At 38.2% G+C, this 72089-nt stretch overlaps 1 pseudogene; it reads left to right on the plus strand.

Moving 5' to 3' along the window:
• Nucleotides 1–749: 749 nt before the first annotated feature.
• LOC109437245 (bridging integrator 3) lies at nucleotides 750–27735 on the plus strand (annotated as a pseudogene).
• Nucleotides 27736–72089: the final 44354 nt, after the last annotated feature.

The raw sequence follows: 72089 nt of genomic DNA on the forward strand, positions 1-72089 counted from the left end.
CTTAGTTGTATAGCTTATATTGTTAAAGAGGAGAAAGGATACCAATTCACTAAGAGGAAATCAAGTTTCCCTTGAGCTAAACTCTATAAGAAGTTGCCAATGTAGAAATTCCTAAGAAGCAGTAAAGAGTTTTTAGGATGAATTTTTATAGCAATTGTCAGTAAAAGTTGAAAGCATGTGCTAAGCTCTAACATATCAATTCATGAATGGGTTTAGAAAATATCCATTCTATAATAAGATGGGAGAGGTGGAAGGGGGCAGCAAGAAGAGAAACCTAAAGTTGTACAGGTAGGTAAAACCCTATTGTGGCTGAAAGAATTTGGCTTCTCAGAAATAGAGATTATTTCCATTTGTCTTTTTAGCCATTTCCTGATTAATCTTGTTTTAATCATTTACTCATTCAATATCATTTATTAACCACTTTTTATGCCTCAGTTACTATGATAGATGCTGAGGATACAAGATAAATTCAACCTCGCCCTGTCCTCACGAAGTTCTGAATCTGGTAAAGGACAAAAGCAAATCAATTGGCTAATATGGTGAATTGCTATAAGTGAAGGCCCCGTGGTGTGTGTGAGGACACGTACGAGAGGCATCTAAATTAATCTGGAGTCAAGGTAGGCTTCCAGAAAAGGAGACCATGAAGTTGATTTTTACATTTGAGTATCTGGATGAACAAAGGGGAACAGGCACCCTAGGCAGAAGCGTGGCATGCAGACTGGGAAGTGACAATTACTGTAGAGTGAGAAATGCCCCTGGGGATTAAGGAGAGACAAGCAAAGGAGCAAAGGAGTAGGAAGAAAGGTGATGAAGGAAGGTAAGAACTTTGAAGTTTATCCTGAAAGCCATGGCAGCCATAATCATTGGAAAAACGAGATTTTAGTGATTACAAGGCTGTTTTAATTTAATGATTAGGAGTTTAAATCGTGTTCAAAGAAAGGTTTTAATGCTGTTCCTTTGGTTCTGAGAGGCAACCAGTAATAATTATTTTCATGCCAGATAGAGAAGTCCCATAGTACATTATGGGACTAAAACAGTCCTCTGGCCCATCCTCAATCTTTTATAGAAAAGAAAAGCCTCAGATAGAATAAGGGGCTTGACCAGCTACTAAACAGCAGAACCAGGACTCCAGCCTCACTAAGGACACACTAAAATATGACAAAAAGACAGAAAAGTGAGTCAAGAAATGAGTTCACATTTCAACTCTGAAGCAACTTTGTGACCTCAAGAAAGTCATATAACCTTTCTGAGTTTCAGTGCCCTCGTTATAAAATAGAGTTAATGATGACTGCCTTAAAATATAGATTTTGTGCTGAAATACTATGAAACATCCAGCTTACAGTGGGTGCTTGGTCAGTATTTGTTGGTTCTGAAAGTCAAGCACTCTGATTTCTACTTTGGAGTTGTTTTCCTGCCGCCTTTTTTGGAAGTTGGTGTCTATAGTATGGCCTTCTCTCTGCTCTTTCTTTTCATCCACAGTATCCTGTGCCTTGTGGACTCAAGCTCCAGTCATATCCAAACAGATCTTTCTGGTCAGGGAAACTTGGGTCTGTAGAGAGTTCCTGAAAATCTCAGTGAAGCAGACTCTATGAGTTACTAGAATTAGAGCAAGTGGCAGAAACATGTGGTTGTCATTGAAACCTCTGGATAAGAACATTTCAAAGCTTACAGCCAGGAGCTGCCAGTGCATCTGTGGATAGAGGCCTAAAATCATCCAGAACCTGCTTACTCATTAATGATGAAAATACTATGAAAGTGCTATGGAGGTGGAAGAGGGTGGCTGTGGTTTAAATGCAGACATGGAGGCAGAGGCATATTTTTGAAATCAATTTTTCTTAAAATCAACCCATCCAAACTAAGTCATTATCAAGCTAACCAAGGATAACAGCTCCATCAATCAAATCTTTTACCTTCACAGTTGAGTGAAATCTTTTAACTTCTCTTTATAATAAAAACTAAGAGAGCAGTTTAATTTCCCAGTTAAAGGCAAAAGAGTCTTTTCTTGACCCCTAGCTCTTCATCTCCACCGAATCGCTCACCCCATTTTAATGTTATACTTTATTATTCATATTATTATTTTTGAAAATTATTCCCAGAGGAGGAAGAATGTAATGAAAAGGTATCAGGCTCTTTATTTGAAGAACTAATCAGATGTTAGCAAGACCCACCAGTGCACTGGAGGGTTTCTGGACAGCAGGTGAAAATGATCTGTTCCCCCCTATGGTTATGGAAGTGCACGATTAGTAGAAAATGAATTTTCTAGCCTTTAGGGGGAGAGCTCATAGGAGGAGGTCGTGGACACTATTGTGTAGCAATAGCAGGGATACCAGGCCTATGTTAAGAACATCCTCTTTTGAAAAGTTGGAATATTATCTTAATAGCTGCAGTATATTAATGCTTCAGTCTCATTCCAGGAAGAAATGAAGTCATTGTGGAAGAGGTCTGCCTCTGAGAGGAGGCCTGCATCTCAGCCATGATAGGTCGATTATGGCTTATTATATTTCACAAAGCCCAAAGTACACAATAATATGCTCATGAAACCAAGTCAGATTCAGCCACTTGCTAGGATCCTGCCTAAAATTGTCCGAAAAAGTTGACAAGGAAGTGTGGGTTTTCTTATCTCACATTGTTCTGAGTATTTAAGGAGTTCCAAAATGTAGGGGAAGCTGACCTTTCTGAAGAAATACCCTTTCTTCAGGACTCGAGAGCATCTAAGGAAGTAGTTCATCTACGGCCATGATGTGATAACTGAAGAACCAGAGGCTAAAGGGGGTATATAATTTGCTGGAAGTCACAGAGGTGGTTAGAGCCCCTGACAGACTGGGAGACCAGGTCTTCTGAATTGCAGTACTATCCTTTCTTACACTGCGTTCATGAGGAATTCCTTAGCTATTCTACCTTTATTAAGAACATCAATGTGAGGGGTGGGATATAATAACAGAGAAGGGATCTGCTATTTGTGGAACAGTTAATAGATACTTAGTGTGGTGCTTGAGGGCTCTTCTCTTTAATATCTCATTTAATCCACAGTGGTCCTGTGAAGTCAGTGTTATGCTCATTCTACAGATGCAGAAAATGAGCCCGAGAAAAGTTAACTTGGTCAAATTACCGAAGCTAGTGTACGGAACTGGAATTTGGTTCCCAAATTGACGCAAACCACTACTTAACACTGAGGCACTATGAATTTATGAAATCATATAGTTTCAGAGTTGGAATTACAATTAGAGGAACTACTACCTTTAATTTGATGCAATATTTTTCCCTACCGAATTCTTCACAGATGTTCATCTGTTTCTACTTTTGTACCTCCAGTCATGAAGAACTCACTCCCTTGCAAGATATTTAACCATTATAGATACATAGTAAAAGAAATATTGCCCATATTTGATCTCTTAGTTTATCCTTATAACTCATATTTCCTAGGTCATCCTCTGATATTCCATTCTGCATGATGTACTCATTCATCTTTTTAAATTCAAAAATATTTATTGAGTATGTATTACATGGCAGGCATTATACTCTGTTTGTTCTGAAAGTACAATAATGAATAAAGCAAATATCATTCCTATCTTCATGAATTTTGCATTGTTTCAAGCAAGGATTTGGATATAATCATATTTGAGTAACTGGAAGAGGAAAACATTAATAACAGCACATAAAAATTTTTAAAAAAGATAACCCAGGCTCTAAAATATGGTTTGCTCAACCCTATAATAAAATGTTTATGTAGAAGGCAACTGACATGCCTTTGAGGATCACTTAGAAAATGAAATATGGGGAGACATTTTTTTTTTTTTCTCTCTGAGAAAGCAATGCAAAAATTTGCTTACAACATCTAAATAGCTCCTCAGAGATCTGGCTGAGTTATGGCTGATGACATAAAGGAATCCCCAGCAAGCAAGGCTGGCTGTTTGGCCGCAGGCAAACTGATACATGCTGAACTTTCTGTTGTGCAAATATTGACTCCAGGACTCGGTGTGAACAAGGCTATGGTCTGATCCTGAAGTAGCAGCTGCTTAGACTGGCTCTCAGAGGACTCAGGTGAAAATCCAATTCTATCCTGACAGATACAAACCAGGCTTGGGGAACACTTGAAGGGAGGTGGTTGGGGAAATACCTTCACCATGGCAATACAGAACAATTACTAAGCAGCTATTGTATGCCAGGACCTTTACATAGTTCTCTCAGATACTCTCCACTATAGATGAAGTAGAACAAGTCTCCTGGAAGTTAAGTCCCCTAGCCAAGTTAGTAACTAATTGGCAGAAGAACTGAAACCCCCACCCATGTGTATCTGACTGTATTTTGCCTTACACCATGCTGTTCTCTTTACATTTCTTTGAAGACAACTGGCAGATTCCTTGAAATGGAGCTGAGATTTGATAAGAGGCATGTTGAAGCCAGAGAAGCTTGTTTCAGGTCCCTTCATTTGCATGGGACCAATTGAAGGTTGTGGGAGAGGCTTTAGCAATACGGTCACCTAGTTTTGTAAACTTTGCAACATTGAGATATTTGTACATTCTTTTTGTTAAAGAGAGCCTCCAAAATTGCAAAAGCCTTTGGCTCCATAAAACCTATGCTAACACTATATTTAGAGGACAGTCATTCATTCAATGAATATTTTTTGAGTGCCTAATACATGCCAGGCAACATGCTGAAAGTTGGGGAAACAATGAATAACCCAAAAGGGAGGTCCCTGTCTTCACAGAGTTAATAGTTTAGAAACCATGTCCATTGGCAAGGTCCTGTCAGGAAAGGCGTATTACACTTAAACTGGATAATTTGAAGAAAGTTTAATAAATGGACTCTTTACCAAGGTATGCTTGGGTGCGGTAAACCACCAAGAATAGGGCAATATTTCTGGTTAGTAACAGGAAAGCACTAGCCTGATGGGCAAGGGGAGGGAGTGGTTACTGACCTGGAGATAGAGAGCTGAGTTGAAGAGACCTGCCTGATAGGGGATGAGACCTCTGGTTGGTGCCAACTAACAATCATAACAGGAGGGAGTGAGGCAACAAACACCAGGCCTTACTTTGCTCTTGTCCTGTGACATCCTGCTGGTAGTCCCATTGACCAAACCCAATTGCAAGTTAGCAGTTTAGTCCATTAATATATTCATATAGATAAGCCTCCTAGATTACAAGGTACAGAAAGGTGGGGAGTAGATCTGGAAAATCAGATAGTATCAACACATCATATGTGTTCAATTCAATCCTTAGAACTGTGGTGGAGGATGTGCTATTGGGAAAGGAGTTACATAAAATAAAATGCCAATTCTCTAGTATTGATAGTACTCATGAAATAATAATAACAACAATAATAATAGCAAGAAAAAAACACTTATTGAAAGCATACTCTGTTGTAGACGTGAGCTGAAAGTTCGTAGTATCTGATATCACATAAGCTCTCGCCTTCAAATAGTGCTCTAAAGGGCTATAGAAGTTGGTCTTTTGCCAACTTTGAAGCATTTTCCACCTATATAGGAAGAGTTAAATTTCCTGAGGGACCCCTTCTTGTCTCTCTATGTTTTAGATATTCAGATCTGTGATTAAAAAGAAAGAAAGAAAGAGAGAAAGACAGAAAGAGAGGAAGAAAGACAGAAAGAAAGAAAGGAAGGAAGGAAGGAAGGAAGGAAGGAAGGAAGGAAGGAAGGAAGGAAGGAAGGAAGGGAAAGAAAGAAAGAAAGAAAGAAAGAAAGAAAGAAAGAAAGAAAGAAAGAAAGAAAGACCATTGGATAACTGTATATATGAAGAACTCACATTCAATCAGCCATAGTGGAGATAATAAAAGATTGAGAATCACTAATTACTGAATTGAAATGGATACTCTTTTGCAAAATACCTTAGTAACCCCCTGATTCATTCCCAGATTGGGCACTTGCTAAAGGTCCATTAGACCTAGGAGGCAGAGTGTGAAAGACACAAGGCATGGAATTGTTCCCATTTCCTTCTTAAAATATTCTTAAACAGAAAGGCTATTCCAAAAAATGACCAATAGGGAATGACCCGTGCATGACAATGAATTGATTTATCCACCTGAGAGACATGTTTCAGATCACTCAGGCCACTGAGATTAGATATGCAAATGAGTTATTCCAGAGTTCCTCAGAGGTACCTAAAGTGAACTTGGAAAAGTTCACAAATTTCAAAAAAGTTAACAATGACTTTCTCCACACCCTTGACATTAGACACGCATTAACCATACTTAATATCCAGAAAGTCTAAACTTTTGGAGTAAACGAGGTACCTAAAAGTATCAGGGAATCTACTCTCCAAATTACATTTTGAATTAAAGAAGCTTTAATCTGTAAATTGAGCTAATAAATTATGTATAATGCCTGTATTTGACAGATGAGAAAACTGTGACCTAGAAAAGGAAAATGACTTGTTCAAGGTCATAACATGAGTTAGTAGCAGAGCTGTGATCAGTAGCCTTTGAGTCCTGTGTCCAGTGCTATGGTGCCTATAGTTATATAATACTGGCTCCCAAAGACAGACAGCGAGACCAACAGTCTGAGGGTCCCAAAGGTTACTCAGTCCATGGAGGAAAGAATATTGATCACTTCTCCAGTAACATATATAGAAAAACCCAGTGTTAAAGAATATATTTGGAGAAAAAAAATGCAGGAAAAAGGAATGCTCCTATAATAGTCTCATCTGTCTACACTAAAAAAGAAAACACTTGAACTGTGCAACCTTCATTGACATCACCAGGTTATTAGCTTCATGAAAAATGGGCAGAAACAATGTTCACTTCTGAGATTATAATTTTGGCAAATGATCTTTTCTCAAAAATGTATTCATTTAACTAGCAGATCATACTTTACAACACAAAATCAAATGAGAACTGAATAAATGGAATCTAGGCTCTGATAATTAATTGCTGGACAACTTCATTCTTCAAAAATCATTCACATCATTGATGCTTTACTCCTTCTTCTAAGCAGGCATGGAAAACTCAAGATGTCTGTGTCTAGATTCGAGCTTTCCCAAGGCTCTACTATGTGAATTTAGCTTTGAATAAAACAAGAGAATTCAACTCTGCTCCCTTTCAACCACCATATTTTCATTTAACTGGGTCTGGTCCCACCGAGTTTGCCTGAGCTGTGATCCAGTCACACCTTGCTTTCCAAGAAGCTATTGACCCACTAGCTGTTATCTGCCTAGCATCAGTTGCCATCTGAGGCACACATATTATGGACTTTCTGTCTGATGTCATCCAGAATCATAAGCATTTAATTCCTTTCACCGATAGCTAATATCTTGTTTCTCTTATTTTTGTTGTTTTTAATTGGCCAGGGAATTATTTTCTTTCCCATGAAGTTCTCTAAGAACTTCTCGGGCCATTGATTCCTCCAACAATCAACACTCCCAATGTATTTTCAGTTGGTCGATGTGAAGAAAGTCAACTTACATTAAAAATGTTAAATCTTGAAACAGATTAAATGGGCTAAGAATACTTCTGCTGGAATGGAGAACTGGTGAGCTCCCTTCTACTGCGGGTTGTTATTCCCTTTCTTATCTGGCCTGAACATTAGTCACATATGGAAATATTTGGGGGTAATTAGGACATTTCTAAAGTATCTCACAGAATGATATTATTCCTACTTTTTAAGGAAGAAATAATAATGCCCTTTTTAGTATGCTTTTATTATTTTGAGTCCTCACTAGTTACTTGTTCATTTCCAGGTCTGTCCCATGACATAGAGAATCGTCCATGGGTCCATACTCTGGACTGCAGTCTGTGATCAGTATCAAAGGTCAGGCTTCTTTTTCTATGGCTTGAAGTGTGTTAAACAAGACAAAGGCAGGAAAAACTTTGCTATCAATAGGGAAATCTGACCCGTGGTAGGTAAATACTGAATCCAGTGTAAATGACTTGTCAAATAAACCTACAAAAAGGTAATCTGAGTTTGTCTTTTTATACATTTAGAATGAAAACAAATATCTCATGGAAATCTATGAACATTGACATGATACACCATCATGGATCCTTTGAAGATACCCAAGGTACCCTAGATGACCACAAAAATTCAGCTATGCTCGTCATAGATATTAAACTCATAGCATTAGAAGGCCCATCTTTTAGCTACAGATTTATACAATTTTCAATATTTACATTCACTGCACTGAAGAAGAAATATGAAAAAGATTGGGGAGGCCTACTCAAATACCGTTTAAGAAATGTAATTTATATATTGGATGTAGAAGCAAGACTTCAAATGGGGTGAACCAAGAGAATGAGAAATAATAGATGGAAAAGTATATCAGGTCTTTTTGGACTGATTGACTAATGGACATATTGTATCATCCAATAAACACTAATTGAATGCTTACCATGTTTGATATATGCATATTATATCCACTGGTGACTAAAACATATTGTACATGCTCTTACAGAATATACAGTGCAGGGCCTTTAGATAGTATTTGTAGTAACAGTATGAAAGTTCATATTCATAAGGGAACTATACTTCGACCATACTTTTAGGTAAAAATGAAATCTTAGTAGGGGCCAAAAGACCACTCAAGAGTGGGCATTCCCTACATTGTCCATTTGCCTCTGCTTTACATCAAGTGCTTGTTTTGTAAAGGTGAAAAATTACACACTGACTATTTAATTATGTAATATTTTAATTTTTTTTACATTGATTTTTCATGTCATTGCCATTTCATTGTAGTAGAAGAAGAAATTTATTATAGAGGTATTAATTTATAATCCCAGTATAAAATATACTGTGAATTTTGTTTCTTGATTTAAAAAATAATAATGGATATTTAAACATATTTTCATGTCCATCAGAAGAAAATTCCTAAGAATTCTCTATGGATTTCTGGTGCCACTGGTTTTCTTTCCTAATCCTCTCAATATAATATTAATTACCTACAAGTTAAGAGTCAGTTTGATCTACCTGGCTTGCAAACATTTGATCACTTTCAAGGTTGCATATTTTTGCAAATGAGATGCTGTGGCTGGTATTTACTATAGAAGTTGATCTAGTGAACCAGGGTAAATCAAGAGTAATGACAAATGAGAGATAGAAGGGAACTAGTCAGATAATTCCACCTCATTTATCTTTGGGGGGATTTCTCTGAGGTGAAACAGTTCTTTGTAAACCTTCCAAAGAAGTCCTGCAGGTCAAGCAAACACATCTGACAACACACTGCCGTAAGTCTCTCTGACTTACTGAGAAAAAGTGGCGAGTATGATAAAATACACTGCATCGCTTCTCGTATTTCCTTGCCTCATTTCTGCTTTTCTTTTTCATTGTCATAAGTCTAGGCTTGCTTCTTCTAAATAAAGTATCATCACTTCAATCCTTGCCTCAGGCTCTGCTTTATAGAAACTGGGCTAAAACCAGAAGAAATTCTAGAAAGCATGATTTAAAAATTGTATTGCCCACTTGTCAAGAAGCAGTAAGACCCATTGCTTGTAGTAAGATGCTGTGCATTGCAATCACCTAAGTTTTTGTGTGTTTTTTTCCTGTAGAGGATAATGGGGTAGGTGAAGCTGGAGGGCAAGGTATTGGAAGACCAAGAAGTTGTAGCCCTCACCTAGTTGTTATGGGAACAATTTGTTGTTGTTGTTGTTGTTGTTAATAAAGGCTGTAAAATGAGATGGCTGCTTTTAATAGCACTAGAGACCTGGTTTAAAAAGTGAAATGCAAAGGAGGGTCCATTTCAACTTAAGGAAGACTAAGAAAACCAGAAGGCTTCTATCAGAGCTTTAAAAGGTTAGTCTTCTCCCCTGCAGTCATAAGATACAATTGTGATGAAAGTCAGGCACAGGAACTAATCATAAAAGAGTCGGAGCTACAAAAGGATACATGCACAGTCTCAGTAGGTCTGCTATGCCAAAGTCAGGGCTTTGATATAAAAAGAGTAGACCCATTGAGACCTGGGATGGCAACATTTGTGTGTGTAAATCTCGGAATCTTGAACCCACAAATTCTCTTAAACCTTTCTGGCCAGTAAAAGTATCTTCATCAATTCCAGAGGAGAATAATCTCCCCTTCCCTGCAGACCAAGCAATTATTTCACCTGGAGCAGGTGCCTCATAAGATGACTCTCTTTATCTCAAGACTCACCCTACCATCCCTCATCACTTCTTGGCTGCTAATCAGAATTAGGTCTCAGTATAGCAGCCCTGACAGAAAAGTACAAGCCTAGTTCTGAAAAGAAAAATCCTTAAGCCAAAGCAATTCCAGGATTTGTTTAATGTGTATCAGGAAGAACAGAGGGGAATAGTTGTTGGAATGTGCAGATCTCTATGTCACATTTAATGCCACCAGAGAGCATGTAATGCAGGAAGACAGAATGATCTATATTTGGAATGCCAGCCAGATTCTTTCTTCAGTATCCCAGTGCTTATTCATTTGTCACATAGGCCATGGTACAGAGGTTATGCATGAGCTCTACAACATAAGCTTCCCCTCACCAAGGCTGATCTAACCATTGTCACTGCTAAATGCAGATCTGCTAGCATCAAAGACCAAGGAACAATTCTTCCGAGATACCAGGCAGTCACCTAGTAGCAGATAACAATACCAAAATCCTTCCACTTTGGAAGAGGAAGTCATTTATCTTTACCTGAATTGACACATGCTCCAGACATTGGTTTGGCCTTTCCTATAGAGTCTTTCCCATGAGTACCATCTGAAAGTTTATAAAAAGTCTTATCCATTGGTGGGGGTCCAAACACAACATTGCTTCTGATCAAAGGATGCATTTTATAGCAAAGGGAGTGTGACAACTGGCTTATGATAATGAGTATGTGGTTTTACTATATACCCTATCACCTAGAAACAGCCAGCCTAATAAAAGAGTGGAACAGCCTGTGAAGACTCAGTTCAGGCATTGACAGTACAATGCTCGCAGGGTGGGATACTGTCCATCAAGATGTACCTTGCACTGGTGGTATTTTGTCTTGTTTCACTGAAATACTTTGTGCTGGAAAATAAGGGGTGGAAGTGAAAGTGGCCTTCCCAACTCATGCCCAGTTATCCATCTGTGAAATCTGTGCTTCCATTCCCTTAATCTTAAGTTCTTCCAGTTTACAGAACTTAGTTCTGTTGAGGGGGCAAACTTTTTTTCAGGGAATAAAGTAGAGTTCTACTAAACTGGGCGCTGTAATTACCAGAGAAACACTTTGGATTTGTTATATATCAGTAAACCAATAGGCTAGGAAGAATATTACTGGACTGGCTATGGTACTGTATCCTGTAACTCTAAGGAGAAAGGGTCACTACTCCACTGAGGGGACAGATATGGAATCTAGAAGAGTCTCCAGGTGTCTCTTCATACTGCCATGCCTGGTAATGACTATGGTCAACTATAGCAGACATGCTTGAACACGGGCAGAGCAACTAAGTACTCATTTCTTAAGGATTAAAGTCTGGGTCACTACACTAGACATCTCAGACCAGCTAACATACTAAACTAGGGTGGGGGGAATCTGGAGTGGATAGTTGATGAACGAGTTAATGAATATTAATTTTGTCTGCTAGCAAACTACAGCTGTAGGACTGCAGCTTGTTTGAAAATGCTCTTGCTTTAGCGTTCCAAGATATCATAACTGGACACTGTATTAAATGGGAATCATTGGACTTACATTTCTACTCTCCAAGAGGCAGTCAGAACAACTTTGTTAAAAAAGGGAGACCCGTGTATATCGTATTCTTGGAGCTTCTTATAACAAGAGAAGACAAATGGATCTGAGAGGTGCAAGAAGTTGGCGGTTCCCACATTGAACCTTCCTTTGGAGCTCAACATTTCTCTGCATTTACCAGTCCCCGTTTGAACTTTGTCAATCCATTTCTGTGGTTTCATTGCTTTCACTATATCCTTGTAAATCCATCCCTGATGCTCCCAGCGAGCTCACAATATGACTGGCTGCAAGCAGACACAGAACCTAAATCTCTCTGGTTAGCTGGCACTAATAATCAGTACCCTAATTCAACACACTAACTCATAAGTACGTAACCTTGGTCATAAAGGAGACTTAGAAATAAAACAGCACAACTGGAAAAATAGCACAGAATACTGATTTAGCTTGTGGTGCATCACTAGACATTTTATTAATTGTGTGCCAGATATTGAATTATATAAAAATATGCAATGAGGCACAGTTTCTACACTCAAGATGGTAATAGTCTTGTAAAAGTGACAAGAAAAATAATGGCAATAGAAGCTCAAAAGATTCACAGTCTCTTACAGAGTTGAGAGTAAAGTATTTTGGAATGTCTCAGGGTCTCAGGAAAGGCTCCAAAGGAGAGCTATTTAGAAAACTAGCAGCTGTAAATTTTCATTTAATTGCTGGAGTTTTGAGAGATGACATGGAAATCCGAGGGGAGATCGAAAGTTCCTACTGGCTGAAGTGTTCCATTAGGACATGCTGTTATACTTTGGAGTGTTATAGGATCCTTTGGTTCTTTCAAGTAGGAACACCTACTTCCTGCAAGCTCCCGAAGGGACCTTTATTGACATCTGAGGCAGATGTGTCAACTGACAGGTCAAGTTGTGTGCTGCAGTGGGTAGGGAAACACTGAGCCCAGCAGCTCTCTAGATAGCAGTGTCCTTTGTTTGAGTTGAAGAGACTCAGTTTTGAATCCTAATCAGCACCAATTGCTGGTAGTCCTTTCAGACCATTTCAGGTTTCATTGTGTGGGCACCAGCATGGCGCTTTCATTGTTGCAGCTTGGAACTTAGATGAAATTCAACACAAAGGGAGAAATTATAGGAGGAAGTCTGTGTATCTTCATCAAGATAAGAAAAATAATTTTGGCTGCTATTTCTTAATATATTCTTCTAGTTTTTAGTTCGACTTATGAACTCATGTCAAAGTTTACTTTGATTTCTTCCGTACCTCCTTTTTCATCGTCTTACACATTAGACAATGAATTGTTACTGGACAGTCCCTTCCTTACTCAGCCAACTCTTGGAGAGAATGCAGGAATCTCATGGAATTGGAGGAGATTTAAATAAGGAAAGATAGAAATATTCTCCTGGTTGTTTTAGGAAGCTTATGGATTACAGGAAAGTCGCCAGGATGTTGGCTGTTACTTTAAGGCCATGTGGCTGCCAGTGAAACACGAGGACTCATTTTAGGTTTACCACATCTGTAGTAGGCACAGTTTTAAGAATGCCCCCGGTGATCCTCATTTTTGTATAATACCATCTCCTTTGTATGTGGGTAGAACTTACTGATATGATGAGCTATCCCTTCCATGATTATGCCATATTTTTATATGGCAAAAGAGATTACCTGTGTGGGTCTAATAATCATATGAACCCTTTAAAAGCAGAGAGTTTTCCCTGGTTGGTATCAGAAGAAGTCAGAGAGATTACAAGCATGAGAAAGGTTTGATGTACCGTTCCTGGCTTACGGGGACTATGTGGCAAGAAATGTGGGTGGTTTCTAGAGGCTGAGCACAGCCCCAGCTGACAACCAGCAGGGGAATGATTACTTCAGTCCTGCAACTGTAAGGCATTGAATCCCACTAGTAGCAGGAATGAGCTTGAAATAAATCTCTGAGCTCCAGATGAGAGAACAGAGCCAGCTGATACTGTAATTTCAGCCTGAGCAGAGAACCTAGTCACACAATACCAGGTTTCTGCCCCACAGAGCTCTGATATAATGAGTGGGTTTTATGATACACTGCTAAGTATGAAAATTTATTTTTTCAGCAATAGAAAACAAATGCAATATCCAAGGGTGGAAATAGTTTGAACTGCAGATTTATAGTCAAACATGTGTTCATCTTGAGCATAATTTCTTACATGCTGGGTGGCTTGGGGTTTAACTTCTCCAACTGTTTATTTCCTCATCTGTAAAAGTGATAGAATAATACCCACCTGACTCCTAGGATTGTTGCCAAAATTAAATGAGATATAGTTTATACAATGCCTAGTACACAATAAATGTTATTTCCCATTTGCCAATAAAACTGACCATGGCAATCAATTCAGTAGAGATAGAAACTGATAGAGATAGATACTATGACTTGAAGGAATTGGAACCATAGACATCTCTGGAAGGGGAGTAGAATGGAGCTCATGAGAGGAATATTTGAGTGCAAGTTAGGAAATCACATCATATTCCCCATAGTTTGGAACCAGAATAGAACCCAAGAGTTATAGGGTCATTAATAAGACTTAGTGACTCAAAGCCAGAAGTTATAATAGAATCCCTCCCACATGTTGTGATCTAGATGTGGTTGAGAAATCTACAGACTGGCAGTGGTGCCAGCCTGAGCCCCGAGGGAAAAGTCCTTCCATTTATTTATTTATTCATTTATTCGTTCACCCAATATTGAGTGCCTGTATGCATGGTAATTGTTCAAGATACTGGATTATAGAAGTAAACAAAACAGATGAAATTTCTGCCCTTCTGAAGTTACATTTTAGTGGAGAAAGGCAGGCAATAAACAAGATAGCTTCTCAGATGTTGATAAGTGCTAAGGAAAAAAATAAGTGGGATAAAAGGAATAAGAAATATAAGAAAAGAGCCCTCCTCCATCAGAATTTTCAATAGAGTGGTTAATGTTTGTCTTGCAAAGAAGGGCCATGAAGCAAAGACCCAGGGAATTAGCCAGATGAACATCTGGGGAAAGGACACTCTAAGATGAGAGGGCCTGGCTTAAAAGGCTCTGCGTGATCTGGCTCCTACTGGACAAAACAGTAGTATCAGAACTGCCCTCCTCAGTGCTTGGACAACCTTTACTGATCCACTGAAGTAGGTGTTTAAGCTACAACTTAACTTACCCTCAGAGTTTAAATAGAGTGTAACTAGGGATTGAGTTTGATAACATCTCAAAGCCCATTTAGATCAATATCTCCAGTACCAGCTATTTATAAAACACTTGTTACACGGCAGGCAGTGACTTTAGTGCTGAGAACAACTCCTCAGTGAATAAACAGGGTCTCCTGTCCTTCAGAAACATAGGTTCCTTAAGAAATAGATGAGACCAACATTTTAAAAAATTAACAACCTCATTAAAAATTATGATTGTGATGATGAAAGGAAACCAGGAAGAATACGAAATGCAGACTGGCAGGGTGAGGAACTGCTTTACATAGAGTAGAATAAGACGGCTTCCAAGAAGATGAAATTGAAACTGATTTCGCAGTGAAAGAGTGGAACTGGCAGCCTGTGTAAAGATGTGAAGTCCAGGGGCACTGGGGAAAAGGGTGGGGTTCTCATAGCTTTCCTTAAGACCTGACAAGTAGATTTGGGCAAATTTAAAATGATTTCCAAGCAGCACTATTTATAATAGCCAAAAGGTGGAAACAACCCAAATGTTCATCAACTGATGAATAGACAAACAAAATGTGGAATGCCCATACAATGGAATACTATTCGGCCAGATAAAGGAATGAAGTACTGATTCATACTACAACATGAATGAATGTTGAAAACGTGAGGCTAAGTGAAAGACTCCAGTCATGAAAGACCACATATTATATGCTTCCATTTATATGAAATCTTCAGAATAAAAAAATCTATAGAGACAGAAAGGAGATTAATGATTGCTAGAGGCTGGGGGTAGGGAGAAATGGGAAGTGACTACTAATGGATACAAGGTTGCCATTTGCGATAAAGAAAAAGTTCTGAAACTAGATAATTGTGATGGTTTGCACAGCACTGTAAATGTACTTAATGCTGCCGAACTGTATACTTCAAAGTGGTTAAAATGGTAAATTTTATGTTATGTATATTGTATCACAATAAAAACATGAAAGAAATGACCTCAAAGGCAGACCTGTCTGTAACAACTGTTCTACTCTCTAGTTTACTTGCTGCTTACACTTCAAGTCACACACTTAGAAGGCAGACAGTGACTAGCCGCAGAAGTGGGTAGACTACCTTGTCTGTCTCTCCCAAACCACTTCCTTTTTCTTGGGCCTTTGAAATTACAAAAAATGGCATGGTCCCCACCCCCATCCATGAAAAGCATCTGTTCAGGGCAAAAGTAGACCATCCTAGAATTGCACCATAAATTGTGAAAGCCAGAGGAAATTTATCATTTCTTAGCTGCTTATGCTTCTTGTCTTCTGTGGGCACCCAGAAGCCTCTCCCAGGTCTCCCTAATTTTTCCTTTTAGTGAACTGATTTTGTTTTTCGAATTTGTACTTCTAATTCTTAATTTGAAGGTCAGCATCTTACCTGACTGAGACCATAAATGTTTAACAAGTATGACTAAACCATTTCTGGTTTCCTACTTTTATTATCCAGTGTGTGTTAGAAAGTGTGCTGGCAGGAGATCAAACACCCAGGTTGAACGCTTTGAAGTTGATGTCATGATAGATGTTGTAGAAGCAAAGACCCAACACCTTCTTCCAAGAAGCTGAAACAGGAGCAGGCAAGAATATTAACCCTTTAGAAGCTGGACAGCCATGTCTCATTGATTTGCGTGTTCCAGGGCACCAGCTCTATCTTTCTATGCACCACTAGGGAGCTGTGGAGAAAGCACAGATTTTGGATCCACACAGGTATTTTCAAATTCCCGTTCATTTGCTCGGCTAACTGTTGGACAATGGGCAAAAAACTAAATTTTGCTAGACTACAATTTCCTCATCTATAATACAGGGAGGGTTTTTAAGAGAATTAAAAATGTAATCTATCAAAAGTGACGAGCACAGCATAATAACTCATAGAAAATACTCAATAAAAGGAAATTACTGTTGGTCATAGCAATAATCACAAACTGCTCTCCAGAGAAGAAAGTGAACAGATGTTTGAAATGGTGGTTCACCAATGTAGAGCAGACAAGGACCAGCTCTAACCAAACTCAGTGTCCTTAATAGATATCGGCCCATTCAGATTGTTTATTTCTTCTTGTGTGATTTTGGCAAATGTGTCTGTAAGTCATTGGCCCACTTCATCTGGGTTATCAAATTTGTGGGCATAGAATTGTTCATAGTGTTACTGCATTGCCCTTTTAATGTCCATAGGATCTGTAGTAATGTCCCCACTTTCAAGATGGACTGTTCATCTACAGATTGGGAAAGATTATGAGAGAAAGAATATTAGGGGGAAGAGAAAACCTCTAGTTTTGGACTGGTTAAATCTGAGGTACCTATAAAATATCTAAATAGAGAAGTTAAGTAGAAGTTGAATAAACAAGTTGCAATTAAATGTGTCCTCCTGTCAGTCAAGTGTATGAAGGAAGAAGGTGGGATAAACTATATCAAATGTTACTGGAAGAGCAATTAAGATGTGGATAAGATTTAATATTTCAGTTTAGCATTTAACCTTTCAATTTAGCAATCTCAGAATTAAGAGTGTTCTTGACAAGAAAAGTTTCAATGGAGTTGTGCAAAAACCTGATTGGAATGGATTCAAGACAAAGAGGAGAGGACTTGGAGATTAAGGAAAGTAAACTCTTGAGGAGAGTGCATCAGTTTGAGTCCTCTGAGAAGCAGGATCCAAGATGGGATTAAGTGTGCAAGGATTTTATTAGGGCATATACCTGTGTTAGAAAAAAATGTAAAGCGAGCTTTAAAAGACTGGGATAGTCCTTTGACTGCCTTGTAAGAAGAAAGGATCAGAAGGTTGGATGGACACATCATCCTACACTGCTATACTGCTTAAGGACGTTACCGCAAGGATATCAAAGAGTACTTGTGCCAAAGCCAGGCATCAGAGGAGTCCCATTTTAGTGGAATAAGTGTACCTACTTTAGTGTCCCTGCTTCACTCAGCCATGGGCTAATCATAGTTCCTGGGAAACATGGAAACATGGCATTGGTGCAAATGGAGAGGTAGATTTCAGAGCATGGCAATTGGCCTTTTGGTCAATTACGTTCCCTGTAGTTGGAGATCACCAGACACCTTCTCATGGCCACCATAACTATCTTTTCTTTTGTAAAAGTGGAGAGGACAATATGGTGCATGGAGGAGAGCATGCTCTCTTTATAAAGTGGGAAAATTTGCATGTCTATATAATTATGAAAATTGATGATGTAGGAAATAAAGCATAGAATTGCTGTAGCTGTTTTTGGGTTGGTGACAGAAAATGGGATTTGGTGTAAAAGTGGAGGGGTTGAGATCTACAAGGGGTCATCAAGAGTTCATTAAACAGAATCTAAAGAAGAAGAAACAGGCTTGTTAAAATTACTTTCTTTTTTTTTATTTTTTAAAATATTTTATTGGGAAAGGGGAACAGGACTTTATTGGGGTGACAATTGTTAGTAAAATTACATAGATTTCAGGTGTACAATTCTGTATTACATCATCTATAAATCCCATTGTGTGTTCACCACCCAGAGTCAGTTCTCCTTCTATCACCATATATTTGATCCTCCTTACCCTCCTTTCAGTTTTAGTTGTGGAGGGCGCAGCTCAGCTCCAGGTCCAGTTGCCATTTTCTAGTAGCAGGGGGCACAGCCCACCATCCCTTGGAAGAGTCGAGGAATTGAACTGGCAACCTTGTGGTTGAGAGGACGCATTCCAACCAACTGAGCCATCCAGGAGCTCAGTGGTAGTTCGCTCAGCTCAAGGTGCCGTGTTCAATTTTTAGTTGCAGGGAGCACTGCCCACCATCCCTTGCAGGACTCGAGAAATTGAACTGGCAACCTAGTGGTTGAGAGCCTACTGGCCCATGTGGGAATCGAACTGGCAGCCTTCAGAGTTAGGAGCATGGAGCTCTAACCGCCAGAGCCACCGGTCCAGCCCTAAAATTACTTTCTGATTGCTTCTTTCTTCTGAGGGAAATAGTAAGCAAGGTCTTAAGCTGAGAGGAATATGGGAGTAGGTGTAGTGACTTGAGGAGAGACAGAAAGGTGTGGAATAGACATATATGAGAGTATGAGAGTGAGTGAAATTAACAATATTATCAAGCAGCCTTAAAATTCTGCTTGAGTTTAATGATTATAAATTTAGAATGAGACCAATTGGCAGAGTTTTGTTTCTTCTGTAACCAATTCTGCTATGAGGATGTTGGAGAGTAAGCAGAGGATTATCTTTAACTATGGTTGGAAAATGTTTTCAGATGTATATTGTTTTAAGTTATCTTTCTGTTAATAACTTCTCACTGCATTAGTTACATTATGTTCAGAAAATATGGTATGTATGGTGACAATTCTTTGAAATTGGTTGAGATTGTTTTATAGCCTAGCATATAATTTTTCATAAAGGGTCTAAACGTGCTTAAAGGGGATGTGTATTTTATGACATCAATACAAGACTCTTTGTATGTATGTTTATTCGATCAAGATTGTTGTCTTGTGCAAATTTTCTAAATCTTGACTGATTTTTGTTCTTAATTTTGCACAGATAATTGTATTAAAATATTCAAATAAACCTTAGGTTTATCCGTTTCTTCCTGAAGTTTCTATTTCTTTTGTGCCTTGTATGTTTTGAGGTCATCTGCTAAAATGCATACAGATTTAGAATCCTTAAAATGACAAGGGAATTGAATACTATTATGTAGTAACCTTTTCTATTTTTAAAACTGCTTTTGGCCTTCACATAAATTTTCTTTAATTTTGACATAATTGATGTAAATTTCTTTTGGATAATATTTACCTAAGAAATTGTATTCTTCCATTTCATTTCAACTTCCCAGTGTCCTTGTGCTTTACTTATATCCCTTATAAATAGCAAGTATAGTATTTTTAAAAATTCAATCTGAAGTATTTTGCTTTTTTACTTAGAGATTTTAATCCAGTCATATTTGCTGTAGTTATTGATGTGATTGAATTTATTTTTTAGCATTTTTTTGCATTTTTTATGAATTTTACTTTTAAGATTGGTCTTTATTTTTGGTATTCTTTTGTATTGCTATGATATGTCCAAGTGTAGATTGTTTTATTTATCTAGCTTAGGATTCATTGGACTTCTGTCATCAAGGTTGAAAAATTCTTGGTGATTGTCTCTTCCAATTATAGCTTCCAAAAACAGCTACAGCAATTCTATGCTTTATTTCCTACATCATCCTCTCTTCCTCATTTAAAAAATAATCTTTTGACAGAAGTATGATTAGAAATATATCAAACCTCCTCATTTTATTCTGCAGCTCTCATAAAGTCTATCTTTTGTGTTGTCCATATCTTAGCTTGTAATAATACATTGTGAGTTGTCTGATTAGATGTTTCTCCAAATTATTCAGTTATTCTTCAACTATCTTATCTTACACTAAATGTATTATTTTAGTTTTTAATTTCAATTATTATATATTCAACATTTAAATTCCTTTTTGATTCTTTCTCAAGTCCCCTGATTCATTTTCAAGAATTACTTGACCCTGACTTGAAGTTCCTCTGCCATTTCTTTAAACATATTTCTTTAAACATAAAGACTTATCTGATGCATGAGGTTTTTGGAGATCTGTTCTTGCTGTGGGTAGTTTTTTGCTGATTCTCACTCGTGGTTTTGCTTTGTGATTTTTGTTTTCTGTGTGATTTGTGCTTTTTTATTGTGAACTTAAATTTGCTAGAGCTTTATGATTGGAACTTCCATGGGACCTGGATTAACTGTGTGTTTTTCAAGAGAGGAATTGTGTTTAAGTGCTTGAAAGTACTCTTAACATAGACCAGCTTTAAATTAAATTATTAGGTTGTGGTTTTAGGAATAATATTATTGGTACAGACAACAATTCACAAGGGCATTTTTTTTTCCTCATTCCATTTCTATCCAAGGCTAAGAGAACTAACTTTCCATGTGGGTCATTTTTCTTTTCCCCTTTTGTAGTTCACATTTTAATAATGATATAGTGATTATGGAATCTCAGCTACTTGTGGGGTGTCTATTTCTACTTCACATCTTGCACTGGCTCTAAGTCTCATACACTCACCCTAGGCAGATAGTAGGTTGTAATAAATATCTATGTCTATAAATAGACAGAAAGGGCAGTTACCTTTTACAGTGTCTGAATTCATGTTTTTCCTTTATATCTCATTATTAAGAATTTTACTAATGGTCTTCTAAGCTCAGTTCTGTATTTACAAATACTTTCTTATTTTATTCATTATTTCTAGGTGTGTTACAGTGAGGATTGATAGGATTTTCAGTGCACCATATTTGCAGAACAAAATTACAAATTTTGTTTCTTGAATCTACTTTTAAACCCATGTATTTGCCTAGGAAATAATCAGTTTCATTCAGTATTTCAAAACTTATTGTAGTAGATTGCACAAATATTTTTTACAATAATTTCCCTTGTAACTTTTAGATGTGTTTCTCCATTTCATTCTTATTTTATATGTTGCATTTTTTCATATTTTTAAATAGAAATCTAATGGCTGATTTATTTCATTTATTTCTTTAAGGGAACACTTATTGGACTTATGTAGCAATTATACTGTTTAATTTTCTAAGTCTAAGTATATTATTAATACATTTTAATTTACTTAAATTCTTTGAATTTTCCTCTTAGTACATTTTGGCAAAGTTAAACAGCTCTCAATAGTAATGTTTTTATTTTGTAATTTTTCAGATATTTCTAGGTATTTTCTACATATCTTTCTTTTTGACATATGAACAGACCATGTCTACACTTGTAAATTTTGAATTTAGAAATAATTTTTTTATGTCTGGTTTGTTATTAATTTTTACTTTTGTTGCACTTTTGCCAGAAAATATAGTATGTGATAGTTTTAATTTCAGAATTTCATGGCGGTCTTAAAAATTTTATAATATATAGTAATTATTAAAACTATTCTATAAGTCCTTGAAAAGACAGTATATTTTATATTTACAGATGATAAAGTTTGATTTAGCTCTATTTTAATTTGTATATCTAGCTATTTCTCTAGCTTAGCTTATATCTACTTATTATTTCAAATTACTTATTATATTATTTGAGTGCTCTGTGCCCACACATTTTTAGCTATTTAACTTTCATTTTCATGAGCTTTACTTCATACACTTTGGTTCTATATATTTCAATTCTTAAAAAGTAATTAGAGTTATAGTTCATTATATGTTTCATTTTTAGTAAACCTTCTTGTTTAGGATATTTAACCCACTCTGCTTTAATTTTACATCTTTATAGTAGTAGTAATAATAATAATAATTATTATTATAATGTATTCCATTTTTATTCATTAGTCTAGATTTTTCCCCCGCTCTTTTTATCATTTTTTGAAGATGTGCTGTGTCAGGCACATCAGTTTTATTTTGATTTAATCTAAACATTTGCAATAAAATTTAATGTTTTATCCTATTATAATTGTTAATTTTTATTTCAGAAAATTATTATGGTCTACATGTCTTTTACAATTTCTGTTGTTTTAAAAATCGTACTTGCTTTTTCCTTTTCTTTAATGTAAGCTTTAGCTTTATTTTGAGATTTTCATCTTTGTTCTTCTCATCTAAGAATTTGAAAAATGTATGGTTTTCTATTATCTCCATTCATAGCTTTTAGCTCCATTACATACAATTATATTTATAATTTTAAGTAACTTGATCACATTTATATTTAATAACATAGAATCTTCAGCAACAAAATTCTATCTATTGACTCGCCTATGAAAAATGAGGACAATCATTTTGAACAATTTCTGCTCTACTAGATACTTCTGTTTATATAACCTGGAACATTTATACCTTTCTGTTATAGTTAATTTACTGTTATTTTCATATAATATATATATATATATATATATATATATATATATATATATATACATATATACATTATATATATATACATATATTTGATGTCCAAGAGAGTGTTTTTAAACTATAACTACTATCATCTAGACTTAATTCTAGGCTGCGTGGGTTAATATTAATTGTCAATCATTTCACATTGAACGTCTCCATTTTTGACTATCAAATGTTGCTGTCTTTCTTTTTTGGATGAGCTTATATGTTTAATGGTATGTGACTAATATGTTTCCAGAAACTTTATTAATTGGAATGTTAAATTTCTGTTGAATGTTACAAAAAAAAATACACAAAATAGTTGTGGCTTAAATAAGTTAGACGTCTATTTCTTTTCTTTGTAAATCATAACAGGCATATAACACAGCCTAATAAGATAAACTAATACACTTTAAGAATTGCCTGCAGTTGTGCTTTGCATGTATTATCTCATTTAATCTTCACAAAAGTCCTGAGGTGGGATTTAGTGTTCGCTATTCTAGAGACAGGAAACTGCAGCTCAAAGGGCAAAAGTATCTGGCCCAAAGCTAGTAAGTGACAGACCTAGGAGTGGAAGTCAGTGTTACCAACTTCTCACGTTGCCTTCACATGAGCATACTGCCTCTGAGGAATTAATTACTCGTAAGTGGCATAATAGAGGTAAGAATAAAATGCTATAAGGATAGAGCTGAGCAATCCATGAATTCTTCCTGGGAAAAATCTTCCAGGGAAGCATCAGACAGGAGGTGATATTTGAGAACAGCCTTGAATAATTAATACAAGTTTTCCAGGTGAGCAAGAAAGAAGTTTTGGTTTCTTAAAGGAATTAGTCAATACTTTCTATTTTTTATTTCCAGACACAAAATAGGTGCTTATTGGCTTAATTTACTTAGTCATTCTTTTTGTTCCATGTAGCAGGCATGCTGCTTGGTTCTCTAATATTATCCTACTTTTGCTTCTTAGTAAGAAAACCTGAGTTTCAGTGGAGGCAGCAACGTGCCGCACCAGCTAAGAGACTATGTATCCTAGCCTCGCTTACAGCTTGAGGATATAAACAAAACTTGTTGGGAGGACTTCTGGAAAAATTTTATAAGAGATTGATAGACAGTTGGTTTGCTCTTTACCCTTATGTTCTGATTCCTGCTTAGAATCATCGTCATGTGCCCAGTGGCTATCTGAAACCATGGGTCAGCCTTGGGGATAGAAACCACATGAAACTGATAATAAAACTGAAAGACAGAAAGAGCCTGGGTCTCTGATAACAGTGTGAGGTCACCATACCAACCCTGAATGCCTATTTTAAGATATATTTTATGTGAAAAATAAATTTCTATCTTCTTTATGCTGCTGTTATCGCCATTCTCGGCTACTATATTCCAAATTCAGCATTCATTCTAGGAAATTAGGTGACTAGGACACTTACAAATACTTATGCCTAGAAATTACTATTTGGAAAATGCACAGAAATACTGAGAGAATTTTTCAGCTGGACCCCATTCCCAAGGTGGATCTCCAAGACAGTTTTATACCAATGATATAACTTGGAGGAATTCCAGAAGCCTTTTAGGAAGAGAAAGTGGCTGCTGCTGCTGCTGATACTGCTATAGTTTAGTGAAAACTGAAAGGCTGGAATGATGACCTTTCAAAAAGAACAAATGTTATTAAATAATGGATTTTGTCCCACCTCCTACAATAGTCAAGTGCAAAAGGATGAAAAGGGAATCCTATTCTTCTATTAATAACTCCTCAGTCAGTCTCATGCTGACAAAGCAGAAATCAACTGTAAAATTAGCAATTTTGCCTGCAAATTAGCCCCTTGCAAAGCCATAAAAAGAGGAACGGAATTAAGAAAAATTCTATTAATGGAGTCAAGGATGGAAAAACCAAGAGTGATAGGAGCATAACTACCCAGACAATTGATACTTATTGTAAAGGAGATATTACGCAGGTTTTAAATAGCTGCTTATAGCTATATATGAAGAAAGTGTTAATTTATAGCCCTTGGATCAGTGGCCTTTCTTAATGGCTCCTTGGAGCAAATCTATCAGAACTTGAGGAGCACTAGGTTTAGGTTGATGTTAATAAAAACTACCCCATCTATCCCTATCTGAGATATTACCATTCCTCTTCAGAAAGAAAATGAAGTAAGCGGTAAGAGGTTAAGCTTCAGAGGTAGACGGAGTTAAGTTTGAACGTGGCTCTGCTCCTTCGCTAGCCTTGGGAAAGTCTTCTCCCCATTCTGGGCCTCTGTTTTGTCTTCTATCAAAGCAGAGGGTGATTGTGCTTCATGATTATGCTTCATTGTGTTAGTAGCATTAAATTAAGTGATGTGCAAAGAAGTTGGTCCCTGGTAGGTTGTTAGTAAGTGTGAGTCCCTTTCTCCTTTCCCATCCTCATCAGAAGGAGAGGAACAACAAACCTGCTTGCAAACCCATGCAAAATAGTTGAATTTAGCTTTCTGACATGTTCCCCATAAGAAGATCAATCCCTACAGAGAAGCTGAACATGTTTTCATAGTTTATGACTGATCTGAGGGAGCAGGATCCCATTTTTACAATTTTATGAACATGATAAATAAATATCCTATAGTGGGAGGTGATCGGGGGGAGAAACTGAGACTCCTTTAACAATAAATAGACAGGGGTCTCCATTTCCAAGAAGGAACATACACAGAAGAAAAATTTGAAATTGTTACAATGTGCTTCATTTGCAGCTTTGGTAGTTTCCACCATCATAGTCATCTAATACTTCTTAAGTTCCAAGAGGAGATGAAGAATTTGGGGCTCTTTTTGATCTCCTCCATGAGTCTCCGTCACTCTTGTTTTCTTAGTTCAAGAGGATATTTCATATCTACAACACACATTTTCAGCCCTAGGGCTGAAACATGGCAAGATATAGACAAAGCATTTAATCCACAATGCACATGGAGGGTAGATATTATTTGAAGGTATATAAGCCATTGTGAAAGACCTGAATAGCACTTTAAAAAAGTATTTTTCTAATTGATAGCTGTAGCTTATAAGACTGGGCAAATTTATAAAAATCTAACTATATTAAAAAACACTAGTCAGAGTCACCTCCAAATGTAATAAGGTAATCCTAGAATCATTCCCCTTCAACCTTCTAAGATCTTAAGATCGTAGGATTTGGTTTAGGTGGGACTCTTAGAAACGATTTAAATTCCTCCGCAATCTCACCATGGAGTGGCTTTTCTACTTGTGTTTGAGCACCTCCAGCAACAGATGACAACATTCTTTCTAGAGCAGTTTAGTTTAGTTCACATGTACATTGAGAATCTCTAATGTGCTAGGCAATTATCTGTGCAGAGAATATATATTAACTTTCTAGGGCTGCCACAACACCGTATAATAGTTCCCCCTTATGCAGAGCTTCACTTTCCGTGGTTTCAGTTACCCCCAGTCAACCACAATCTGAAAATATTAAATGGAAAATTCCAGAAAGAAACAATTTGTAAGTTTTAAATTGCACACTATTCTGAGCAGCGTGATGAAATCTTATACTGTCAGCTCTGCCCTGCCCGGGGTGTGAATCATCCTTTTGTCCAGAGTAGCCACATGGTACACGCCTGTTCCCATCCGTTAGTCACTTAGTAGCCATCTTGGTTATTAGATCAATTGTCTCAGTACCACAGTGCTTGTGTTCAAGTCGCCCTTATTTTATTTAATCATGGCATGGCCCAAAAGCACAAGAGTGATGCTGCTGGCAATTTAGATATGCCAAAGAGAAGCCGTGTTTTCTTTAAGTGAAAAGCTGAGAATAGTACTAGATGATATTTTAAGAGAGAGACCATATTCACATAACTTTTATTACAATATGCAGTATTGTTATAATTCTATTTTATTATTAGTTGATGATAATCTCTTACTATGCCTAATTTATAAGTTAAACTTTATCATAAAAGTTTATCATAAGAGTATGTATAGGAAAAAATAGTATATATAGGGTTTGGTATTACCCACCATTTCATGCTTCCACTGAGGGTCTTGGAATGTATCCCTGCAGATAAAGGGGGACTATTATACCACATACTAGGTGGCTTAAAACAATGGAAGTTTATTGTGTCACAGTTCTGAAGGCTAGAAGTTTGAAATCAAGGTGTTGGCAGGGCCATACTCCCTGTGAAACCTGTAGGGGAGAATTCTTCCTTGCTCCTAGCTTCTTGTTTCTGCATTGACATGACCCCCTATGAGCGTTCTTTGTATATATAGTGTTTATATGCATGTTTGTCTTCATTCTGTTTCCGGTGTAATTTTCCTCTCTAAGTAAAATAAGTCTCCAACAAAAAGCAAAAAGGTAAACTGAGTTGCAGCTGAGAACCCCAGTGTCAGCACCAGGTTTAGGATCACGAGCCAGATTCCTTTCAAGATTGCGCAGCCCAAGACAGATTATTCCCAGACAGTGGAGAGAGACTTTGAAAGGGAGCATGAAAACCTCCAGCAGCTGGAAGAGCAGACCAAGAGGCTGCCAAGGGACACAAGAAGAGCACCAGTGCTGGCATGGCCATGCCCACGTCTTCTGTGAAAATATCCTTAAGGCTTACTCTCCAAACCCCTCTGCAAGTAAGACCAGGACTTTCTAAACATGATGACAGCCCTGGACATGGCCATGTAGTGGATGGATGCCTTAATCAAGAAAAGATGAACCAGATCCAAAAGGCTTTGGTTGAACGCTTAGAAAAGTTTGGCAGTGCCTTCCTGAGTCTCAACATGGCGGTGAAATGACAGCAGCATGCCTTACAGGATTATGAGAGATTGAAGGCCAAGGTGAAGAAGTGCATGGAAAAGGAAAAGACAGGGCCACTGCTGGCCATACTCCACCAGGCCAAAGAAGAGCTTCACTTTGCGTGGGCCGGTTTGAAAGCCAAGATCAAGCAGCTCCTGAATGAGATACTGTGGTTCTACCACAGCCAACGTGACGACGTCCAGCTCAGCTTTGAGTCCCTGATCCAAGCACAGATGGTACACTACAAGGAAATGATGGAGACTTGACTCAACCAGTTGACCAACCTGGCCACACAGACAAGCAGCTGGAGTGGGAGAATGAGGCCAAATTGCATGAGCTCATAGTTCTTTTTCTATTGTTGCTGATAAATGAATCCTGCTGCCCTTGGAAGATTCCTGGGACATAGGTCAGTCTCTCTAGTTTTTTCAAGCATAAACTCAGGTGTCAGCCCGTTCAAAAGCCTGGGAAAAGTATGGCAGCAGGCAGGTTGGGGACAGAGGTGGCTCCTATTCTACCTCTCCAGCCTTTTGAATGAGCCTGGCACCAGGAGCCCCAAGCCGACTACTATCTCTCCACCCAATAGCAAGAGCCTGTAGACACAGGAAGCAGGGTAGGAAAAGCCCAGGGGCTTTGTTGTTTCCAAAAGAACCATCTAAACTGCGTCCTGGCCTAGGGCCAAAGCAAGCTTTCAGCCTTTGAATGGCATGAGCTTTGTCAGCTCACTTGAGGTTTTAACCTTGCTTGCATGGTGAGGATAACGTCTATCTCTATAACACCCATCTTGGGGAGTCCACTCATTCTCATTTCCTTTCAACTTTGAAGACATTATTATTATTATTATTATTATTATTATTATTATTTTATTTTTTATTTTTCCCCTGGGTGCTGCTCTAGGGAACTTGTGAGGGCCTAGTCCTTCAGCGTTGACAGACCCCTCCCTTCAGCTTCTAACCACAATAAAGTGATTCAGCCCACTTCTCTCCCTTAGATCAAGTGCAGGGAAGAAACCCAAGTCCTAGGTTCCCCAAAAAACTGGAACTTAACTCATGTAAATATCCTACCACAGAAAATGTCATAGATCGATTCACAGGCCTCAAAGAAAGAATAGTGGGTTTGTGGTGACAGTTTGGGCTGGGTCAGGAAGAGAGAGCAATGACCTAAGGCTGTTCTTCAAGGGAAAGGCTCAAGGTCTCCTGGGAAAAATTCTAGACACTTCCCAGCTGCCAGGAGAAGCAACTGCCCAAGGACGTGCAATGGAATAGTGCTTCCGATTGTGGCACTAGGGCTCTTTGCCAGAAGCCTGCGTCCTGATGCTGGGTCTTTCGGCCTCCTGTGTTCCACTGACTGAGTACAATGACAGAGGGGTTCTGGCCTGAAACCCAAGCCACAGTTTTGCAGCAACTGCCCCCAAACGGTCAGTACTTTCCTTATTGATGGAATTGTTCCACTTATAAGGTTTTATATATCAAAAAGCTTTGATCAAGCTGTCCATTAATTCATCTCTCAAAAGGTAAGTGGCATTAAATTTCAGGTACTATATTTTGCAGCATTAAAGGGCTATGCATTCAGTAGCTTCTCAAAATGCTATTTTATGCACAATGGCATTCAGCAGATAGAGTCCATCATCTCATCCAGATTCACACAGACAGGGCTCATTTGAGAGCTCCATGGATAATAGCTGGTGTTTAGTGACAAAACAACTCCTGACCTGACTTTCCTACTACCAATATGGACAAGCTGGTCTTCTCTGTCACATTTTGTAGTGCTATTGAAGACATACCAGCAATTCCCCCACCTGTATCTTGGCGTTAGAACACCAGGTCTGTCTGATGGTGGTGACAGACACTATGATTATATCCAGGTAAATAAAAGCACCCCCCTTTTTTAAAAAACACCAATGTGAAATGCAAATCAAGGTATCAACATACTCAGCAGTCTGGTACCCAGAATACATCCAAGCTTCTGTTAGTTGCCAGGCATCCTTGGCATTCCTTGACTTGTAGATGTGTTACTGCAGTCTCTGCCTCCATCGTCGCATGGGCACCTTCTTCCTGTGTGTCTCTCCCCTTTCTTTATGAGCACACCAGTCATATCGGATCTGCAATGAGTCTATTTCCAAATAAGGTCACATTCTGAGATACTGGGGCTTAGGACTTCAATATATCTTTTGGGGACACAGTTTCGTTTATAACAGGATAGAAGGACGATTAGTAATGGGTCCCTGCTTTGGATAGCAACCTGTCCTATAGCTTACAGAGATGCAGGCTTAGAAGTTAGACAAACTTGGCTTCAAAGCTCAGCCAAACCAATTTAGTAGCCATGTGACCTTAGCCAAGTTACTTAAGCCACAGTTTCATCTTCCAAAAAATGGGACAAAAATTTGAGAAAAGTAAATAAATCGAAGGCTAGAGACTATGTATAAAGATGATTAACAAAGGGTAGGCACTGGATGAATGCTATTATTTTCTTTCCCAATACCAAGACTTCATTGTCTGATTAATTTATTTACTCACACATTCATTCTTTCAGCGATGGTTTATTGAGCACCTAATATACGTCTAGCACTAAGGTGTCATTCATGTAACAGAGAAAAATGACAGGCATGATCCCTTCCCTCACAGTGATTACATTTATTGAGTGTTAACCATGTAGCAGACACTGTGCTAAATGAGTTATATATTATCTCACTGGTTCCTAAATCAACCTGAGGAAGTAATTGTTCAATTAATGGGGACTCAGATAAATGAAGAAATCTGCCAAGGAACACTCATCTAGTAATTTCTACAGCCCCTTTCCCCACTGCTACACCTAGGATTCTATGTGCTATTGGTCAGACACGTAACTGTCAGCTGAAGACCCAGGATGCAGAAATGAATGAGGGAGAAGAGTGGCTCAATTCTCCTTTGCCAAAACCCTTGACTTTATGCATTGGGTAGCAGTTTATCTGGAAGCAAACTTCCAGGCCATTTTTCTACCCAGTTCTGACTTCTTTTCTCTCCACACACATCTGAGAGCAATTCAAGCAAAGCTTAAATTGTGCCAAATTCTGCTCAGTTTATGTTGAATGGGTTTGGGGAAACCCATTTTCAACCTCTTTAACCATCGTCTCTTGAAATCAGAGTGGCAAAGAATGCAGTCAGTGGCCACATATGGAGACCCATTACAAGACTTTGACTCCCTCAATTCTGTATTATAAAAAACCAGACCCTGTGCATTAGGTGAAAGTGATTCCTTCAGCTTTACAGTTTTCTCCATTGACTGCCAGAGTCTTCTAAAGGCCCAGCGTCACCACCCAAGGACTCATAAACACAGATAAAAAGCTCTCCAAACAGTTTGTCTTTTCAGAGAAATCCTAGATTAGCAGCTTGCAAGATTACGATAGCTGTGGAGTTGATGTCTGTTTCTGTGTTCTTTCCTTTCATTTTATTGTCTGTGGGTTCATATATTCTCTTGGACACCAGCAGGAATTCTAAAAGCCTTTCTGAATAATATATTTCCTGTTGTTCTTTGGGATAACATACATCAAAACTCTTATATGTATTGTATCCTGAATTTGCTGAGGTTAAATATGTAAGTTTTACTTGACTCATTTTTTTCCACATATGCTTCTTAATCAAAGTCTATTCGATATTGAAAAGGATGACTTCTTACTGGTGTTGCTTTCAGTGGGGATCAGCTTTCAGAAACTAAGCAGCAGGAAGCCTCTAAAGCAGTGGTTCTTAACTGAGGGCAATTTTTGCCACTCTGCGCCCTCCCCCAGGGGACATTTGGAAATGTCTGGAGATATTTTTGGATGTCATAACTGGTATGTGTGTGTGGGTACTATTGGCATCTATTGGGTAGAGACAAAGGATGCTGCTAAACATTCTATAATCACAGAACACTCTCCCACAAGAAAGAATTAACTGGCCCAAACATCAATAGTACTAATATTCAGAAAACCTGACCTAGAGGAATATTTTTCTCCTAACCTTTAGATATCACCTTGAAAACTGTGTGACCTGTTTTCCAGGCTCAGATCAACTATTTATTAATTATTTTAATACGGTCAAATGGCTCAGTGCTTTTGGAATTTGGCTTGCCCATATGTAAAATGAGGGGAGTGACTTTTGGGAAAGAAATTGGAACAAGTTAAACCACTAATTGTATTTTATGGTCAAAGGAAAAAGAAAAAAATGTTTAATATTTATAGATGTTCATTGAAGAGTTACTCAACATAAGAAAACAGTTCTGTTTAAGTAAATGATAGTTCATCTATTTCATAGAACATTATGGGGATCATACAAAAAAAATTCTCATAACATAGAAAATGCCTTTATTATTAAGAAAAAGAGTAATGGGGTTCAAATGTGTATATGAAGTAGAGCCCAGGGGAATTTGTTACTTCATTTTCTGAGCTACTTCTATCCATGTTTCTCACTGTTGCACTCATCCCTTGTTTATGTATGTGTCTTTATGACCAGACTGTATCTGTGTGAGTGATGGTGAGGTCTTAGTCACCTCTGTATCCCTTATGTTTGTGCATAACTAACTGTGTGCTCTCTCGTGGGACAGATGGGTCCTCCATGCTTTGGTTTCCTCATCTGAAAAAAGCAGGCAAAATTCTGTATATAATAACTCAGAGTTGTTGAGAGCAATAAGTGAGGTGATGCTTGTAAAGATGATCACATACTATACCTGATACATAATAACCATTCACTAAAATTAGTTATTGTTATTACTTTTATCCCAGCCCTGCTAATAACAAGATGTGTAACCTTGGTAAAATAAATTCAGGTCTTGTCTTTTTGTTTGTTTGTTTTCTGTTTTCCCCCTCAGTCAATGAAAATTTGTACTAGATTATTTCAATTCCCCTTCCCAGATTCTAGATTCTTCTATCCTTTGATTCCATGTATTAAAGACTTCAGGAGCCTTGTTGGAGGTCTAATCCTGTGCAGACTTTATAGAGCTGAAAATGGCTCCATTGACTGTGGTCTAATTAGGCTTTGAGGCTGGGAAATTATCAGGAGGAAAGTGGTGGACGACTAGGACTACCGGGCAGGAATTCCCACCCATTCTCAGAAATTGTTTTCGCTTTTCCATTCCCAAATCCCGAGAAAAGTTGGTCGGGAAATTAGGAAAATTGGCTCCTTGAACCCAGGTGGCTGGTAGTATCAGCCGTCACTTTGTGGAAATGATTCATCATGGAGAACAGAAAATAGTTTGTATCTTGGGATTCGGGAACAGGAAAGTGAAAAGAATGCCTGAGAACAGGTGAGAATTCCTGCTCGGAAACCCTAGTGGCGACTGAGTGGGATAATGTGTTGTTGGGGGAAGAGCACTGGCTTAGGTCTCAGAAAACGGGGAGCTAAATTGGGTATCATGTGGCTCCATATACCATTTCTCCATGGCAGCGTCCACCTTTCCCACCAGTAATATGAAAAAAAAAAAGAAATAGACAGCAAATTCAAGGATTCTCCCAGCTCTTACCTTGTATGATCTTTGCCTATTCATGTCCTGCTGGGCATGCAATTCTGAATTTATTCTTCTGTGCAGCAGCTGTTCCCCATCCTATCACGTGGCTTCCTTCCTCCTTCAATCTTTCAATGACTCTAGGTTTTGAAGACAAATGGTGTTGCATTCTCAATTAGATGCCAGCTTATTAGCCACTCTTGTATGCTGGCTAAAAATCCTAGAATAATGCAAGGTATCTGTCTGAATGTCTTAGGGTACTGCCTACGTCAGAATAACCATAATGGGACTAATGAGGCTCATGGGACTAACCGTAGGTTAAGGAAAAACCATCTGGTACTGAGAAACCAAAGGCAGTGGGAAAATCCTTCACAGGAACCAGAGAGGTAGGAGAAATAATAGATCAGAAGTCACCTGCAATTAATAATAATGAATAAATCATTAAATCTTAGACTTATCCAGTCTTGCTCCAGAATGAACAATAGGTAAATGAAGGCAAATTTAGACTCGGTGTTTGAATCAAATTTATCACAACTGTAATCTATCGAACAATGAAACTAGCTACCGCTCAAGGTAGGGAGCCTCTAGCTGGAGAGTGGAAACTTTTAACGCTGGGGAAGATTCTTGCTTCTGATGAGAGTAAAGATTTCATAATCTCCAAATTCTTTTTAGCTCTGAAACAGTGGTTCTGCTCATGAATGGAGCAATGCTCAGAGAGGATAGATATCATGGAGCAGCTTTCATACGAGGTCGGACAATTAACTTCACAAACTTGTGGCAACGATGTTGCTGACCTTTTTCGATATCAGAGGGATTATTCGTTATGAATTTGTACCAACTGGACAAACGTTAATCAAGTTTACTACTTGGAAGTGCTGAAAAGGCTGCCTGAAAAAGTTACACAACCTGAACTTTTTGCCAACAATTCACGGCTCTTGCATCATGACAATGCACCAGCTCACACGGCACCATCTGTGAGGGAGTTTTTAATCAGTAAACAAATAACTGCATTGGAAAACCCTCCCTACTTACCTGATCTGGCCCCAATGACTTCTTTCTTTATCCGAAGATAAAGGAAATAATGAAAGGATGATATTTTGATGACATTCAGGACATCAAGTGTAGTATGACGACAGCTCTGATGGCCGTTCCAGAAAAAGTTCCAAAATTGCTTTGAAAGGTAGACTAGGCGCTGGCATCAGTGCACAGCTTCCCAAGGAGAGTACTTTGAAGGTGACCGTAGTGATATTCAGCAATGAGGTATGTAGCACTTTTTCTAGGATGAGTTCGCAAACTTAATTGTCCGACTTCCCTATAAGGTGTCAGGCTAGAAGCCTTGACATTGTCACCATAGTCCTAAAACGAGGGTCTTAGCAATTCCATTTTGCAGAGAAGGAAATTGTAGCTCAGACAGGGAAACTAAGTGTTTTTCCCAAGCTTGTAAGGGTTGCAATAGAGTTTGGCTTTATGTCTGGTGAAGAATCCTTAAGCAGCCAGAAATCAGCTGGTTCTCATTGTTTCAACTGCACTGGTTTGGGTTCCTGGACTCCTCCATAGAGGTCCCAATGAAAGGGCAGATTGTTAGCTGCTTTGCACATAGAAAGGGGAAGGAGGAAGAACCAATGACTCTACTGCTTGACAAAGAGGAGGAAGGAGGATATCTGTGGGGACATGTCTGGTAGCTCCTGCCACCTGCAGCCAGTCATTTCATACTCCAGAAACTGCACTGCAGGCCCCATGCCAGCCTGTCAGTGGAGAAACTGGCAAGCAGAGAACCCACTCAGAGGCTGTCAGACACAAGAGCCTGCCCACAGGTTACACTGTGAAAGGGGGACCTTAGGAGCCAAGAGCCATGGCCGATCTCAGCTGTCAGCAGGAGGAAAAGGAGAAGGAAGGCAGGACTGAAATGTACTATGTGTCTTCTTTGTTCTAAGCACTGTATTGTGCTCAGAACTTCAAAAATATTTCCTTTTTTAAATTCCCCTCCACAGTCCTATTAAGTAGGTATTATTTTTTTTTTCATTCTCCCAGATGAAGATGTTAAGACTAAAACAGTTTAAATAAATTGTCTTACATTATTCAGTAGGCCTTGGATATTAAGCCAAATTTTGTCTGACTCAAAATTCCACATTTTCTAACAAATTATCGTTTTCCAAATTCTATTCACTACTGTTCCCTTTCGTGTTTCACCATGTTTGCATAGCACTTATACTTTTATTTCACATTTCTCTGTAAATCAACAACCCTCCTTCTTAAATTTTACTTACATCTGAATGTATTTTATAAGGAAGCTATATAATGCCATCAAAAATGGAAAGCAATTTTGCTTGTTATAAACGATGGTGTTCACAAAAATAAACAAATGAAAGCAAAAGAGTGCTATTAAATTCTTGCAATAGTATCTTATGTCTGGAAAGCTCTGTGCCTAAGGTATACTTTCTTTGTGAAACATGAAGATTAGTATATTGTTAGAGAGGTGCCAAAGATATCGATCACCAAAATGATGTTTTTCTCTTTGGTATAATCAAGTGGATTAAAAGAGAATTGAAATTCATATTACGTGTTTCAAGGCTATTTAATGGCCTTTCTCTAACCCACCCCACCATCTTCAGGACTGTCAGTATCCCACACTTTGGGAAGCTCATCATGATAATGGTGATATTATTAGCTTGTGTTCTGTTATCAAACAAGTGCTCACTTTGAATACCATCTCCTCAGGTGAAATGAGACAGATTGCTAGCTAGGAAGGGAAGAGAAGGATGCAGAAAATAAATGGATTTGGATTGCTGCGGTGACCTCCTACATTGTTTCCCTACCGCCAGTCTTCCATCCAATGTATAATAATTAAAGATCATGACAATTTTCTAGTAAGAAACATGAAATGGTTTCTCGTTGCAGATAAAAGCAATTCTCAGTTTCTTAGCTTAGAATTTAAGGTCTTGCAAAATTCTGTTACACCCCACCACCAATATTATACTTAAGCCGAAGTGAGCCAATATGAACCACTAAGTGTTTCTCTTATATGTCCGCAAAATGTTCTGCCTCCATACTATTGCTAATCTGTTATTATGTTTAGAGAACCTCTCCCTACTCCCTTAGCCTATCTATGTGTGTAATGGTGTTGGACAGAAAGATACAAGCCTGGAAAGATAAGAATAAGAGAAGTGTAGTATGCGAAGGTCTGAAAGACGTCTGTTGGATTTGGCAATATCAAAGTTCTGAGAAACTATTGCTGGAATTATTTCTGTTGCATGTTGGGGATGTCGGTGGATTAAGACGTAAATGGCAATTAAGTAACTGGAGATAGCAAGAAGACATGGTTAACTGAGATGAAAGACGAAAAATGAAGTGTTAGATGGAGGACCACAGGAGAGCTTGCAGCATGTTTTTAGGTTTCAGTTTGGCTCCCTTTTGGAGAAGGCAAAATGTTCAAGAGGAAGATGCTAAGATCTCAATTTAAAGACCATGGGAGGGCACAGAATCAAGAGGAAATGTGAAGGGCTTGGTTTTGTGCATAAGGAAGGAAACTTGGAGAAGCTCACAGGAAAGTGATGACTTTCTATAAATGGAGTGGAATTAACCAAATGAATTTATAACACACATTTACCACTAAGTAGCTGGAGAGTCAAGATCTCTCTGGATTTTTGCCATTCAATATATAACATTAGGAGAGTCCGCCTGCTAATACTTATGTGAGCTCGCAGAATATTTCAGGGTGAAGGAAGTCCTGTCCTCTACATTATGCTCAGATCCACGTCACAGAGAGGAGTGTCTACTCTCTTAACTTTAGCGGAAGGAGAATAATTTCTACAGGAAATAGAAAATTCCATTTTCAGAAAGCCTTAAGTATCTGGATGTCCTCTTCTAAATAGAAGCAGTGTGTGTGTACCATGTTTCCCTGAAAATAAGACCTAGCCGGACAATCAGCTCTAATGTGTCTTTTGGAGCAAAAATTAATATAAGACCGGGTCTCATATTATAGTAAAATAAGGCTGGGTATTGTATTAATTTTTGCACCAAAAGATGCATTAGAATTGATTGTCTGTCTAGGTCTTATTTTGGGGGAAACAGGGTATCTCTCTGCCAGATGGTGCCAGTTTTGCCCTTAAAAATCCCTCAGGACTTGAATTCCTCTTCAAATAAATGTATAGTGATGGGCTTTTTTCCCATAAACCAAAATGTAGGTTATTCAACCATTTTTTAAACATACAAATTGATTTCAAAATCATTAATTGTCTCAGCAATTCTGTTTTGGATGTACCAATATCTGTTTACATCGTAATATCCAAAAATAAAAATCTCATCCCAGATATGGTTTGATCAGGGAAAAGTAGTGAAGAATTCATGCTAGACACTAGGTTTCATTAAGTCCAGCCAAGTTGCTGATTAAGATTTATGGAGTACTTATTACATGCAGGCAATTTCTTAAGAGTTTTAATACATCATCTTATTTAATCTTTTCAATAACCCTATGAGGTAAAAACTATTAATATTCCATTTTACAAATTAACAATGGGAAGCCAAGATGGGCTAAGTAATTTTCCCAATGTCACTTAGCTAGCGAGTGGCTGAGTTGGGACTTGAACTCAAGTGAAGTTTGCTTGACTTCACTACATTCTGGTCTCCTCATGTGTTGATGCATTTTTATTCACTTCCCTTCCATCCTGGACCTGTGCAGGCAAGTTATTTGAACCAACTATTAAGCAAAGAATGTGGCATACAGAGGCTCTTGTTAAATGTGGATCAAATCCCTGTAGGATAGATATTACTAGCTCCCACTTTGCAGATGAGAAAACTGAGGCTCATATTAACAACAAATATTTACTAAGAGCCTTCTAAGTACCAGATACAGCACTGTTGCCAAGAGTGTGATAAAAGTAAGCAGAGTTGTATGGAAAGAAAGAGTCCTATCTCTAGACTCAGAAGTCAACACTATTTCCATAACACCACAGGTTTTTCATGTCACAAAATTGCTCAGAATCAGTCTATAACATTGGAGTTTGCCCTCTTTGTCCAAAAAAAAAACCACAAAAAAAACAAACAAACAAACAAAAAAAAACCATTCAGAAAAGTGAGTATGTCCTTAGAGAGAAAGAAGGGGCCCTGGTAAGGGAAACACAATAATGCATATGTCAAGGAGGAGAGGCTTTCTTTACCTTCTCCCCACAAATCTATTTTTTTATTTATTAATGCCCTCTCCCCACCAGCAAATGTAGCATTCTTTTAAATATGCACTGAAGGTGTAAATCAGAGCAAAGACCATATTTCATGCCAAGAGGCTTGTATATCCATCAGGTATTTATGGTGCTGCTGTTAGCCAGCTCTTCCATCTGGGATGTCTTTAGCCATCTTTCATCTGGTACACCTATTAGAGGAACTCCAGAGCCATCCATAACAAAGGGGCTCATCTGTTAGAACTCCTTTGGCAGGAGGGGAAAATCCAAAGGTTTCCCATAAAGCCTGTGTTTCACATTGCGTTTAAAGCAATTGTTTGATATGATAATGTCTTTAGGAAGAAAACTTGGCCTTGCCTCTGAAGGATAATAGAAGACAATTATTTTATTCTGTTGTGCTGTCTAATGAGGAAACATCTATTAAAAGCACAAGGGCTTGTCTAATCTACAAATTATGAAAAAAGGGATTGCAGATCCTCTCTGTACCCCACCCCCCAACTCCCAACAAAACTAAAAGCTTTGGCCAAAAAAAAAAAGCTTTTTATCCTTTCTAAATTAGGTAGTGAATACCTGCTATAACCTAAAGCCAGTTTAAAAAAAAAACACAGAAGAGGAAAGATTTAATGGACTCTCCTGTTAAATATGATCAAATATTCCTGGAACCAAGTTGTTTCCCAAATACTTTCCAGTTTCAATCTGTTCAAGTGAAGGTGAAATCTAAAATCTAAACATGGGTTTGTTTGTTTTTTTAAAAAAAAAAAAATACCCAGCACAATCATTTTGAAAGAGAGGAATGCATTGCTGGGGGCGAAGAAAGCAACTTTAATTATCACTTTGAACACCACAATGCTATCTCATTTATCCCTCAACATAATGCCTCATTATTAAAATAATATGTGGGGAGTTTATATCCAAAAAAGCCAGGAGACAAATTCACTACTAAAATGTTCCAGAATGTCTCAGAAAGAAATAAAACTACCAGAACTTTCATCCTATTCCAAACATAGACACAATATCCATGAGGAACTGTAATTCATTTTGACATGACAACTCGGATGGTTCCAAATACTGTCATGGTGGAACCACTCTGACTGCTTCCATCCTCAGCCTGGGTGCAGGGGCTCAGGCCTGCAAGTGTCTCTTATCAATTAGACGTTCAGAACACAGAAGGGCTAGCTACATGCATGGGGGTGAGGAAGCTGCACGGCTTTATACCTTATTAATTGGACATCGCTATTTAAATTCTTGAAGACTCCAAATGGTTTTGGCATGCAGTCAGAACCATAAAATAAATGGACTCAAGAAGTGGAAAGGAATACTTTGAGCTAGGCTACTTCCTGTTCCTCCCTAGAATCCTACACTGTATCTGGTACCAGAATTTCAAGCTCAAATCTCAACTGCGTACTCAGCCAGCCTTTAGATGCTGTTGCAACGGTAATCGAGACTTTTCTTCCTCTACTTTAGTTCTGGCCTCTTCAAGAGGTGGTGGCATGAATAAATAAGTACCTTTATTTTTAATAGTCTACCAGGTATGCATATGCCAAAACAATCTGCCCAGCAAAATAAAACCTCATTTCCTTTTTTTTTTCTTTCCTTTTTTTTTTTTTTTTTTTTTTGTGGCTAGTATTTTGTCAGGCATTAGTGCCCCCTCTGCCTTTTATACCAGTCTTTCTGTGTGAATCACCTTGAAAAGAGTTCTCTCTGGCCTGGGATATGTTCTGCTTCTGAGAAAGAAGGTGGTAGGAAAGATCAGCGTAAGTTTCTTTCTGTTTTTGCTTTCTTGGGAATGAAGGCAGTGTTCTGAGATCAGATGGCTTTATCCCATGACAAGGAGCAGAGTCAGACAACAAAGCAGACGCCTTTGTCTCAGCATCACCCCCATCACCATCCCTCCTTACACTCATCTAGCAGATTACCTTTCATGCCTGGTTGACGAGTGGTGGGCCAAGGGAAATCTGGAGGGTAAACTTTGTGGAGCCATATTATGGATTGATGGCATGCTAGAGGGTGAAGAGATAATTTGACTAGAACTGGAAAAAGGGGTAAGAACACTGCTCTACTAAGTCCAGGTCGGAGTTCCTCAGTAGAGGCTCTGCCGAGGGGCATTAAGGGAGCGGAGAAAGCAGCACCCTTTTTTTACACACTCGGTGCCAGATGGTCTGTTAAGAGCGTCACAGACATTATCACATTTAAACCTTATAACAGCACTTTCAGGGAGGTATGACGGCCCCCATTTTACAGATGAGGAAACTGAGGCTTAGAGATTTTAAATGACATCCTCAAGGTGCAGGTTGTGGACTTAAAGGTTGAAAAATGTGTCTATATATCCCCAAAATCCTGGTAGTTACTGCCGAAGGCTCTTTATGCCACTTCATGTGGACGGCAGCGCACTGCCCCCCGCCCCGCCCTCCTCACCCCACTCTGGTGTTTGTCTGCAGTGCCTCACATTGGGGTCCCTTTGGTGTCTTAGAGCTTATCCTGCACCTCTGTTCATGATTTTGGTCTTGGTAACCAATATTTCTTCTCCTCCATATAAAACCTAATCTTGGCTCCAACACTCTACTTCCCTGCACTTGTGTTGGCACGCTGGGAGGAAGCACGAGCAAACCCGGGCCACAGGCAGAAAAGTGCTTCACAGTTTCCAACCTCCCTCTATGTTCCTTTTATTAATTTAAGGTACAATTTAGTGTTAAGAGCATGGGCTCCGTGTTTGCTCAGAACTTGGTTGCATTCCTGGCATCACTTCTCATCAGGTGGGTCACCTTGAGAAAGTTCCTGTGTCCAATATCCTCAGGATTCTCATCTATTAAATGGGGATAGGACTGCATTCCTTACAGATTCATCGTTCAGGTTATGAGAGATCGTGTATAAAGGTATTAAGCATAGTGTGGAGTGCTTAGTGAGTACTTCATAAACGGAAGCTGTTATTTAGGATAGATGTTTGAAATTAAATGGTCTCCATATTTATTTTAGAGTTGATAAATGATGAGAACGTCCCAAAGAAGGAACGAGACAGTACCCTTGGAGAATACTGAGCTACCTTCCCCTACGATGCCGAAGTCCCTTTCCTACCCCTTGGTGGAAATATTCCTTACACTGCATTTTTTCATGTTTTGCAAGGGCCAATCAATACAATTGAATTAATGATTAATTTATTGTGTTCCTCAGTAAAAGCTCCACATCGACTTCTTAAAATGGAATCTTATTGCATTTTAGACAAACAAAACTAATTGGCAGCGATCATTTAAAGGGGAAGCACAAAGTGTTCTAAACACACATACACAATCAAAACCAATAATGAAAATGAAGCCTTGTACTATTTTAAGAATGTATAAGTGAAGGACTGAGTTAGAGTGTGACAGTGTTTTATGAGTGGCTGAGCCGCAGATAAAGATCATCTGGGCCAGTGACGCTCCTTTGTGTACTGACGTTATTCATGACCTTTACATCTTGTCCCCTCTATGAGGAGAGGGATTTTTCCAGCTGCTAGGAATAGTTGTGTTCCTCTTTGACTGATGGTTTCTTTTCATCTCATAGACTGTAATCAACAAGGCCTCCATCCTTCCATTCCCTCATAGAAGACCCAGAGACAAATCTGTGTCCTATCCATATCCTGGGATGGCGTTTTTGCTTTTGTTTTTTTGTTTTGTTTTGTTTTTAAGTTATGCTTGCTGTGTATGTTTCATTTCTGGATCTGTGCTTTGGTTTCTACCGTTGTTTACCTTTGTTTCATCTTTCCCACCAAATCTTAAAATGGAAATCTCACTCAATGTCCATGTACCTTGCTAAGTTGCCTATAAGTATATTTGGAACAAGATAAAGGATATATAAACTGATACATAAGCAAATACAGAAATCAGAAAAGAAAAAAGGCTAATTTCCTTTTCTCCTGTGCCATAAACCAGATTGTAGTCGGTGACGTATAGCAGTATTTGCTGATGAGAACAAAATGGATTCTGTCAGCAGCTACCCCAACCCAGTGGTTGGTTCTACCTGCTCAGTGGTGAGCGCTCTCTTTCTGAGAGTCTGAGAGGGCTGGTGGGCCACCCCACTGAAGCTGTGGGAGGGGATTCAGGGAGGGACCTGGGAGGGCTCACGTGGCCACAGGGTGTCAGTGTTGCTGCACTGGAGCAAGGCCTCTGGAACTCGTCTTTGGCAGCAGAAAATGCTTCCTGCTTTCCTCAACAACAAAATTCTTAGGTGAACCAGGATGAAATAGCATTCATTTGATTTTTCTTTTCTTTTTTGCACTCCAAAGAGAAGAGATAAGAACTCTCTTTGATATATATGTTCCCAGCTGCTGTGAGGGTTAACTTCAAGGCAATGGAGGAATCAATGATTTTTAAAATTAGTTTTCTTCACCGGGAAACTGTCTTGATGGAATTGTCTATCTAGCACCACACCGACAGAGCCTGCTGAGACAGCCAAGGGCCTTGGCCAAACCCTGGACTTTGGAGCCTGACAGACTTGGGTTTGCATCTGGGTACTCTTACCTCCACCACCTACTCTTACTAGCTGTGTGGCCACAAACAACTTGAAACTTTCTGTGTCTCAGTTTCCTTGACTCCAAAATGCAACTTATAATAACCTATTTCACGGAATGTTGTGAGAATTAAATTGGGTTACGCATGTAGAACAGAAGCTCATAATAGGTGCTCAGTAAATGAGGATATTATTGATAAAATGTGAGCTGGGGGTAGTTATTTGGTAATTCAAAATATATCTTGCACATTCTTTCAGTGTCCACAGAAACTAGGCAACTCAGCAGCATGTGTGTGTGTGTGTGTGTGTGTGTGTGTGTGTGAGAGAGAGAGAGAGAGAGAGAGAGAGAGAGAGAGAGAGAGAGAGAGAGAGAGATAGTGGGATGAACTAGTGTGCTTGTGAGAGACCCTCTCAGGTGACATGCACAGGAAGCACGGTGCTTCTAATATAGCACATGAGACAGTTTCTGAATCTGTATCCTAACATCTCTTTTCCTGCCTGACAGTTCTATAACTGTCGTCTAGTGATAGTCAGCATTCTGAGATGCTCACTCGTGACAAATGGCACAACACAGACCAAGGAGCAGCCTCTCCTTAGGATCAGAGATCGCCAACCCTTTGCTCTAGCATTGTTTGCACCAACTGTCTGACATTCTCAGGCTGGAGATGGCCTAGTCAAAGGGACATGGGCTTTGGAGAAAATGTAGGTAGGAATTCCAGCTCCCAGACTTACTAGCTCTGTGACCTTGGTAATCATTTACCCCTTCAGAGTTTCACTTTTCATCATTTGTCAAAATGGGGGTAATAACACTTAATTATGAATGGTTTTGATTAAAGATTAGATAAGACAGTACAAGTGAAAGCATGGAAGACAAAGAAAACTGAAGTCCCTGGTAATTCTGTCCTGGCCCCTTAGACATACGCTATCAGGACTGCCCCATCTGAGGCAGAAAGTTACTTCCCTAGATCTGTGGGAACTCTTGGAACCATCTTGCTCCAGAGATATGTAGAGGGGGAGAAACACAAGTTCTGTTTTAAACATATGAAATTGGAGGTGTCTTTTAGATAGGTAGGTGGAGATGTTTACTGGACAGTTGGATATATAGGTATACAGTTTTGGAAGAACTCTGGGTGGAGATTTGGAAGTCTCCTGAATTGGTCAAATTGCAGTTAAATGAATAACTTTCTTCCTGGTCATCCCGGTCCCACTGCCCTCCTTCAACTCAATTTAATACGGGCTAATTGGTAGACCTTATTTGCTTTCAAAGAGCCTTAGGATAGATGGAGATACTACTGTCTTTCCACTGAGCTCAAGCATTCTTTCTGGGAACCCTTATATTACTTCCCAGGTATCACTGAATATGAAATCCACCTGGAACTATGAAATTCTGTGCCCTAAGCCATGGCTTCCTGCCTCACCAAATTCACAAGTTTGAGACTGAATATTCTCTAGGTGGACCTAGGAGATGTATTCTTATAGAACCTTAGAGGAGTGCTGACAGACGATGAATAACGATGTCCTGTTTTTCAGAATTAAAAACTGAGGCCCAGAGCATCTAAGCAATTCTTCCCATCACTGTAGAGCTCAGAGCCACACATCAAGCTGCCTCCTTATTTATAAGGCAATGGGTTATGAACCAGATGGTAATACAAATACTTAAGAGGCTAAGGACTGAAACCCCGCTCTTCTCCCAAGTCAGCTGTTCTAAGACTTGAAGGGAAACTCTTCACACACACAGAGTCCTTAATTACTATGGGTCGTTGTGACACGGGCTATGATTTGTCACAGGATAAAAACAACAACAACAACAAAAAAAAACTGAACAAAAATCTGGCTTTCAAATATAGTGATGAACCAATGAAATATAGTTTTCCTAAAGGTAAGAATCAAATGGATTAAAAATATGGTGGGCATCTTATATGCTCTTCCAGTCTTGGCCAATATTTCCCAGTGTGATTATGGACTATGAGTCCTTTGGGAGGCTTAGTTAGGAAAAGAAAAAAGAAAAAAAATTTTGGAAAAAGCAGAATGTGGGTTCTCTCTTAAACATTCACAATGGAAATTAGCATATTTAAAGCTCTAGTTCTAAATAAATATGCTCAAAGTTTGTACTTAGTTCAACTCCATATTTCCAAATCATTACTGACCTTGGGATGTAAAATATCTGTTAACATCTCATAGAATAAGTGTTTGATGAATTATCTTACTTTGAATTTCTGACATGAATACTATTCTGGTACTTTACTGGTTTTCGTCTTTAATCTTTACAACCAGCCAGTAAAACAGACATGGGTTAAAATCATTTTATGATAAGGAAATCAGGGCTCAGAAAGGTAAAGGAATTTTCCCAGGCTCACATAGTCAATATGCCCTGCTTTTCACTTTACGTTTATAATTTTTCACACATCTGCCGTATGTTCATTCATAATGTTCTCAATGGCTGCAATTGGATTCTCACCATTCATGGCTGAGATATCGTCCTTCTCTCTTAAGATATAGGTCAGGAATCATCTCAGTTGTTCTAAGTGTTTCTCTCCCATGCTCCCATATGATTCTCTTTACCTTTATCTTAAAATTGCCCACTTTATTTCAAAAGTGTCTATTTATATACCTCCTCTTCCCAATAACTTATAAGCTCCTTAAGAGCAGCTGCTATGTGTTCATTCTTCTTGGTACACATATTCACAAGCTCAGTGCTTATCTTACAGTATTTCCTAGTTATTAAAACTCTTGGCCTAGAGGTTCAGTGTCTCTCTGTTGCACTGAATTGAACTGAGGCCAGTTTTCTCCATCTTCAAAGCCTCAAGCATTTCCCATTATACCTCACTGTCTCCCATTCAAGCTGTAAAAGTTCTATTACGTTTTGGTCCAAATAAACAATGGGTTTATTTTTGCTCCCATGGTAATGCTGTGGAGAATTATAGGGAGCAAATTTGGGAGGAGAATAGACAGACACCTGAACTCAAATTTATGTTACATTAAATATTACATTAGCAATCTATATATAAATCCCTTACTACAGGGCCAGGAACAAGGAAAGCTCTCAGTAAGTATTAGCTATTATTTAAACTGTTACAATTTCAGAGAATGGGTTCAGTCACTGTCAATAATACTTTTGTTTCATGCCTGGAGTTAAAGATTAGAGGGTAAAGGGGGTCAAATACAAGGTGACAGAAGGAGACTAGACTTTAGGTGGTGAGCACACAATAGAATACGCAGATGTTGTATCATAAAGTTGTGCACCTGAAATTGATATAATGTTATTATATCAATGTTACCCCAATCAATTTAATTCAAAAGATTAGATTCCAGCCTTTTTTTGTTGGTGAATACCTTGGCTGGGTAAATCCAACCTGAAAGTTAAGATTCTAGTGCTCAGCAAATAGGTAAGTCAGAAACCACTGGTGGGGCATTCTGGCATGAACAGGCTTATTTTCTCTGCGTGGGCTACTGACCCACACTGGACACTGTAGTTTGTAATGGGAGGGTTATTAGGACTCAGAAGATTCTACCTGGAAGTTAAGCTAAATTTCCTTCTCTTCCTACCTTGCCACCCATGTCCAGCACAATCTATTCACGAGGAGAACAGGAGTCTGAAGCATAAGCTTGCTCAAATTTTTTGCATCTTTGCTATTATAATTCTTTAAGAATAAATGTATAGGATTTTACTGTTTTGTGCTTTGATGCATCCCTTTCCCTTGTATTGAAGGCTTTGAGGCCTGCTTTTTTTCTCCCTCTGCTCCTCTCTCTCCATATCTGACACTAAATCCTGAGGTTATTATTCATAAATAGGCCCCAAGTTCACTCTCTGGCATGTTCACAACCTCACACTCTGTGAGAAATTGGAAGAGGCTCTTGACTTGTCTTCCTGTCCCTGATGTTGTTAAAATAAATCATGCCGATTCCATGCCTCAAAATCTCCCATGAGAAATCAGAACTATTCAACTTGACAAGCAAAATTCTTTATACTCTCTCCCAAACATTTCTATAACCAGATCTCTTATCACTTACCTCCTTCTCCCTGTCCAGGTACCCAGGCGCACATTGAATTTCTTACCATTTCCCATTCTGTGCTTCTGCACGTTCCCACTGCAAGGAATTCTCCTCTATCTGTTTGGAATTTCCCACTCTTCCCTCAAACATCCCCTCTTCTGTGCAGCCTCTCTTTCTCCTCAAAGGCAGCATACCTAACTGTTCCTCTGGGCTTCTACTGCACACAGTCCTCTCTTTTCTTTAACTGGTGATATATGAAGGACCTTCTGTTGGAGGAAAAGAGGGGTCAAAATATCTACTTGTCATATGACACTCTCTGTCCTCCTCTGTGGCTGGAATGTAAAATGTGGGCTGGGTATACCTTTTGCTAGGGAGTTCCAAAGACTGACAGGGCCAAATGGGACCAGCTGGGTACCCTGACGATGTGAAAAAGGAGAAACTAGTTACTCGGGATTGATTCTGGGCTCAGTCTTAGAGTTCTCCTGTCAAGTTTGCTTTAGTTCACTTATTCCACTTGGGATCTATTCCAGTTCTCTAGAGTAGGCAGGGATTCAGATGAAAACCATGGCAGAGAATAAGCAGGGTGCATATGGTTGGCATCTTTTATGCTGTATTTTCTCAGGAGCTTTAAGTGACTGAGCAGGGATTTGGGATCCTGGCTCTATCACAACCACACGTTACAACACCCAGCATGTTGAACAATATTTGTTTCTGTGTCTTTCTTTCCTGGTAGACTATGAGCTCTTTGTATCCAGGATCTGGAGCATATTGGCCCTTGTTCCAGTCCTGTGCTGGGCCTTGTAGCTTTCTCAGCAAACCAGAGCAGAGCTAGAGTGATGGCTTACTGTGTGGACTTTGGAGATAGCTTAGGTTCAAATCTCACTTGTAGTATTGAATGGGATGTACATCAGGCAGGTTATGTAAGCTTTCTGTGCCTCAGTCTCTTCACACATTTAGTGAGAATAACAATAGCCTCTCCTACATTATTGTTGCAATGATCCAGTGAGCTAATGTGCATGGAAAATTTGTGCCTGTCACATAGCAGGTATTGAATAGATACTAGTTATACATAATTTTTGTTCTCCTAGGGCATAGTGGTATCTTATCAGCATATAGTAGGCATTTCATAAGTGTAAACAAATAGTAAAGCATTGCATGGGAAGTTCTTCAAGGCACTGCGCAAATTGGCTTGATGCAAGGTGGCATTCTATTAAGATAAAGAGCAGTGGTTGGGAGTCAGAATGAGTTTGAATGATTGCTCTGCTTTTGTTAACATGGACAAGTCATGTAATGTCTCAGTATCAATAATATCTTATTTAATCCCAGAGGTATGTGTTATTTTCACCTTCTATTTTATTTTACTTGTGTCCCTGAGTAGTGTCTGACACCCTGTTCTCCAGTCAGAGAGCCACTTCCTTATGAACTGAAGCTTTGTGACAGGGATGATAAAGCAGGGAGCAGAAGTGAGCCCATGAAAATTCCCAATGACCGTGAGCTCTGAGAGCTCCTGAATACTACCGTCTAAGTGGATACACTTTGTGTATTATGACCCATTATTTTTTTAATTTGGTCATTGGTTTTATGAAAATAGAAAACAGGAAAGGCTTATGTATCTTACTTTTCTTTGCCATTTCAGGTATTTCGGGCACCATTTAGCAAAGTTGTTAATTTCAATATATTTTGAGAAAAGGCCTTTTGATTTAGTTAATACATCTGAATTTTGAGAAATAAAAGAATAAATGTAATTATTTTAATTTCATCCATATCCAGAAATTTTAACAATCGGAAGTAGAGAATCTGGGATCTATTTTGGTGAAGAGATGAAACAATTAAGACTAATTGGGGCCTGCAGGTGGGGGCAGGCAGTGGTTTGGCATTAAGGCATTAAGGTTTATTGAGTGCTTATTTTATGCCTGGTCTTTTCATTATCTGTCATCCTAATGACCACCCTGTTAGGCATTGTTAGGCCCATTTTATAGATTAGGAAACTGGCACAAAATCACAGATCTGAAGAGTAGCACTTCCAGAATTTGAAACCCAATTCATGCTTTTTAGAGTATATGTGGGGACAGAGCCAGGAGTGCAGTTTCCAGGCTCTTAGCCTCACATGGAAAGGTGCTGGCTCAGGTAGTAAATGGCCATCAACTGTGATTGGATGGCCATCAGCTGTGGCTAGTTGGCTGTCAGGTGTAACCAGTGAGCCATTGGCCACTAATATAACTGCTGTGGCTGCACTGGAGAGTAGAATCGAGGAGAGTTGGTCGGTTGGCAGAAAAGCGGACAATAGGTCTCATGTCGTGTGAATCCAGCCTCCAGTGAGACTATAGTGGTATGACTCCCCTACCTATGGCTCCGTGGGTATTCCTTTTTGGCCTAGCCATATCCTGTGTTCTTATGTGGGGAGTGGGAGCTGAGACCCCGCCTGTCACCCTGCATGACAGTATACCACACTGGTTTATGAAGCAGCAACAATGACTCCCAGACATGGCCTGGCACATAGGAGGGGTTCAATAAACATTTCTGGCATGACGGATGGATGGATGGATGGATGGATGGATGGATGGATGGATGGATACCCTCTGCAAATTCCCAGCAAGTAAAATGTGTTAAAAGTCACAGGAAGTGAGATGAGGGTTAGGGAGGCAGAAAGCAGTTCAGCCTGTAGGTTAAGTGCCACGTGACTGAGAGGAAGACAGTACCAAGTTCAGTAAGTGCAGAATGAACCCACAGACATCTGTAAAAAAAGGAACAAGCGTTTCAGACACCTCCCCTCCAGCCCCATTTGCTGAGTTGACAAGTTAATTACTCAGCTATCAGGAGATAACTTGGTAGCGGTAACATGTGTAACTATGTAATTATCAGGGGTTCCAGTAGTCGCTGTGTAATTATCAAGTAGTTTTCATGAAACAACATGTGTTTGCTTGTAAATACACAATTAAGCAATGTCGCCACCATTAACTATAAAACAAAACCAGCATCTGGCACTTAAGGTACCAGCTGTGGGTCCCTACAATTTAACTTGTCTTTAAATAGGACTAACTTTTAAAAAGGCTCCAAGTTACAGAAACTCACAGAAGCACATTTGGTACCACCATTCGATTTCTTTTGCCTGAAATGACACTTTTCTATTTTCCTTTCATACCTTTAGAAATCTACCCTATTCTTTAAGGTCAAGATCAAATGCTCACTCTTTTCTTTGTATTTTGCAGATTTCTTTAAACAAGATGGAATTTTCACCTTCCTAAAGTCCCTAATGTTCTTTGCAGCTCTTATGACTTTTAATATATTCTATCTAGCTGGGAATGGTGGCCATATCCATCCATTAATCATGCCACAAATATACATTTGTCCCCTATTATGTGGCAGGCCCTAGGTTAGGTAACGGGAATACAGTCATTGACAAAATGGATATGGCCTCTGCCACCAAAATTTACAGTATAGGAGGAAAGACATGTATATACAAATAATTGCCAGTGTGATAAATCTTGGAAAAAATGAAGTGAAATCTAGTGCTATGGGTGTTAATTCTCATTTAGTTTAAGTTACTTGAGGGTGGTGGTCCTATGTTCTATTTCTTCATTTATTTCATAGTTATTTATTTAGAACATACCTTGTGTTTTTTGGTGTGTTGCGTGCAAAGGATTTTACAATACACAAGACAGACATAATCCATGCTTATACTCTACACTTCCAAGTTATCTAGCTCAGACCTGGAGCATATCAAGTACTCAGTATATATGTGTTACTGCCAATGATATTAGATAACAGCCCTAATATAAAATAATTATCATCCTTACCTTTATATTGTCCAGGAGAATCTGATGACATGTATCAATATTATTATAGATAAAAATTAATATAGAGTATAGATATTATTACTGGTCATATAATATATTGACCAGAAGTAAAATCTTAGATTTATAATTTGATAATATATTTTCTTAAAATTCTCTGCTTATTATAAAAGTCAAGGAAACTTGGAAAATCCACAAAAATACAAAATAATCACACAAAGTTCTCTCATTCAGAGGGGCCTATTAAGATTTACTTCTTCCCTGATATTTTTAACTCATTTTTTCCAACAATGAAAATTTTATGTCCTGCTTTTTTCCACTTAGTATTAGAACATAAGAATTTCTGTATATTATTAAAAAATCATTTCAATTTTTTTTAAAATTAAAGTTTATTGGGGTGACAATTGTTAGTAAAGTTACATAGATTCAGTGTACAATTCTGTAATACATCATATATATATCATTTCAATTTTTAATGACTATTTTGTATTCTATCATAGATGTACGATAGTTCTTAACATTTTCTTAATGCCTGAATATATCATTCATTCGTTCATTCATTCATTCAACCTGTATGTATTTATTGACTACTTTTTTTAGCTCTGTTCTGGGCATTGGAAATATATTAAAAGTAAAAACTGAGAAGAACCCATAAGGAGTTTATATTCTGGAAGATAGGTAATTAAAAAAACAGTAACTATATACTATGGCAGACAATATGAGGAAAAAGCAGGGTGAGAGGATCAAGTACTGGGAAAGGTGCTCTTTTCCATAGAGTAGTCAAAGAGACTGTCACTGATTAGGGGATAGTTGAGTAAGACCTGAAGGAGATGGAGTTCATATGCCAGAGTTTGGGGCAACAGAGGGAAAAGCAAGTACAAAGGACCTGAGGTAGGAGTGTGCTTGGCTTGTTCAAATAGTAGCAAGGAGGCCAGTATGTCCGAAAGAGAGTCAGCAAAGGGAAAGAGTAGTAGGTGAGATCAGAAGAGAGTGTCTTGTAGGCCACTGAATGTCTGGCTCAAATAGGGAGCTAAAATGCTTACATTTTAACAGATCACCCTGGTTGTCATGTTGAGAATAGAGTGTAGGAAAGAAGAGTGAATAAGAAGTCCAGTTAGAAGGTTACAGCAATGATGCATAACTATTTTTCTAGCCTTTCAATTAGAAATAACTTTAAAAAATCTTTATTATAAAAATTTTAGTAAAATTTTCTACAGGAGTAAAAAAAATCAGTATAATGAACTCCCATATTCAACTTCAGCATGAACAACACATGGCTGATTTTGGTTCATCTATATACTTACCCTTTGCCACCCCCACATCTTGTTGGATTTTTTTCAAAAACAAATTCCAGACATACACTTTTGTCTTTAAATAAAGGAAAACTTTCTAGGCTAATAAAAAGCAGTGATGAAATCCCAAAGGAAGATCTTATAGAATTTCCATAGACTAGAATTAAAGATTCTGGACACAAAATACTATAGTTGGAAAGTATTTACGTTAAATATTCACAAAATGTATATTGTCATGTGCAAAGAAGTCACAGAAACGGATAAGAAAAATCACGCACACCTCAGCATACATTTGAGCAAAGCAACTGCAGACCTTTTTTTTTTAAAAAAAAAGTGATAGAAAAATCACACTGAAATCTTTAATCATGCAAAAAAATCAAACAAAAACAAGCTAAGACAGTAAGATACACCGCCACTACTCCATAACATGCTTCCCTTCCGCAAAATAAAGGGTATAAGGTGGGGGTGCAGGAATGCACATTCCCAGTGAACAAATTGACTCCATGTAGCAAAGCAAGGATTTTGGAATTATATTCCCTGTGGCGCAGTAATCCTATTCCTTAATTCCAGCATTATATGAACGCAGAAAAATTGGAACCAACTTTGGTGCCCAACCACAGGCTAGAATATTGCTGATTTCTCTCAATTGAAAACTACCTTGAGGTACTTTAGACTTATAGTTGAGTCACATACATGAACATGAATTATATCCTGTCTAACGTAGTTCTGTGATTCATCTACACTAGATCTGTCTTCTCAGTCAGTCCCATCTCTTGCATGTGATGGTACCTTCCCTGGAGCCAGCTGACTGTTTAGTACTTGTCTAGATCTGCCAAACCCCTGTTTGGAAATTGATCCATGCTTGCTGGTTCCTCTCCTCATTCCCCAAATATTACCCAGTCAGCAGGTAATCTTTTGTCAGAATTAAAGCAGATAGTCAGTGGGGAATGTGCATATCTGCCCTGACACCTTGCATTAGTGTTCACTATCCATCTAATCAGGAAAGCCACAAAGCTTGTTACCTCTCAGGGGTCCCCTTCCCCCATCCAATCCATCAACAATTCCTAGTGACTGTACCTCCTAAAATTTTTCCAATCTGCTTACTTCTCTTTGCTACTACCTAACTCTATTTCGTCGTAATTTTTTTTCTAGATTACCTTCTAACTGGGTGTACCTACCTGCACACATATATCTCTTCAATCCATTCTCTATAATGCATGTGGGAAAAGCCTTTAAATGTAAGTCCAAATTTGTTGCTCCCCTGCTCAAAACTATTCATTGTCCTGATGCTTTTGGATAAAAGTCATGGTCTTAACCCAACCTGTGGCATGCCTTCACCTTTCTCTCCCATCCCATCCCATCCCATCCCATCCCATCCCATCCCATCCCATCCCATCCCATCCCATCCCATCCCATCCCATCCCATCCCATCCCATCCCATCCCATCCCCCTTGTAGTCTAAGCTGGCACTAACCAGCTGGTACATTTCTTTCAGTCTCTTTTCCTGGCAAGGTTCCAGTCCACTATAGGAGCCATGCGTATATTAAAACTCTTTCCCTCATCTAGTGTAAAGGAAAATGCTACTGCTTTCCCTTATCTCCTAGGAACCTTTTCTGACAATTCTTTGCACCTTCTCTTCTGTGTGCTTTCGTGCCACATAGCACCTTCAGCTCCTTTGTGGAAGATTGCCCTCCATTTATTGTGGCCACTTTATTGGCAGAGAGTGCCTGTAAGTTTAAGCTCCCCTCCCACCAATGGCTCTAAATATAAGTTTGAAAGACCAGCAAACTTGTCAGAGATCCAGAAAACTGAGGCAGGGCTTACAATCCAGAGCCCCTAAAGGGGCTGGCTGAAGCTACTCTCTGCATAGCTGTGCCTGAGATCACACTGTTGCCTGACTCTCTCCCTTCTCTGTACTACTGTCCCAGCCCTTACCCATCTCTCTGTGATAAATCTTTAGTGCAGGATGTCTCAGGGCCTGTCTGTGGGGAGCCCCTTCAAAGACGTCAAACAGCTTATACTCATTCTTTAGACCTCAGGTTAAATGTCACTTCTTAGGAATTCCTGACTATCCAAAATTCTCCCTTCCTCCACTCCAACTGATGAAAACCTGTTCTTCACAGCATGTCCCAATAAACATTTTATATGTGTTGGTGAACGTCTTTGACCATCAACCACATAAGGCAAGGACTATTTGTCTTTGCTTATCATTTTGTCCCCAGTATTTGGCATAGTAGCTCAAACCATTCAATAAAGATTTATTAAATGAATGAATAAAAGCTGACACACTATAAGTGTGATGAAGGTAAGTATAATGACAGATGAAAACATTGCATTATTTAAACTATTTTTACTGAGTAGCTCCTATATACCAGGCACTGACGTAGTAAATTAAGTTTTCATATTCTCTTAGCCATTGCAGGCACTCAATAAATATTTGTGAAATGAATGAATGAATACATGATGTGTGAATGAGTTGTACAATGGAAAACTACAATATAGTTGGAAAAACAAAAACATAGGTATGGATTTTTTTTTTTAGAAACCCAGGATTTGTTAACATATCCCAGAGGTTGTTTAGCTGGTCTTAAAGTTACCTTAACAAGGGAAGAGTTTATTCTCTTTGAATTTCATCCAGATGGGCTATTGCCAATGTTATCTGAACATATTTAGCTGAAACTAAGGTAGCTGTAAGAAGCTAAAGCTCATTACAGCCCACTATATTGTACCTTCACCCTTACTTCTGAGGTTTTCCTTGGCACACTCTCCTTTTACAACCACTTAGAATTGAAAACAGCTGAAGTTTCATAATTTTATAGCCAGTTTGTTTTTAAAGGATGTAGGGAGGTCCTCAGTTTGACAAACCTTAACTTGTAAGATCCTAGTCCCATATTTTAGGGTGTTCTGATTGCTGAGGGTAAAATAAGCATCTTAAAATATAAGGTGAAGTTTTTCTTAAGTACAGACTAGTTTTGCATTTATCGGTTCTTACTCCAGTTTCTGCCCCTCTCCCGAAGTTATAAGAATGAGCCCTTACTTTATAACAATAACAATATTATAGCCCCAATTCCAAGAACTTTTGGTTGGTTTTCGATGAAGGGATTAACACGTTTACTGTACTGAGATGATACTGGACTGAACTAAAGGTGTCGAGGATAAATTCCAAGGCAACTCTTGTTGAAACTTTTATCTGGAATGTCATTTATTATGTTGTATGTTCTATGGATTTGGACAAATGTATAAAGACATATACCCACCATTATAATACCATTCAAAATATTTTTACTGCCCGAAAGATCTTCTGTGTTCTACCTATTCATCCCTTTCCCACCCCTGCAACTCCTGTCAACTGCTGATTTTTTTTACTGTCTTTATAGTTTTGCCTTTTCCAGAATGTCCTATAGTTAGAATCATAAGTATGTGGCCTTTTCAGATTGGCTTCTTTCACTGTAATATGCATTTAAGATTCTTCCATGTCTTTTCATGGTTTGATAGCTCATTTCTGTTTAGTGTTGAATAATATTCTATTGTCTGGTTGTACCACAATTTATCTATCCATTTACCTACTGAAGGACATTGATGAATGTTAATTTTTTACATAGAACTCCATTTTGGATGAAATTGACTGATGGCTACTTGTGATGCCTTCCAAGACAGAATTAAATTCTGTTTTTCAGATCAAAGTGTGGGGCTTAGCAACAGATAAAAGGGTAGGGGGGAACCTACCTCAAATAAATATTTATGGTTTCCAAGTGTTGACTACCTTCCACACACCAAACACTTTATATCCATCACTTAACTCAATCCTTACAACTGTGAATAAGTATTATTGCAAACTAAGACTTACGGGGACTCTGAGCAAGATTTCTTCAAGATCACATGGCCAGCAAGTGCAGCAGCCTGCTTGATAAAATGCATGCCCTTTGTAACACAGCAAACTCTTTCTACTTGAGAATAATTCGGGCTTAAATCTTAGCCTCAGAAAGTGCAATCTTGTAGATCTTTAGGTTTCAGAATCAACTCCTGAATTTCTGGCTGAGGAAGAATGTATATACTTAAATACACATCTTATTGCTTTCTCCCATTGAGCACATAGCTTACTTTTGTTCCTCCACATGAAACGTAAGCTTGACATGTTGGGATAAAGGGAAAGGGGAGGGGGAATGAGGGTTAGGATATCAGAGAGGTTCATAGAGAAATTGGGATGTGAATAGAGGATCTTTTTGGTTTTTGAAATTCCTTAATTTTTCCAGCCATCTCCAAATTAGTAGACAATGGGGACTACACTTGAGGGAAATCCGCAAAACAATCATTAATCAACAGTATCCTCTTGAGGAGGCCATTCTTTTCTAATTTTCAGAGACCATATTTCCAAAGGGATAAACAATAATGTGGGATACTATGTGTCAGGGAGAGTGTTGTGCTGGTCCTTCAGCTTTGGAAGTCTCCCAAGAAAGCAAAAGAGAAGCTTTATTCTGAAGAGAACCAAGCTCAACAACGTAGAAGGGGCAGAGATAAATAATACATCTATTTATTGAGTCATGGGCCAAGCACTATGCTAAGTGAGAATTTATATGCTGATTTGCTCACTTTATTTTCTCAATAACTCATTATATACCCATTTATAGATGAGGAAACTGAAGTACAGAGAGGGTAAAGTGAATTGTCCAAGAAAGCTGACATTCAGCTCATAGAGGTGGAGCTAAGAGTCAAACCTAGATTTCAGTGACTCCAAATCCAGCTTTTTTCCCATTGGAGCATATTCAATAAATACTTGGTTAGGAAGGAAGGAAGGAAGGAAGGAAGGAAGGAAGGAAGGAAGGAAGGAAGGAAGGAAGGAAGGAAAGAAGGAAAGAAGGAAAGAAGGAAAGAAGGAAGAAAAGAAGGAAGAAAGGGGGAAAGAAGGAAGGCAGAGAGACAAATTTGACCCTCTTGTAGGTTGTGTTTTATTTGTCCTAAGGTCTGGTTTCATTTTTGCCCTACATTTCATATTGATCAGCTGTTCCATTAACAAACACAAATTTAAAATGCTCCTAGAGTGTTTGACTTATTTAGTGACTTCATTGTTAAAAGGACACTGGGGGCAAAGGGAAGCAAGAGTGTAGTTTTCTAAGATCCATTACTATGTACAAACTGTCTTTTCCCACATCTCTCTTGAAATATCACCACCCATTCAGCGTCATGCTATCACAGCAGCAATGGAGCAGCTCTCTATAAGACACATAGAAAATCCATCATTCTCCACCACGGTAGAGGATTTTAAGATACAAAGCCAAAAGGAAGAAGTGTCACTGTGGTAACTTGAAGCTCACAGAAGAAAACGCATATACGTATAATGATAATATTTACAAACATTTCACACATAAACATTTAAAATGATCATGACAGCTTTTAAATAGAAGAATATGGTAGAATTTGTTCTCCCTGTTAATCAGGCTTGTTTGAGCATGAAAAAGAAAAAAAAATCCCAGAAGCAATACTCACTATAATGATTTTTGAGAGGCATTCAGATTCGTTCTTCAGCTAACTCTAGGAATGCTAGAATTGACAGAGTACCCGTAATAGTCATCATTTTCTTACTGTAAAGGACTTACCACGTATGCCTCCTTCCTACAATACATAATTATCATGCACATCATAATAAAAACCTTCAATTATCCAATGTCAACCTTAAATCTTTCTCATGTATCTGTACTCTGTCAATTCTAGTGTTCCCAGAATTAGCGGGAGAAAGAAGTGGTCGTAGGGAGAAAAGCCAGGGAAGGGAGAGGAGGTGGTGGTTTCCATCTATCTTCCTGTTGCTTTTTCTGCTGTTGGATGGAGTCAATCATTTTTTTATTCACTTGTCTCCTAACAGACGTGAAGCTGAATTCAGACCCCACCCTCCCCACCAGTGCATGTGCTATCTCACAGAATTCCCATGTGACACTGAGGCTCAAAGACTCTGTTCCATGCCTTGGACAAGAAAATTCTTATTTTAGTGGGGAGGTGGTATCATGTAAATCAGTTGTTCACAAACATCAGCATGTATCAGAATCACTTGAAGGGCTTGTTAAAACACAGGCTGATGAACCAGAATTTCTGATTCATTATATCTGGGGTGGGGCCCAAGATGTTATGTTCCTACAAGTTCCTACATGGTGCTCGTACTGGTGGTCTGGGGATGTAGAGGTTAACTAAAACCACAAGCTCTAATGTTGGCCAGACCTGGGTTCCTAACCCAGCATTTCCACTTGCATGGTCCTGGGAAAATGACTTCATGCCTCCACACTGCAGCCTCTTCAGCTATGAAATGGGTCCAGCTCACAGCATTATTGTGTAGATTCAAAAAGACAATGCAGGCAAATTTCTCATCACTGTGCTTGGAGTTTGGTAAGCATTTTGTAAATGTTAGCACATTTTTAATGAGATGTTGTTGCCTTTCTTGACAAAAGATTGCCTACAAATTATTTTTGGCACCTACCAGCTAGAGAGAAAGAACCAAATCTAGGGAGCACCAGGGCTGAGTAACAGATATGACTTACATTTAGGTCACATCGAGTAATCCGATTTCATTGTACACTGGTGCTATGTAGGCCGAGAATCATCTGAGAGACATGCTAAAAATATATATATTCTGGGTCCTGCTCCCAGAAATTATGATTTGGTAGACTCAAGGCAGGCTCTGGGATCTGTATTTTTAAAAGAGCTTTCCAAAGCACTCAAATGTACTTTCATACGTGAATATCACTGGTGTTAGTCATGGGATTACTTTCCTGATACTCAGCTTCCAAGGCATTGTTCTCAACCTTAGAAATATCTGGGGAGCTTTCAAAAATCTCAGTGGCGTGGCTGTACCCCAGACCAATTACATCAGCATCTCTGTGGGTCGAACCTTGGCATCAGGTTTTCTTCTTGTTGTTTATTTGTTTTGCAAGATCCCCAGTTAGTTACTATGTGCAGCTAAATTTGAGAATCATTGTCCTAATGGAAGGAGCATTTTATTGGATGAAGACACATTAAAAAGTGACTTTGAAATACTGGGCATTATTATATTAGGCAAAACCTGATTTTGGTCATAAAGAAGAGTTGCTCATCAGCGGGATTATAACGGCATTATTAATAGTCCTTACAAGTGCACGAGGCATTAGAGGTGGGAGAAGAACTCTGAAAGAATAGTCCCTAAATTATGTTTGCCTGTTTGAAATCTTCTCGGGGCTGCCTTTACCTCTTCTATGTCTCCAATAAGATGTTTCCTCTTTGTTAGTCACAGTTCCCTCATTACAAAATGTGAGCAAATATTTTTGGTTTTTTTGTCTGCAATGGCAAACAACTGTGCTAAGTGTTTTTTATATGAGTAATCTTATTAGAATCTTAAATCATCAGTCTGAAATACATATTATCTCTCTCCGTTACAGATGAAGCCTGGACTCAGTCAGGCAAGTAGTAACCGGCATGATTGTCACAGGCCACACCCACATGTACGACTGAGCAGTAACAACTTCCTTAAAATGGCCTCAAATGTGATTCCTCAAATTTGTCTTAAATATTTGCAAAATGTTTTCGAACAGCGTGAGATTCAAATTGAATGTCAGCATAAGAGTAGAGAGGACCTATTCTTGATCATAGTCAGGAAGTCTAATCTCTTTTTTTAGGAAGGGATTAAGAATATGGTATATGAACATTTGTGACAACATGGATGGATCTTGAGAGTATAATGCTAAGCAAAATAAGTCAGACAGAAAAAGGAGAGAACCATGTGATTTCACTGATATGTGGTATATACACCAAAAACAACAAAAGAACAAGACAAACAAATGAGAACAGAAATTCATAGACACAGACAATAGTTTAGTGGTTACCAGAGGGTAATGGGGGTGGGTGTGGGAGATGAGGGTAAGGGGGATCAAATATATGGTGATGGAAGGAAAACTGACTCTGGGTGGTGAACACACAATGGGATTTATAGATGATGTAATACAGAATTGTACACCTGAAATCTATGTAATTTTACTAACAATTGTCACTCCAATAAATTTTAAAAAAAAGAATATGGTATGGTTTCACTTACATGTGGAATCTGAAAAACAAAACAAAACAAATGAAAAAAACCAAACAGACACAGACTCATAAATACAAAGATCAAACTGATGGTTGCCAGAGGAGAGGGGTGTGGGGGTATGAGTGAAAATGGTGAAGGGAGAATATCACCAATATATTGTGATAACTTGGTGCAGTGACAGATGGTTACCAGACTTAGTGTGGTGATCACATCGTAAGGTATATAAGTGTCAAATGACTCTAAAGCACACCAGAAACTAATATAATATCGAATGCCAACTATATTAAAAAAAAAAAAAAAAAAAAGGAAGCATCAGCACAAATGTCCTCTGGTAGCTCTGCTCACTGTGTGTCTGAGAAAGAAATAGTTCTAAAAAGAATACAGCTTTTATTAAATTGATTTGCTTACTTTTTTAGATGTTTGATTGTCTTCAAAGTTTTTCCATCCTCTTCTCACCCTTTAAATATTGAACATAAAAGTAAAAAATTTTATTAAACACTAAAAATGCGCCAATAAAGTAATGGTAGTAAATCCTTCCAAGTGCCAGCACAAGAGGCGATTCCATGAGAGCCAGGAGAAGGGGCCTGCCTTTAGAATGCAGGTATAGTTATGAGATAATATTGAATCTTATTTCTAAAAAGCAAAGCCAATGGAAAAACCTGGCATGCTTAGACCAACAGAAGAGACATGAAGTTCTGTCTGTGAGGGATTAATCGAGGCCTTGGATATACAGACCAAGCTTCAATATTCCCACTTATGTGTGTTCTGCACTGACGCTTGACGTTCAAAGCTATCTCAAGTCACTTTGCTGGAGGGATTTATGAGGTATTGAATGGCAGGCTGATTTAAATAGGTCTCTGCAAATATGCTTGTTGTAAACTTACCTGTCGTAGACAATCGTACTGTTGTAAGAGGGTTTTCAGATTCATCACAGTCTCTATGGTATTTTCCTTTAATAATGTATCATGAAAAATAAGATGTTTAGCTAAGGCTGCTAATTCTTTGAAGCTCTAATCATTTAAACTGTCTAGCCTTGTTCAGGATAATTATTTCTATCCGTTATCCATCATGCTAAGAAATGACAGCTCAGGGACAAGGAGACTTTTCAAGCAAATGCTTTAAGACAGTGTTTTAGTTTGCAGGCACTGGCCAATGTTAATTAAATTATATAAACAATGACTCATGGCATAAATACAGTACAGAGAAGCTTGAAAGAAAAAAAAAGCAGTTCAATAACTTTAAAACAATTTATTCTTTCCAAAAGAAAATAAAAGGAGCTCTTTATTCTCTTGGCTTTATGTTTATCTTCCTAAAATTTAGGTGTTGTCAAAATGCAGTGTCTCTGAAGACCTTGCTTCTAAGATTAACAGGAGGACCTTTCTGGATTATATTTCTGGAATATATTCTGGATTGGAAAAAGAAAAAAAGGGAGGAAAGTAAGCTCTTTTAGGAGCCACAGAACCATGAGTCAATTCCCTAGACATTTGCAAAGGGGGAATAAAATCCCAGTGGATGGGAGATTTAAGAGCTATTAGTGTAACTGACAATATTTCTTGAATATGCATCATTATTGAGAATAATTTTTACTATCTCTCTAATACACATCACTTTTTTCTCGCAAGTTTTACAAGGTTACTGTTTTTCAAGTTTTGTCCTCTAGGATGCATAAAATTCTCAGAACCAGAGGCATATACGTATAAAAATGTGGCATTCTCACCCACCATCGATTGCTCACGTTCTCTACCCTGAGGACAAAAATATCTGATAGTCTATCCATGTCTTTTAATTTATTGTAAAATCAACAGCTTATGAACTTCCTAGAAATTCAGAATCTTGGAGTACTGAATTGACACAAAAAGAAAAGAAGCTGCTGGATTACCCTTACTTTCTATTTATTTCCCTTTGTTCTTTCGCTGTGCCTAGTAGAGCCACAGGAAAAGTTAAATGATTCACAAACATATCAGTGACTTTTACTCTATGAACATATCTTGCTAACTTAGGGAATTTAGGTAAAGTAACTTGCAAGCTCCTTAAGGTCACACCTTATGTGCCATTCACCTTTGAATGGCCCACTGAGACTAATGGGGTGCCTCATAGGTCCCCAATAGGAATGATGTATGTAGCAGTTGTTGCAGCTTGAGCCTAAGTGGGATCATTACAGAATTCAAGTATGTTTGGAAGTGGTAAGGAAAGTGACCACAAGAATGTATTGTTTGAGGATTCGATAAACTTAAAAAGAACAGGTTTTAAAGAAAAAGAAAATCAGGGACCACAAGTTTGGTTCAAACTTAGTATTGGAGAAGGGTGATTAATTTCACATCTTTCAATCAGAATTTTTATTCATCCAATCCACATCAATTAATGATTGAACCCCAGATTTCTAGAACTCCAACAAAATAGTGAGTGATACACAAGTAAACAGACAAATCAATAAACAAATAGTTCTAAACTACAGTGTGAACAGCATCTCCCACAGCAAGAAGAAATAATACCAGTGGCTATAGCAATAATGGAAGACAGAGCTTTTGATGCAAAATTCAGCACCTTCAATGGGTAGCAACCTTGACACAGATATCAGTGGCAGAGGCAGCAGGGAGAACACTTTTGTACACAGTAGCAGACTGCATGTTGATGGGATCAACATCAAGTACTGGAACTGAGCAACGTTCTTAACGACTGTTAAATGAAGTGTTGGCCAGCTCCCCAAGGACAACATGACATACTGAAACTATTTTCTTTAGCTCTACCAATCCCTCCCCTGCCTTAAAGAGAACAGTATCTGAAAGGTCAGTTAAATCATTTTTTTTTAAACTTATGATAGCATTATTAAATGTTATGGACTGGTATATCTGGATTTTAGCTTGGTATTTGCGTATATTTCAAAATCATCTTATTGACAACATGGGAATATCCACCCTGCTTGAACTATTTACTCTAGGTAAAATGTTTGAATTATTTACTCTAGGTAAAAGGCCTCCCATGTTATAGCTATTCATACAAGGGATTGAGGAGACTTGTGGGAGGAAGCTTACCACAAGGGAAGAGGATCATGTTGTACAAACTGATTCAATGACAGGAAAGCAGGATCAAAGAATGAATGGAGGCTTATCAAGTGGGGAGATGATCCAAAGTCGAAAATGGTAGCCATTTTGACAATCAAATCAGATACAAAAAGTTCCCATACACTGGACCATTGGATAAAAGCTACCATGATGAATGAGGGGGTATAAGTGAAAGAGTGCTTTTTAAAATATGCAGGATGGGGTAGTGAGAATTCTATGTACAAATAGAATAATGCAACTTGCACTGGTTTTTTTGTTATATTCTTAAAATTAAGTTAAACTTATTTCTCAAATAAAATAAAGCATATCCAGTTGCCTTTCCAATTCTTAGCAAACTAGTATTTTCTGGCACAATAATGTGGATGGATGAAGTTTTTGAATTCTCTACATATTAAAATCAGCTGTTGCATGCTAAGTGACAGTGGAGAGGAGGGAAAATTTTTAGTTGGGAGTTATTAAGCTATTGAAGGTGAAATTAAAACAAACTATCCCCTTTATTCTTAGGCTTTTATCACAGGCATTTGCCTCTGGCAAATTCTCAAATGTTTGAGAATTTTCCAGATATTGTTCTTAGTCTTACTTCCAATTTAATTATGTGGTGGTCAGAGAAGATACTGTGTGTAATATCAGTCTGTTGAAATTTATTTAGACTTGTTTTATGGCCTAGCATATTATCTATCATAGTGAATGTTTCAGGTGCAATAAAAAAGAATGTGTATTCTGCATTATTACGTACAGCATTTTATAAATGTCAATTAGGTGAAATTGGTTGATAGTGTTGTTCAAGACTTCTATGTCCTTACCAATTTTCTGTCTCTATCAATTATTGAGAGAAGGCATGTTGAAATCTCCAATTATACTTATGGATATGTTTATCTTTTTAGATTTCAGTTTTTGAAGCTCTGTTATTAGATGCATACACATTAAGACTATTATATCTTCTTGATAAGTTGGTTGTCCATTTATAACTATGAATGACCTTTTTTTATCTCTAGTAATTCCCTTATCCTCAAGGCTACTTTTTTTTATATAGTAATATAGCCACTCTAGTGTACATCTGATGCCTGCATGGTGTATCTTTTACTCTCTTTTAACTTTTAATCTGTGTCTTTATATTGAACACGAATGTCTTATATAAAACAGAGTAGTCTTGCTTTTGTCTTCAGCAATCTCTGACTTTTTGATTAGAGTTTTTAGACCATTTTCATTTAATGTAAGTATTTGTATGATTGAATTTAAGTATATCATCTTGCTCTTTGTTTTTGTTTGTCCTATTTGCTCTTGTTACATTTTCCTCTTTTCTGAAGAAATTCTTGTATTAGTTCTCATGTATAAAGAAAGTGTCTACACCCCATCCCCCAACTCTCTTCCTGGATGCCTTTAAGATCATTCTTAATCACTGATTTTCAGCAATTTGATTATGATATATCTTGGTGTGATTTCTTTTTTGGGGGGTGGGGGAGGAGGAGTTATCCTGCTTTGTTTTTGTTTTTTAGCTTCTTAGATATGTGGTTTGATAACATTGATAAAAAATTTAACCATTATTTTTGCAAACGACTTTTCTGACCTCCATCTTTCCTTTCGAGGACTTCAATTAAATATACATTAGCTACTTAATATTGTCCCTTATGTCACTGAAGCTTTAATAATGTTTTCAGCTTTTTTGCTTTGTTCTTCAGTTTGGATATATTCTATTGTTACGTCTCTAAGTTCACTTTTCTTTTGTTATGTCTACTCTGTTAATCCCAGCCAGTAATTTTTAAACATTTTCAGATCTTTTTTTTATTCTAGAGATTCTTTTTTTATATATTCAATTTCGTTCTTTTTTATGTTCAAATTTTCTTCTAAATCCTTAGTCATATTTGTAATAGCTGTTTTAAAGTCTCTATCTACTAATTTTATAAGTTCTTACATTTCTTGGTTTGTTTCCATCGACTGTTTTTTCTCCTGGTTATAGGTCAAATTTTTCTCTGCTTCTTCACGTGTATTGTAATTTTTATTACATGCTAAATTTTTGGATATAACATTGTCCAGTGTATGGATTTTTTTGTTAACCCTTAAAAAATTGTTGAATTTGGTTTTGACAGGTCATAAATTGCCTTTGCAGATCAGCTTAATTCTTTTGCTCTTTATTTTAAAGATTTTTAAAAGGTGCCTTTTAAAAAGTAGCCTTTATTCTATGCCTAATTTACACTTACTCCACAGGCATAAACTGTCTCAGGTCCCTATTGAGTGACCTGGGTGTTCACCAAGGTTTTCCCAGTCTGAGTGGTTAGATCTTGAAAGTCTTCCAGCCCGGTGTGTGCTCTGGAAATTGTTCCACTTACAGCCTTGTGGTAATTGTTCTTTCTATGATTGCCATTCTTTGTTTGGCCTCGGGTATCCTCACATTATGCATGTGTGCAGTTTCATGTTCAGCAAGGCTCAGGGGAATCAATGCAGATTTATTAAGCTCTTTTTCTGCATAATTCCTTCTTTTCTATTACTCTGCCTTGGAAATTACATGTGCTTTAGCTTTACAAATTCTGATGTCTATCTCCTTTCAGAGAGACCAGCATTCTCGTTGGGCTCCCAGTATATCTGTAGTGATACAGAAAATGCCTGTAGGTAGAAAGTTTGGACAATGGTAGGACTCACCTTGTTTTTTCCCCTTTATCATGGATCACACTTCTGTGCTGACTGTTGTTTGATGTCAAATAACAGTTATTCACATAGTTTGTCCAGTTTTCCTGTTGTGTGCTATAAAGAGGGCACATCTGTTGTCAGTTACTCCATTATGGGTGAAAGCAAAGTTGATAGTGTAAGTTTTAATCTGTTATCTTGATGTACATTTTTCAATTTGTACATTCTCCCAGAACAAAAAGATATAAAAAATCATATATGTAGTTTATTCCATGTACTTTGGACAGTTCTATTATATATGCCACACTTGCAAATTATGTGAGCTTCTTTACTTATGATACTGAGAATTTCTTTATTTATAGCATGGGAATAATAGTATTATATTAACCTCATGAGGCTGTAAGGACTAGAAGTAATCAGATATATAAAGCCTGGTCCTTAAAAGAAGATTGATAAATGGTTCTGTGATATAATTACCAGTCCCAGAATCTGTAGTTTTAAAAGAGGCAAAATTTTATAGCTACTTATGTTTGTCTCCAGTCAATTGTAAAATAATCTTATCTCTCCTATATATCAAACAACCAATTAGATGCGAGCTAAAAACAGTAATTTCATATTACTGCATTTAAATTATTCCCCCATATCACCAAAGAATAAACTGGTGTTCCATCTCTGCCAAAATTTAATTGACTACTCAGGTCAATAATAATTTTACATAGCACCTTTCAGAAACCACAAGGAATTAAAAACTACACATATAGGATCACTTAAATGTTTTCTACCTCTGGCACTTGGCCACCACTATATGCCTTGATCCCACACAGGATTCTAAAATGATATTCGAATTTCAAAGCCAAGATACACATGCCATTCTTTTTCTTCATTAGTAAGATAGAATACAGACCCCAATAAACCAGCCAACAAATATTCTAAATGCCAAAACAAAGCTTATTGACTTCCAGAATAACTTGACTTCCTTACTCTTTTAGTCTAACAAAAATAAAACCCAATGAGGACAGAGACATACTCCAGGGCCTGGGAAAGTGGTACAGCAGTGAGAAAGAGGTCAGTTCAATTCACTGCATAAATAATCCCAGAGTGTTTGGGATGTTGGAATCTTACAGATCACCTAGTTCTGTGGTTTTCAAACTGTCTTCCAAGAATGGAGTGGATGGGGGTGGGGCAATGGGAAAGAGGAGGTTAAATTGACAGGGCTCTAGGGTCTCCTTTTTGCATGCTGAATAGCTCCTGTGTTTTATTTGAGCTTTACAGTATGATTTCCTTGAAAAAAAGAGTGTTGCTGGTAACCAAAAATGTTGACCAATCATGATTTAGTCCCATAACCTCATTTTACAGATAGAGAGTGACAACCAAAGAATGACTTCATGCAAGTTTACACAGCTAATTAGTGGTATTGCTATGACTAGAATTCAATTTTGTGGTCTCCCAGGCTGCTGTTTCTTACAGAGAAAAAGGATATATTTAAAGGGTAGGTTTTCCAACTCTTTCTTACCTGTTGTCCCATTGTGCTCCAGTGCAAATGTTAGGATCTAGGGAAACAAAAATAAGGTTAATGTCTAGTGGGAAAATAGAGTGTTATAAGTACATGTTGAAGATAAGCACAGGTGCTACCAGAATGCAAAGGGGGGACACATAAATTTGACTGTGGGTAAGGCAGTAGGTGATGTCAGAGCAGAGTCTTGAAGGATATTTAGATATTTTGCAGAAACAGAGGAGAGAATTTCCTTCCCAAAAAAGGGAACAATATGTGCAGAAGCACTGAAGTGAGAGAAAGGATTGTGTTCTAGGGTTGTGTTGTCAATAAGAAGAAGGAATAAGGAGCCCTGAACCCTCCTTCTCCCCATGGGCACACCCACTGAGCAACACTAGAAGGACAAATTTCCTTTTGGGCAAATCCAGAAACCAACTGAGAGGCTCCTGCACACCAAGTGAGCATGCAACAAACCACACAAAGCTGGTAGGACAAGCTCTCTCACCATACTCCCTCCTTCTAGAGCAGCATCATATGATCCTCCCTGGGAAGGGAATAAAAGGACTGGACCAGACATCCAATGTTCTGATTTTTGTGTGGACTTCCTGACTGGTTTCTGTCTTGCCTGAACCTGAGTGCTGCCAGGAAATGATCCCAGGTTGGGGACCTCTGAGAACAAAGATGGTGGTTTGAATAGCATGTAAGCACTTGCTGTCAGCCCCTCCACCCAGCACAGCCCAGAGCGAGAGGGTGAAACATCCCAGACCTCATCTTTTCCCTGAGGAGGGAAAGACTTGGTACATGTCTCCAACGCTCCAGCTTTTCCAGAGACTGGCCAAGGGATTGGCTCTCTCTTGACTATCTCAGAGTGCTGACAGGACCTGGTACACTGTAGGTGACTAGAAGATGCTGACAACATGTACGCAGTTTGGATTAGCATGCAAACATCAATGTAGCCCTTTCCACTGTCTCAGCACCAAACAAGAGAGTTAAAAACCCCAGCTCCCAGATTCTTCCTGGGGAGAGAAAGAATTGGACCATATATCAAATGTTCCCCCATTTCACCGTGCTTCCCTAAGAACTGGCTTCTGTCTCACCTGTCTCAGAGTGCTCACTGGATCTGTCTTACCTTAGATGATGAAGGACCACTGAAAATAAAGGTGAAGATTTGGACTAGCACAAAATCACTCACCGGAGCCCCTCTCCCCAGCTTAGTGTAACATGTTTGCCAAGATAACCAGCCTCTGGCTTATCCCTGGAGAGGAAAAGAAAAGACTGACACATGTTAATGTTCAGACTTTTTAGGTGGCTGCCCAAGGGACACTCTTCCGTCTCACCAGTCTCAGAGTGTGGATGGACCCAGCATACTCTAGATGCCTGGGTACAACTGAGGACACAGAGAGGGTTTGGAGCATGCTGTTGCTCCAGAAAACCCATGGTACAATAGACAGACACCAGAGGGAGCAAGAAGTTATGAACTTCTGGATAAAAGAGGAAAAAAATGAAACAAGCAAACCCCTCTAATTGGGAATTTACACACATAAGTCCAGAGAAGAGGCATATGCAGAGGTTTGAGAGGCCTCCAAAAACTCTGGTCAAGTGGAGCAGTGAGAGCTTCTCCTAGATGAGACCAGTCCATGAAGACTGAGAGAGGTGGCTGTTTTCTCTAATGTGCAGATACCAACACAAAGCATAGAATGAATGAATGAAACATGAATAGAATGAAATTGGATCCTTATACCATGTACAAAAATTGATTAAAGACTTCAATGTGAGATACGAAACTGTAAAATACTAGAAGAAACATAGGGAAAAACTTCACGATGTTAGTCTTGGCAATGATTTCTTGCACATGACAACAAAATCATGGGCAATGAAAGCAAAAATAGGAAAAGGGACTACATCAAACTAAAAAATTTCTACACAGCAAAAACGAAAACAAAACAGTCAACAAGAGTTAAATGTCAACCTATAGAATGGGAAAAAAATATTTGATCATGGGTTAATATCCAAAATATATAATGAATTCCTACAACTCAATAGCAATAAAAACAAATAACTTGATTAAAAATGGGCAAAAGACTTAAATAGCTATTTTTCCAAAGAAGACATACAAATGGCCAACAAGTATATGAAAAGATGTTCAACATCACTAATCATCAGGGAAATGCAAATCAAAACCACAGTTAAATATCACCTCACACCTATTAGGATAGCTAATATAAAAATAAGTTTTGGTGAGGATGTGGAGAAATTGGAATCCTTATCCAGTTGATGGGAATGAAAAAATGGCACAGCTATTAAGAAAAACAGTTTGGATGTTTCCATACAATTAAAATAGAACGGCCATATTGCCTAGTAATCACTTTTGTGTATTTATCCAAAGTAATTGAAATCAGGATCTCAAAGAGATATTTCCACTCCCATGTTCATTGCAGCATTATTCACAATAGCCAAGATGTGGACACAACTTAAATGTCCATTAAAGGATGGATGAATAGATGAAGGAAACGTGGTATATACATAAATCGGAATACTATTCACCTTTAAAAAAGAAGGAAATCCTGTCACAGGCAACAATGTGGATGATCCTTGGGGACATTATGTTAAGTGGAATAAGTCGCTGACAGAAGAGCAAATACTGTGCATTTCCACTTCTGTGAGCTACCTAAAATAGTCAAACTGAAAGAAGCAGACAGAAGAATGGTGGTTGCCAGGGTCTGGGAGGCGTGGGAAATGGGAGGTGCTATTCAAAGGGTATAATTTCAGTTACATGAGATGAATAAATTCTAGAGATCTGCTGTACAACATTGTGCCTATAGTTAACAATACTGTATTGTATACTTAAAATTTTGTTAGGAGGATTAAGTGTTCTTAACGTTAAAGAAGTTATGTTCCAGGAATGGCAAGCAGATTAATGTAGCAGGACAGTAAGCTACAAGGGAGGGAGTAGCATGAAAGATGAGAGGGAAGCAAAGGTCAGGTCAAAGAGGCCTCGAATCTCTTAGCCCAAAGAAGCTGAGGAAGCAGCCACTGTCACCACCACTGTGCTGCTCAATCCCTCTGGACTCCAGACTGATGGCCTCACTTTCCTCACAGGTTCTGATCTCTTGCTTCATAAGGAACACACCCTATTTCCAACCCACGGTCTAATTACTTGCAACACTGCCTCTGCTCTGCCATTCTTAAGGGACATTTCTCCAGCTGTCATCTATAACAATTGATTAGTGAACTATGGAAAGAGGTTAAGAAATGTGTAATTCAGATATTGGTTTCCATTAACTCTTTCACTGCCCAACTGTAATAATAGTTCAACGAAGAGAAAAATAGTTAAAGCATTTGTACTTGGAGACAGTTCATATCAGCTGAACACGGGTTCAAATCTGTTGTTATACCATCCATAAAGGAAATGTTCTGAATCAGAGCTCTGCTTTTACACTAGTCTCAATATGCAAAACCAAATCAACAGCAATAAAAACACAGGTGCTGAAGGTAAAAGTATTAATATAACCTGAAATAGAATCCGTTCATAATAAAATGTATGTCACAGCAGTAATGTTATTGCTCCCAGTGGAAAAACATTCACAGGCGTATCTACACACACAAGTAGTTATGCCTATAGTGCCAAAGGCAAATCATGATGAGTTGAAAAGTTTTGTTTCTTTTTTACTCTTGCCTCGCTATAATTCTGGAACTCCATGGTCTCCAGGGGGCAATGTGCTTTGGGTTAGACATAGCAGTGTTCATATTTCAGCTTTGCTTTTTTGTTAACGTGTTCAGAGACAGGTTATGTAACCCTTTGAATTTCAGTGTTCATATGTACAAAGTGGAAATATAGTTAATTCTTTTTATTCCTGAGAAGTAAATTACATTTACTTAATTTCAAATACATCTTATTTTATTTTGAGTTGTATTTGAATGTAGGCTACACATCAGAAGGTGTGGGGTTAAGATTTGAGTATGTTTGTTCTGGGACTTGTAACTGAGAGCAGGTCAAAACTAATCTTTCTACAAGACTGACTCTTAAACCAATACCCAAGTCTCTCTCTCTGGTGGTTGTGCGCTGATTTAACTGACACATTAAATCTGGCAGGTTGGAAGAGACAGCTGAAGGAATACTACAACCATCAGTACCATTAAAGGCAAAAGTGTAATTTAAGTGAGAATCCCATGACTTGGCCTGGCACCAGAGGCAAACAATGGATATATTACAGCATCTGAATCCTTTGCCAGAGAGAGAGAGAGAGAGAGAGAGAGAGAGAGAGAGAGAGAGAAATTAGCTGTTCGCTCCTGTATAAACCCGAGGTAACCACAGGTTCCAGAATCTGAAAAGTTAAACATCAGTAAAAATAAGGGGAACCTAATAAGAGCTATTTGTAGGGCCCCTGAAGTGCAGTCCAGTCTAGTCTGCTGGACTGTCAAGATCATATCTCAAATCATGTTAATGTGAACATTTATCACTTAAACCTTGTCAGTGAAGTTCGAAATAACGTATGTAACTCCTTGCTCCCATAAGATCATAGAATCTTTATGTTGGAAGGGGTATTAGGGTGTCAGCTAGCTTTATCTCAAACTCATACAGGACACCCCACTATAACATACATCTCTGTGCTTTGCCAGAATTTTCTTGAGCACTTCTGCAGATATAAAACTCACCAATTCAAAAGACATTTTTGTCAGTTCTAATTGTTACAAAGATTTTTCCGTACTTTTTATGAAATCTCATTCTTTTTCACTTCCTTTCATTTGTTTAGTTTTGGCTCAGGACCATAAAACACTCCCCATCTAGGCAAGAACTTTTCAGCTGTTGGAAGACATGGCTCATGACTTCCTTGGAGCTTCTCTTTTCCCAGCTAAGCATCCCAATTTCCTTTGATGCGCTTCATAAGATCCAGTTTGCATGTTAACATTCTAGTTGTCCTCTGCTCAGTGTAATTCAGTTTCTCCGTGTTTTTTCTTAAAAAAATGACCTTGCGTAATGGAACATGTCTTTTTGACATATGACCTCATCAATACACTTTTATTTTTGTTTTATATTTTGTTTGTCTTTAGTTCTGATAGTGACGTGTTGGAGTGCCCAAATTTCTGGAAAAATAAAAATCATCTCTGGAGTCAGTGAACAGTTCTGTTGCAAATCCTAGATAAACACTCTTTTAAAACCAATGTAGAATTTTTCTGAGTTAACAATATAGTTGCTAGAAAACAAACAAACAAATATCAGAAGAAATAGGATAGTTTAGTATGATTAATTTTTGAGTATTGAACCAAATTTGCATCCCTGGAATAAACCCCACTTGGTCATGGTATGTAATTTTTTTATAGATTGGGGATTTCTATTTGCTATCATTTTTTAAAGG

This window comes from Rhinolophus sinicus, linkage group LG06 (assembly GCF_036562045.2).
Source record: "Rhinolophus sinicus isolate RSC01 linkage group LG06, ASM3656204v1, whole genome shotgun sequence".
Lineage (NCBI taxonomy): Eukaryota > Metazoa > Chordata > Mammalia > Chiroptera > Rhinolophidae > Rhinolophus > Rhinolophus sinicus.